Source organism: Triticum urartu, chromosome 7 (genome assembly GCF_003073215.2).
Source record: "Triticum urartu cultivar G1812 chromosome 7, Tu2.1, whole genome shotgun sequence".
In the NCBI taxonomy this organism is placed as follows: domain Eukaryota; kingdom Viridiplantae; phylum Streptophyta; class Magnoliopsida; order Poales; family Poaceae; genus Triticum; species Triticum urartu.
In genome coordinates this window covers 163189319-163261407 of record NC_053028.1, presented here as the reverse complement: position 1 = coordinate 163261407, position 72089 = coordinate 163189319, and the positions used below count along the sequence as shown (strand labels likewise).

The 72089-nt window shown below is 47.2% G+C and overlaps 1 long non-coding RNA gene across 1 annotated transcript; it reads left to right on the top strand.

The window, feature by feature from the left end:
- Positions 1-50881: 50881 nt before the first annotated feature.
- Positions 50882-53756, top strand: LOC125523106. The gene is made up of 2 exons (XR_007290108.1): positions 50882-51397; positions 52356-53756. It is a non-coding gene; the product is annotated as an uncharacterized LOC125523106 (long non-coding RNA).
- The last annotated feature ends 18333 nt before the right edge of the window (positions 53757-72089 follow it).

The window sequence follows — 72089 nt, the reverse complement described above, 5'->3', positions numbered from 1 at the left end:
TGGCTTGTCATCAGGGTTGTGCATGATTTAAATATTTTGTGTGGTGAAGATAGAGCATAGCCATACTATATGATTTTGTAGGGATAACTTTCTTTAGCCATGTTATTTTGAGAAGAAATAATTGCTTTGTTAGTATGCTTGAAGTATTATCATTTTTATGTCAATATGAACTTTTGTCTTGAATCTTTCGGATCTGAATATTCATACCACAATTAAGAAGAATTACATTAAAATTATGCCAAGTAGCACTCCGCATCAAAAATTCTGTTTTTATCATTTACCTACTCGAGGACGAGCAGGAATTAAGCTTGGGGGTGCTTTATATGTCTCCAATGTATCTACAATTTTTGATTGCTCCATGCTATATTATCTACTGTTTTGGACATTATTGGGCTTTATTATCCACTTTTATATTATTTTTGGGACTAACCTATTAACCGGAGGCCCAACCCAGAATTGTTGTTTTTTTGCCTGTTTTAGGGTTTCGAAGAAAAGGAATATCAAACGGAGTCCAAACGGAATGAAACCTTCGGGAACGTGATTTTCTGATCGAATACAACTCAGGAGACTTGGACCCTATGTCAAGGCACGTAACAGGAGGCCACGAGGTAGGGGGCGCGCCCTACCCTACCAGGCGCGCCCCTACCTCGTGGCCTCCTGTTACGTGCCTTGACGTAGGGTCCAATTCTCCTGAGTTGTATTCGATCAGAAAATCACGTACCCTACCAGGCGCGCCCCCACCCTCGTGGGCCCCCTGTTGCTCCACCGACATACTTCTTCCTCCTATATATACCCACGTACCCCCAAACGATCAGATACGGAGCCAAAAACCTAATTCCACCGCCGCAACTTTCTGTATCCACGAGATCCCATCTTGGGGCCTGTTCCGGAGCTCCGCCGGAGGGGGCATCGATCACGGAGGGCTTCTACATCAACACCATAGCCCCTCCGATGAAGTGTGAGTAGTTCACTTCAGACCTACGGGTCCATAGTTAGTAGCTAGATGGCTTATTCTCTCTTTTTGGATCTCAATACAATGTTCTCCCCCTCTCTTGTGGAGATCTATTCGATGTAATCTTCTTTTTGCGGTGTGTTTGTTGAGACCGATGAATTGTGGGTTTATGATCAAGTCTATCTATGAATAATATTTGAATCTTCTCTGAATTCTTTTATGTATGATTGGTTATCTTTGCAAGTCTCCTCGAATTATCAGTTTGGTTTCGCCTACTAGATTGATCTTTCTTGCAATGGGAGAAGTGCTTAGCTTTGGGTTCAATCTTGCGGTATCCTTTCCCGGTGACAGTAAGGGCAGCAAGGCACGTATTGTATTGTTGCCATCGAGGATAAAAAGATGGGGTTTTCTTCATATTGCATGAGTCTATCCCTCTACATCATGTCATCTTGCTTAAGGCGTTACTCTATTTTTAACTTAATACTCTAGATGCATGCTGGATAGCGGTCGATGAGTGGAGTAATAGTAGTAGATGCAGGCAGGAGTCGGTCTACTTGTCTCGGACGTGATGCCTATATACATGATCATACCTAGATATTCTCATAACTATGCTCAATTCTGTCAATTGCTCAACAGTAATTTGTTCACCCACCGTAGAATACTTATGCTCTCGAGAGAAGCCACTAGTGAAACCTATGGCCCCAGGTCTATCTTTATCATATCAATCTCGTACTACTTAGTTATTTACTTTGCCTTTATTTTACTTTGCATCTTTATCACAAAAATACCAAAAATATTATCTTTATCATATCTATCACATCTCACTCTCGTAAGTGGCCTTATAGGGGTTGACAAAACCTATTTGCGTTGGTTGAGAGCATTTATTTGTTTTGTGCAGGTGCGAGGGACTCGCGCGTAGCCTCCTACTGGATTGATACCTTGGTTCTCAAAAACTGAGGGAAATACTTACGCTACTTTGCTCCATCATCCCTTCCTCTTCGGGGAAAACCAAAGCAGTGCTAAAAGAGGTAGCAGAGCGCGTTCAACAGCTTATCGACGCAGCTGTTGCGCAACAAGAAGCCGGCTGTCGTGCCGAGGAGCTTAACCAGCGGGTTGAGAATCCGCCTCCTCGCCAAGAGCATGGCGCGACCTCCCGGACGCTGACAGGCGGCGCCCACGACAGACGAGACAAGGAGACGGCTGCCAGTCGCAGCCGGACTCGCATCACCATCGAGCGCGACCAAGACGACCGCCCTCGAGCAGTCGAACGGCGGGGCAATGATCCACCTCCGCCGCCTCCTCGAATAGAGAGGCGTGGTGCCCCGCCACCTGTTGATCATCCGACTCTCGGTGACCGGCTGGGCCGCCGAGAAGGAGTCAGAGAGAATGACATGCGCCACCGGATCGATCGCCTGGCTCGATCCTTGGATCTAGAAGAAGGAGATGCAATGGTTCCGCCTTGTTTTGGCCCCCGCATTCGTGACGATCCCTTCCCCAAGGGGTTCTCGCTCCTAAGAGACACGCCTAAGTACAACGGCTCCGTGAAGCCGGAGGATTGGTTGGTGGACTATTCCACAGCTGTTAGCATAGCAAACGGCAACTAGCGTGTTGCCGTGAAGCACGTCCCGCTCATGCTCCAGGGCACAGCCCGGATGTGGCTGAACAGCCTCAAACCCTACATCGTCAACAGCTGGGTAGATTTCACCGAAGTGTTCATCCGCAACTTCAGTAGCACCTACAAGCGCTCCCAAGCCTCGCCAGCTCTCGCTGTGCGTCCAAGGCCCCAACGAGTCCACCCGCGATTACCTGACGCGGTGGGCAGAATTACGCAACTCCTGCGAAGGAGTGCATGAGGTCCAAGCTATAGAGTACTTCACCGCCGGGTGCTGAGAGGGCACCTTACTCAAGCACCGTCTTCTTTGTGACGAGCCGGCCACGCTCGACGAACTGCTGATCATAGCAGACAAGTACACCACTGCTGACTCCTCCATGAAGTCGGAGCTCCGGGTGGACACTTCTGGGAAGGTGCTCCCCCCGGCCCCTCGAACACCGGCTGGAGACAACAGTCGGCGCTAGCAGCCAAACGACAACAACCGCAAAGCCCCCCAGCCGGCCTCCACCAGCCGGCAGGTGGTGATGGTTGAAGATCAACAACCTGAAGGGCAGGAACTCCCCAAGCGTCAGAAGGGCGGCAAGCCCACCTGGCTGCCCGCTTTCTCCTTTGAGAAGACACTCGATGCCCCCTGCAAGTTTCACAGCGGGGCGAAGCCGTCCAACCATACAACTTGGAATTGCCACTGGCTTGTCCGCATCTCCAAAGGAGAAGGCGTGCCTCCACCGCCTGCTGGCCCACCAGCCCCGCCTCCTTAGCAGCCGGCCGCTCGTCCAGCAGTTGGAGTGGTCCAAGATGATTATCCTGAAGAACATGGCGCTTACGTGGTCTTCACTAGCGTGGCGGACGATAGGCGCAGACGGCGTCAGTAGCACCGAGAGGTGAACGTCATCGCCTCAGGTGCTCCTGAATTCATGCATTGGTCTGAGAAGCCCATCTGCTGGAGCCGGGTTGACCACCCGGAGGTGATGCCCTCTCCGGGCTCCTATGCTTTGGTGTTGGATGCCACTCTCGCAACAGAAAGGCGAGTTGCTCGTTTCTCCCGAATTCTGATAGATGGCCGTAGCAACATCAACATTCTATATCGCGATACCATTTAAAAGTTAAGCATTAAGGAAAGGTAGCTCTAGCCCAGCCGGAATGTTTTCCATGGTATTGTGCCCGGCCTGTCCTACTCACCAATCGACAAGGTGAAGATAGACGTCATCTTCGGAGACAAGGATCACTTCAACCGCGAAGCAATTTGGTTTGAGGTGGTGGACCTCGAAAGCCCTTATCATGTACTCCTAGGTCGGCCGGCTCTGGCCAAGTTCATGGCGGTGCCACACTATGCTTACCTCAAGATGAAGATGCCAGGAACCAAGGGCATTATCATGATATCTGGAGACTACGAGAAGTCGGCCGATTGTGCCGCGGCCAGCAGCCGACTGGCCGAGTCCCTTGTGTTTGCTGCTGAGAAGAAGCTCCTGGACCGGGTGGTGGCCATGACCAACAAGCAGCCGGATATGTCCCGAGAGCCCAAAGAGTCAGAGACCCAGGGCTCCTTCCAGCCGGCCAAAGAAACTAAGAAGATCCCTTTGGACCCTGAGCACCCGGAGAAATTTGTTGTCATTGGTGCCAACCTTGATAGCAAATAGGAAAGCGAGCTCATCGATTTCCTCCGTGAGAATTGGGACATCTTCGCGTGGTCCCCCAAGGACATGCCGGGTGTTCCGACGGATTTCGCCGAGCACAAGTTACATGTCAGAGAGGATGCCAAACCAGTTAAACAACCCCTCTGCCGATTGTCGGAGGAAAAGAGAAGAATTGTTAGTGAAGAGATAGCCCAACTTCTGGCAGCCAGCTCCATCATGGAAGTGTTTTTTCCAGAATGGCTTGCCAACCCGGTCCTTGTACTGAAGAAGAACAACAAGTGGCGCACGTGCATTGATTACACCAGCATCAACAAAGCTTGCCCAAAAGATCCATTTTTCTTCGCCTCGGATTGACCAAGTGATAAACTCCACAGCTGGATGCGAGCTATTAAGTTTCTTGAATGCCTACTCAGGATATCATCAGATCAAGCTGAACCCGGCAGACCGCCTGAAGACCGCCTTCATCACACCATTTGGAGCCTTCTGCTACCTAACCATGACATTCGGCTTGAGAAATGCCAGTGCCACATTCCAGCGTTGCGTGCAGAAGTGCCTCCTCAAGCAGCTTGGCAGAAACGCCCATGTCTATGTGGACGATATTGTGGTGAAGACGGAGAAGCATGGTACTCTCTTGGAGGACCTCAAGGAAAGTTTTGAAAATCTGCGCCGGTTTCAGATCAAGCTCAATCCAGAGAAATGCGTCTTCGGAGTACCAGCCGGCCAACTCCTTGGCTTCCTAGTCTCAGAACGCGGCATCAAGTGCAACCCCGTGAAGATCAAGGCCATCGAGAGGATGGAGAGACCCACCCGACTGAGAGATGTCCAGAAATTCACCGATTGTTTTGGCATCCATCAGCCATTTCATCAGTCGCCTGGGTGAGAAGGCTCTTCCCATGTACCAGCTCATGAAGAAAACCACTCATTTCGAGTGGAATGACCAGATGGATGAAGCTTTTCTCCAGTTGAAAAAGATGTTAACCACGCCGCCTGTCCTGGCGGCTCCAGCTAATAAGGAACATATGTACCTCTACATTGCCGCCACCAGCCAGGTGGTCAGCACTGTCATGGTGGTAGAGCGTCCAGAGGCCGGCAGGGCATAGCCAGTCCAGAGGCCCGTATATTACTTGAGTGAAGTGCTGTCAACCTCAAAGCAGAACTACCCTCACTACCAGAAGATGTGCTACGGCATGCACTTTGCGGCCAAGAAACTGAAACCATACTTTCAAGAGCATCCAATCACGGTTGTCTGCACTACCCCACTTGCCGAAAACATTGGCAACAGAGATGCATCTGGTCGAGTGGCCAAATGGGCCATTGAGCTGGCCCCCTACACCATCTTCTACCAGCCATGCACCGCCATCAAGTCCCAAGCACTGGCTGACTTCCTTGTCGACTAGGCCGAGACCCAGCACTTGCCGCCAGCTCCGGACTCCACTCATTGGCGAATGCACTTTGATGGCTCGAAGATGCGCACCGGCTTGGGAGCCGGCATTGTCCTCACCTCTCCCAAAGGCGACAAGCTCAGATACACATTGCAAATCCATTTTGCCGCCTCCAACAACGTAGCAGAATATGAAGCACTAATACACGGCCTCCGGTTGGCCAAAGAGATCGGCATCCGCCGGATCCTGTGCTACGGCGACTCCGACTTGGTAGTCCAACAGTTGTCTGGCGACTGGGACACCAAGGATGCAAACATGGCGAGCTACTGTTTCCTCGTTCAGCAACTCAACATATATTTTGAAGGGTGCGAGTTCCTTCACGTGCCACGGAATGAAAACGAGCCAGCTGATGCCCTGGCACGGATCGGGTCCACCCGTCAAGCAATACCAGTCGGTGTCTCCCTTTAGTGCCTCTGCAAGCCGTCAATCAAGCCTTCTCTAGAATCTGAGTCCATCTTCGTGCCGGCTCCTCCCGAAGCAGTCGGATCCGACTCGGGGGTTGCAGCAGCCGGCTCGGGGACTTCAGCAGGCAGCGCGGGGACTGCTGCAGCCGCACCTAGCCCAGGAACTTCGCAACCTGGCCCGGGGGCTGCAGCAGTCGGCCCAGGGACTTCACCAAGCGGCTCGAGGACTGCATCAGTCACACCCGGCCCAAGGACTTCACAATCCTGCCCGGGTGCTGCGGCAGTCGGCCCGGGGACTTCAGCAGCGCAGCAAGCGGCAGTCGATTCCAACCCGCCGCCTCCCAGCCCAACCGCCCTTGTACAAGTGGCCCTAGTGGCAATAGAAGAAATTCAAGCACCTTCATGGGCATTGCCTATCCTCAAGTTTTTGGTAAATAGAGAGCTGTCGACCGATGAGATCTCGGCCTGACAAGTGCAGCGCCGAGCAGGAGCCTACACAATAGTTAACAGAGAGCTTGTCAAACGCAGCATTACTGGAGTCTTCCAGCGCTGCGTAGAATCAGAGAAAGGCCAAGAAATCCTCAAAGATATCCACCAAGGCGAGTGCGGCCAGCACGCGGCCTCCAGATCCCTTGTCGCCAAGGCCTTCCGCCATGGTTTGTTTTGGCTGGCTGCTTTGTAAGATGCCAAGGAGTTAGTCAAGCATTGCAAAGGGTGTTAGAAGTTAGTTCTCAGCAACATCTACCGGCTTCTGCACTTAAGACCATTCCCCTGACTTGGCCCTTTGCCGTCTAGGGGTTGGACATGGTGGGACCATTCAAAACAGCACGCGGTGGCATGACCCGTCTGCTTGTTGCCGTGGACAAGTTCACCAAGTGGATTGAAGCCAAGCCAATCCAGAAGTTGAATGGTCCGACTGCTGTGACCATCATTGCAGACATCACCACCTGGTACGGAGTACCACACAGCATCATCACCGACAACGGCATGAACTTTGCCAAGGGAGGCTTGGCCCGTTTCTGCGCAACGCAGGGCATCCGACTGGACTTAGTGTCTATTTCCCATCCGCAGTCAAACAGCTAAGTCGAGCGAGCAAACAGCCTCATCCTCTTCGGCATCAAGCCCCGACTGGTCGAGCCTCTGGAACGGTCGGCCGACTACTAGAACGAATAGCTGCCGGCCGTTCTCTGGAGCCTACGCACCACGCCGAACAAATCTACCGGCTTCACTCCTTTCTTCCTTGTGTACTGACATCAAGTTCGACACACCTCGCGTCACTATGTACACGGAGACGGAAGCAAAAGAGGCACGAGAATACGGCGTTGATCTGTAGGAAGAGGGCCGGCCGTTGCCACTCAGCCCGTCCGCCATCTATCAGCAGAGCCTACGTCGATACCACAGTCGAAAGGTCAAGACAAGATCCTTCCAAGAGGGAGACCTTGTGCTCCGGCCGATCCAGCGAAAAGCCGGCCAGCACAAGCTCTCGGCCCCATGGGAAGGCCCCTTCATCATAAGCAAAGCATTGGGCAACGACTCCTACTACCTCATTGACGCGCAGAAACCTCGAGCACGCAAGAGAGACGATTCGGGCAAGGAATCAGAGCGCCCACGGAACGCAAATCTCCTCGGAAGATTTTTCAGTTGATTTAGTATGTACCACGCTACCTTTTGTATTAAGTACAAAGACATGAGGTCCCTTGAGGAACACTTGGGGGCTCCCCTTTTTATCTACATGATAAGTTCTATGCCTATGAGTATGTCATTTCATCATTCTGCCTGGCACTGGGTTTGACCAGCCGGCCCGGGGGCTTCCGCCTGATACGTCTCCAACGTATGTATAATTTTTGATTGTTCCATGCTATTATATTATCTGTTTTGGATGTTTAATGGGCATTATTATACACTTTTATATTATTTTCGGACCTAACCTACTAACCCAAGGCCCAGTGCAAATTGCTGTTTTTTTTGCCTATTTCAGTGTTTTGTAGAAAAGGAATATCAAACAGAATCCAAACGGAATGAAACCTTCGGGAGAGTTATTTTTGGAACAAACGTGATCCAGGGGACTTGGAGTAGATGTCAAGAAAGAAACGAGGTGGCCACAAGGCAGGGAGGCGCGCATGCCCCCCTGGGCGCGCCCCCACCGTCGTGGGCCCCTCGCAGCTCCACCGACCTACTTCTTCCTCCTATATATATCCATATACCCCGAAAACATCCAGGAGCACCACGAAGCCCTATTTCCGCCGCCGCAACCTTCTGTACCCAAGAGATCCCATCTTGGGGCCTTTTTCGAAGCTCCACCAGAGGGGGAATCGATCACGGAGGGCTTCTACATCAACACCATAGCCTCTCCGATGATGTGTGAGCAGTTTACCACAAACCTTCGGGTCCATAGATATTAGCTAGATGGCTTCTTCTCTCTCTTTGGATCTCAATACAATGTTCTCCTCGATCTTCTTGGAGATCTATTTGATGTAACTCTTTTTGCGGTGTGTTTGTCGAGATCCGATGAATTGTGGGTTTATGATCAAGTTTATCTATGAACAATATTTGATTCTTCTCTAAAATCCTTTATGTATGATTGGTTACCTTTGCAAGTCTCTTCGAATTATCACTTTGGTTTGGCCTACTAGATTGATCTTTCTTGCAATGGGAGAAGTGCTTAGCTTTGGGTTCAATCTTGCGGTGTCCTTTCCCAGTGACAGCAGGGGCATCAAGGCACGTATTGTATTGTTGCCATCGAGGATAAAAAGATGGGTTTTATATCATATTTCTTGAGTTTATCCCTCTACATCATGTCATCTTGCCTAATGCGTTACTCTGTTCTTATGAACTTAATACTCTAGATGCATGCTGGATAGCGGTCGATGTGTGGAGTAATAGTAGTAGATGCAGAATCGTTTCGGTCTACTTGTCGCGGACGTGATGCCTATATACATGATCATGCCTAGATATTCTCATAATTATGCACTTTTCTATAAATTGCTCGACAGTAATTTGTTCACCCACTGTAATACTTATGCTATCTTGAGAGAAGCCACTAGTGAAACCTATGGCCCCCGGGTCTATCTTTTATCATATAAGTTTCCAATCTATTTTACTTTGCAATCTTTATTTTCCTATCTATATCATAAAAATACCAAAAATATTTATCTTATTATCTCTATCAGAACTCACTCTCTATGTGACCATGAAGGGCTTGACAACCCCTTTATCGCGTTGGTTGCGAGGTTCTTATTTGTTTGTGTAGGTACGAGGGACTTGTGTGTAGTCTCCTACTAGATTGATACCTTGGTTCTCAGAAACTGAGGGAAATACTTACGCTACTTTGCTGCATCACCCTTTCCTCTTCAAGGGAAAACCAATGCAGTGCTCAAGAAGTAGCAGGAAGGATTTCTGGCACCGTTGACGGGGAGGTTGCACCAAGTCAAGTCAAGATTTGATCTCCCGTCAACAAGCCATTTCTGGCGCTGTTGCCGGGGAGATCTACTCACAAGTCAAGACATACCAAGTACCCATCACAAACTCTTATCCCTCGCATTACATTATTTGCCATTTGCCTCTCGTTTTCCTCTCCCCCACTTCACCTTTGCCGTTTTCTTGGCCCTTTTCCGTTCGCCTTCTTCCCGTATGTATCTTTCTTTGTGTTTCCACGTGCCTTCTATTTGCTTGCATCTTTGCTTGCTAAAAATCTATTGATATGGATCCACTTAAAGTGTTCTACTTGGATCATCTTTGATCCTTAGGCGCTCGTGCTGAAACCCCAACTAGCCTAGTTGATGGGAAATCTTTAGATGAGCATGCTCATTTTGTGTGTCACCGTTTGTCTGAAAAAGGGAGACTCTTATGGGATCAAATAAACAGATTGTTGTGTTATGCTTGGAATCTTTGTGAAATTTATGATTTTACTTGTTGCTCTAAGAACCCTTAAAAACACCTCCCCTGCCTATGTGAGTCTAATGCTAATGAAATCTTATCTTCTTATGCAAAGGTTGTTTATAGTTACTACGATATCGAAAAAATTGAAGATTTTTTTGCTTTTAAGGGTGCATATGAAGTTGCTTCTTTGATTGAAAAGTATGATGTCACTCTCTACGAATCTGAAATTTTTGACATACTTAAATATTGCTATGAAAACTATGCTCATAATGTCTATGTCAAAGAATTTATTGAAAGAATGACCGCTGCTTCGGAAGGAAATAATGATATGCATGAATCTATAGATAGTTATGATTCCGATGATTTGATTGAAATATCCCTTGATGAACATGATGCTTGCTATTCTTGTGGCCATGATGCCAATATTTATGAAGATGAAATTGTTATAGTTCCTTATGTTAAACATGAGATCGTTGCTATTGCACCCATACTTGATAGTTCCTTCGATGAAAAGCATTATTGCAATGATGTTATTATAAATTCTCTTAATCTCAATTGTGTTAATGATATGCAAAACCTCAAGCTTGGGGATGCTAGTTTTTCTATGACTACTATTTGTTGCAATGATCATGATTGGGGTGATTCCTCTTTTGATCTTGAAAATTTATTTAAGCCCCATGATGAATATGAGATTGATAATAGTGTTTGCAATATTATTGAAAGTGGGTTTGGAAGAGTGTCAACTTTAGATCCCACATATCTGGAGAATGTTCAATCTTATGCAATTTTCGATAAAAGTGGGGTTGGAGAGGTCATGACTATAGTTAATGTTAATCCCACTATTTTGGAAGAGTGTCAACTTTGCATGCATGTGGATCGTGTTGAAAATATTTTATGTGATAGCTATTTTGTTGAGTTTGCTTATGATCCCACATGTAATTATTACGAGAGAGGAAAATATGATTGTAGAAATTTTCATGTTACTAAATTACCGCTCGTTATGTTGAGATTGCTATTGTTTCTTTCCGCTTCCTTGCATATGCTAGTTTTTGCTTGCTATGATAATTTGTTTGCCTATAAGATGCATATGCATAGGAAGTATGTTAGACTTATATTTGTTTGCCACGTGTTTCATGATGCTCTCTTTGTGCTTCAATTCTTGTCTTTCATGTGAGCATCATGCATTGAAATTATCAATGCCTAGCTAGGGGCGTTAAACGATAGCACTTGTTGGGAGGCAACCCAATTTTATTTTTGTTTCTTGCCTTTTGGTTCTGTTTAGTAATAAATAATTCATATAGCCTCTGTTTAGATGTGGTTTTATGCTTTTAATTAGTGTTTGTGCCAAGTAGAACCTTTGGGAAGACTTGGGGGAAGTTTTAGCGATCTTGCTGTAAAAAACAGAAACTTTAGCGCTCATGAGATTTGCTGCCATTTTCTTTACTGGAGAGTGCGATTATGTTGATTCTTTTTGCAGATGATTAATAGACAAATTCTTCACGTCCACAAATTTATTACAGAATTTTTGGGGTTACAGAAGTATTCGAAACCTACAGATTACTAAAGATTGTTCTGTTTTTGACAGATTCTGTTTTTCGTGTGTTGTTTGCTTATTTTGATGCATCTGTGGCTAGTATCGAGAGTATGAACCATAGATAAGTTGGAATACAGTAGGTTTAACACCAATATAAATAAAGAATGAGTTCATTACAATACCTTAAGTGGTGGTTTGTTTTCTTATACTAACGGAGCTCATGAGATTTTCTGTTGAGTTTTGTACTGTGAAGTTTTCAAGTTTTGGGTAAAGATTTGATGGATTATGGAACAAGGAGTGGCAAGAGCGTAAGTTTGGAGATGCCCAAGGCACCCCAAGGTAAAATTCAAGGACAACTAAAAGCCTAAGATTGGGGATGCCCCAGAAGGCATCTCCTCTTTCGTCTTCTTCCATCGGTAACTTTACTTGAGGCTATATTTTTATTCACCACATGATATGTGTTTTGCTTGGAGCGTCTTGTATGATTTGAGTCTTCTATTTTTAGTTTACCACAATAATCCTTGCTGTACACACCTTTTGGGAGAGACACACATGAATTGGAATTTATTAGAATACTCTATGTGCTTCACTTATATCTTTTGAGCTAGGCAATTTTGCTCTAGTGCTTCACTTATATCTTTTAGAGCAGGTGGTGGTTTTATTTTATAGAAATTATTGATCTCTCATGCTTCACTTATATCATTTTAATAGTCCTTTATAGCAGCATGGTAATTTTCTTTGTTTATAAAATTAGTCTTAATATGATAGGCATCCAAGATGGGTATAATAAAAACTATCATAAAAAGTGCATTGAATACTATGAGAAGTTTGATATTTGATAATTGTTTTGAGATATGAGGATGGTGATATTAAAGTTGTGCTAGTTGAGTAGTTGTGAATTTGAGAAATACTTGTGTTGAAGATTGCAAGTCCCGTAGCATGCACGTATGGTAACCGTTGTGTAACAAATTTGAAACATGAGGTGTTCTTTGATTGTCTTCCTTATGAGTGGCGGTCGGGGACGAGCGATGGTATTTTCCTACCAATCTATCCCCCTAGGAGCATGCCCGTAATGCTTGGTTTTTTGTGACTTGTATATTTTTGCAATAAGTATGTGAGTTCTTTACGACTAATGTTGAGTCCATGGATTATACGCAGTCTCATCCTTCCATCATTGCTAGCCTCTTCGGTACCGTGCATTGCCCTTTCTCACCTTGAGAGTTGGTGCAAACTTCGCCGGTGCGTCCAAACCCCGTGATATGATATGCTCTGTCACACATAAACCTCCTTATATCTTTCTCAAAACAGCCACCATATCTACCTATTATGGCATTTCCATAGCCATTCCGAGATATATTGCCATGCAACTTTCCACCATTTCATTTATGACACGCTTCATCATTGTCATATTGCTCTGCATGATCATGTAGTTCCCATCGTATTTGTGGCAACGCCACCATGCATAATTTATCATACATGTCACTCTTGATTCATTGCCCTTTACGGTACACCACCGGAGGCATTCATATAGAGTCATATCTTGTTCTAGTATCGAGTTGTAATCATTGAGTTGTAAATAAATAGAAGTGTGATGATCATCATTAATAGAGCATTGTTCCAAACAAAAAAAGAAAGGCCACATAAAAAAGAAAGGCCCAAAAGAGGAGAAAAAGAAAAGAAATAAAAAGAAATAAAAGGGACAATGCTACTATCCTTTTTTCACACTTGTGCTTCAAAGTAGCACCATGATCTTTATGATAGAGAGTCTCTTGTTTTATCACTTTCATATACTAGTGGGAATTTTTCATTATAGAACTTGGCTTGTATATTCCAACAATCGGCTTCCTCAAATGCCCTAGGTCTTCGTGAGCAAGCAAGTTGGATGCACACCCACTTAGTTTCTTTTGTTGAGCTTTCATACATTTATAGCTCTAGTGCATCCGTTGCATGGCAATCCCTACTCCTTGCATTGACATCAATTGATGAGCATGTCCCTAGCCCGTTGATTAGCCTCGTCGGTGTGAGACTTTCTCTTCTTTTTGTCTTCTCCACATAACCCCCACCATCATATTCTATTCCACCCATAGTGCTATATCCATGGCTCGCGCTCATGTATTGCGTGAAAGTTGAAAAAAGTTTGAGATTACTAAAGTATGAAACAATTGCTTGGCTTGTCATTGGGGTTGTGCATGATGAGAGCATTCTTGTGTGATGAAAATGGAGCATGACCAAACCATATGATTTTGTAGGGATGAACTTCCTTTTGCCATGTTATTTTGAGAAGACATGATTGCTTAGTTAGTATGCTTAAAGTATTATTATTTTTATGTCAATATTAAACTTTTCCTGGAATCTTTCAGATCTAAACATTCATGCCACAATAAAGAAAATTACATTGAGAATTATGCTAGGTAGCATTCCACATCAAAAATTCTGTTTTTATCATTTACCTACTCGAGGACGAGCATGAATTAAGCTTGGGGATGCTTGATACGTCTCCAACGTATCTATAATTTTTGATTGTTCCATGCTATTATATTATCTATTTTAGATGTTTAATGGGCTTTATTATACACTTTTATATTATTTTTGGGAGTAACCTACTAACCCAAGGCTCAGTGCAAATTGTTGTTTTTTTGCCTATTTCAGTGTTTCACAGAAAAGGAATATCAAACGGAATCCAAACAGAATGAAACCTTTGGGAGAGTTATTTTTGGAACAAATGTGATCCAGGGGACATGGAGTAGACGTCAAGAAAGAAACGAGGTGGCCACAAGGCAGGGAGGCGCGCCTGCCCCCTGGGCGTGCCCCCACCCTCGTGGGCCCCTCGCAGCTCCACCGACCTACTTCTTCCTCCTATATATATCCATATACCCCGAAAACATCCAGGGGCACCACGAAGCCCATTTCCACCGCCGCAGCCTTCTGTACCCAAGAGATCCCATCTTGGGGCCTTTTCCGGAGCTCCATCGGAGGGGGAATCGATCACGGAGGGCTTCTACATCAACACAATAGCCTCTCCGATGATGTGTGAGTAGTTTACCACAGACCTTCGGGTTCATAGTTATTAGCTAGATAGCTTCTTATCTCTCTTTGGATCTCAATACAATGTTCTCCTCGATCTTCTTGGGGATCTATTTGATGTAACTCTTTTTGCGGTGTGTTTGTCGAGGTCCGATGAATTCTGGGTTTATGATCAAGTTTATCTATGGACAATATTTGATTCTTCTCTGAAATCTTTTATGTATGATTGGTTACCTTTGCAAGTCTCTTCGAATTATCAGTTTGGTTTGGCCTACTAGATTGATCTTTCTTGCAATGGGAGAAGTGCTTAGCTTTGGGTTCAATCATGCGGTGTCCTTTCCCAGTGACAGCAGGGGCAGCAAGGCACGTATTGTATTGTTTCCATTGAGGATAAAAAGATGCGGTTTATATCATATTGTTTGAGTTTATCCCTCTACATCATGTCATGCCTAATGCATTACTCTGTTCTTATGAACTTAATACTCTAGATGCATGCTGGATAGCGGTCGATGTGTGGAGTAATAGTAGTAGATGCAGAATCGTTTTGGTCTACTTGTCGCGGACGTGATGCCTATATACATGATCATGCCTAGATATTCTCATAATTATGCACTTTTCTATCAGTTGCTCGACAGTAATTTGTTCACCCACCATAATACTTATGCTATCTTGAGAGAAGCCACTAGTGAAACATATGGCCCCCAGGTCTATCTTTTATCATATAAGTTTCCAATCTATTTTACTTTGCAATCTTTATTTTCCTATCTATATCATAAAAATACCAAAAATATGTATCTTATTATCTCTATCAGATCTCACTCTCGTAAGTGACCATGAAGGTCTTGACAACCCCTTTATCGCGTTGGTTGCGCGGTTCTTATTTGTTTTTGTAGGTACGAGGGACTTGCATGTAGTCTCCTACTGGATTGATACTTTGGTTCTCAAAGACTGAGGGAAATACTTACGCTACTTTGCTGCATCACCCTTTCCTCTTCAATGGAAAACCAACGCAGTGCTCAAGAGGTAGCACCGCCTTGTACTATGTGAATGCTACCTGCATTCGGACAAGTAGTGTGCTGGCACCTAAGCCCTCTCTTGCCACAAGCCGCAGTTCGCAGAGCGACTGTCCGGCTGGCAAGAGGTAAAGGCAGGAAACGGTGCCCACACGAAAATTGGCTAAGGACGAAACACGGTGCCACACTCTACCCATGGCTAAAGTACCTACCTTCCCCAAGCGGTCAAGTATTTGACCCAACCATAGTCCACAGAACGGTTGTCTGGCTGGCAAGACGACAGCCAAGGGAAGGCGGCAAAGGAAAAGCCAAAAGAGTAAAAAGCAAGACAAGTCAGAAATCGGCAAAGACAATTTATACAGCAAAAGGCCTCGGGCCGGTATTCAACGGAGTTTGAATACACCCACAGCGGATGGAACTGCACAAATCTAACAAATTTGTTCAAAGAGATTACAAAACAGGAAAAGAAAGGATACTTGGCCGCCTAGGCTAGAAGAGCAGCAGACGGATCGAAGGGGTCGGCAGAGGTAGAGGCTCCGGGTAGTGGAGCGTCCGCCTGGTGGGTCTCGGCTTGATCAGCATTGGCGGCAGTCAACTTGCCGGCGCTCCGTCCGTTGGTCGAGGCTTGATCAGGCTGAGGCTGGCCGACATCTCCATCATTTGGCGCGTCGTCTTCGCCATCCTCGTCCTCGTCCTCATCCCCCTCCTTGCCTTCATCACTAGAGACGATCTCCTCCACCGAGTCCTCGCCGCCTTCTGGGTTCAGCCCGAACCAGTTTGGAGGCACCTCGGCGCCCGCTTCATCAAGCTCAGGGAGGAAGACGCCGGTATACGTGTACTCGGCGATCGCCACAGCCCGGTGATAGAGCTGGGGCGCCACCGCCTCCAGCTCCTCGCTGGCTTCAGCACGGAGAGTGACCAGCTGGTCCAGGATGAGCGCAGTGTACCATCCCTTGATGAACTCCAAGGCCCGGCGTGCACCCGCCTGGGCGGAGGAGCCCTTCCATGCCTCGAGGCGGCCGATGACCACCTCGAACCAGTCGAAGGTCTCACTGGCGGTGCGCAGAAGGGGAGTACCCGGCCAGAGGGCGGCAACCACCTGGTTCCCAGCATGCTGAAGATGGCGGAGAGCCCGATGCGCCGGCTGGAGACGAGCCTGGATGGCAAGCAGCTGTTCGGCAAGGGTGCGCGGGCCGTTGGGCGCGATCGTAGCAGCAGCCTGCCTCCGCTCGTCACGACGAGCTTCGACGGCTTGGGTGGCGGCGACGGAATAACTGGGGAAGTATTCTGCATAATAAGAAAAAGAAATATGAAGCCACAAGCCGGCTCATATGACAAGTCGGCCGATGGAAGAAAGAGAGGGGCAACTCACCATCGAGCAAGTCCTCGATCTCGCCGTAGCCCTCCGACAAGGCCTTCTCCTTGTCCGCCCACTTCGAGCGCTCAGTCTCGAATTCGGCCTCAAGGGCCTCCTCCGCGTCCTTGAGCTTTTGCAGCTCCTCCTGGTGCTTGTCCACCTGGTCAGCCAGTTGCTTGGCCAGGCGGTCTCGCTCTTGTTCCACCTTGAGGCACTCCTCCTCCTTGGTGTGCAGCGCGGTTCGAGCTTCGCCCATTTGCTGCCACAAGGTGGCATTGGCTCCTGTTGAAGATAAGAAGGAGAAGAGGTCAATAAATCAACAAGAAAAGGTAGTTGCCAGAACGCCCGACCCGACTGCTCAGCAGTCGGCCCGAATCTCGGGGGCTACACCCCGCGGGTGCGCTGGCGCGCCCCCGCAAGAGTAAAAAAGTGGAGTGCTTACTCCGGCTGTCGGCCAGCTCGGCAGTCTGCCTGGCCAGCTCCAGGACTTGGGAGTTGTAGGCGGCCGCATGAATGTTGTGGTAATCCTGCAACAAAATAAACAGAAGAAAAGAAAGGGCCAGCACTCAGAACTTACTTTTAAGTTCCGGGCCGGCTGCTGAGCAGGCGGCCCGGAACTTGGGGGCTACACCCAGTGGGTGCACTGGCGCGCCCCCACGGAAGATTGCAAAAATGAATAGCAAAATACAAGGAACATACCCGGACGACGGCCCGTGACGCCAGGAATGTCTTCGTGTAGTTCTGGAGGGCGTCGCCTTGGGCCTGGAGCAAGGAATGGACTTCCCGAGAAGCTTTGTTCAGGACTCCCGTCCCACCTCCAGATCTCCCGAGGCCGCGGCGCCGAGGTTGCCTTCACCGCGTGACGATGCGTCGGAGTGCGGACGACGGGAGTCGCCCCCACCACCAACTCACCGCCGACTCGAGGCGCCGGCGGCGCGTCGGGCCGGCTGCCCAGAGCCTTGGTAGCCGACATCTGCTGGATCACCTCCGCCTCCCGGATGACAGCGTCGCCTCCCTCCCTCTCCATGACCGGCTGGTCATTGCCGGCAGCTCCAGACGGCGCCAAGTCCTCTGGCATCGGCAGCATGGAGCTCAGTGGGATGACCAGCTGTCGAGCCTGGTCACCCGTGGCTCCCCCTGCTTGCGCCTTGGCGGCCGCCTCCACCTGGGCCTTGGTCGCATCCTCCTCCCGGGCCTTAGCTGTGGCGTCGGCCTAGGCCTTGGCCACTACGTCCGCCTCCTCCTGCGCTGCCTTGGCGGCGTCCGCCTTCACCTGCTCTGCCCTCTCCTTCTCCTTGCGCGCCTCCCGCGCGTTCTTCTCCGTTGCCTCCCGGACGTCGGCGAGCGGGTTGATGTAGCAGGTGTTGGAAGAGCCCTCCATCCCCCCAACGATGGAGGCAGAAGCTGACCGCTCAAGAGAGAGCGGGGCTCTGTCCACACATGGCAAGGCAAACTCAGAAAAATTTGCAAGAAAGAACACAGAAAAAACAAAGGAAGGCACAAGGGAAGATGTGCTCTTACGCGGATACTGTCGGCGGCTTCTTCGGGGCCCTCTAGTACCGAGCTGCCCTTGCGGCGGCCTCCTCTCGCCTTGTCGTTGTGGCCAAGCCCTTGGGCTTCTTCGACCGGCCGTCTTGCAGCTGCGCACCGGCTCGACGCTTCGGTGCGCCGCCTGGTGCGGGCGGCGCCGCTGAGGAGCTCGCCCCCGCCTTGTGAGCAACCGGTGGTTGGCACGACACATGCTCCTCCTCGTCGTCGTCCGGCCAATCCTCAAGACTGTCGCCTCCTCCTCCGGAGCCGCCTGCTCCGTCGCCACCACCCGTGGCGTCATCCTCCTCCATGGCGGCCGCCCCCAGATTGGGGTCGTCCGCATCACTCACCGCCTGGTCCGGCAGGTACTCCCGGCCCTGCGCCAGGGCGTCAGCTGCCGGCTGGGTCGTAAGAAGCTACATCATGGCTGACTGGTCAGTCGGTGAAGAAGAACCCGACAGACAAAGGAAAGAGCAAGAGTCGGAGAACTTACCACAAGCAGCGGGTGTGCGCAGGTATACGACCGCTTGCCGAACCTCCACTCCGACTCCAAGAGTTTGAGGTTCGTGATCTCGTTCACCAGACGGACCACCTCCATGGCCGGCATCTCCTTGGTGCTCAGCCGGCACTGGTCTCGACGCCCGCTCATCTGGCTGATCAGATGAGGCCGGCCTTGAAGAGGTAGAACTCGGTGCTCCACAAAGGCGGTCAGCAGATCGGAGGCCTTGAGGCCCTCCGATTCCGTCATCTCCTAGAGCCAGGTGACGGCGGCGATGGAGGAGGCCGACAGGTGCTTCGGCTTGAAGGTCCAGTTGGTGCGCGGCTCGGCTGGCGGGCCGGCCACATAGGCCGGCAGGTTGACGAAGTCCAGCGCCGGGTTGACGTTCTTCATGTAGAAGTATGACTTCTGCCAGAGCTTGACGGACTGGGTCAAGGCGATGGGCGGGAAGAGGTTGCTGGCTCCTGGGCGCCGAACCGCGACAAAGGCACCGCACTGAGCCAGGTCATCCTTGGCGGAGAAGCCAAGCTTGGTGTAGAAGAATTCTCCCCATAACTCGAGAGTGGGGAGAACACCGCGGGAGCCCTCGCATAGCGTGACGAAGGCCGACAACAGCACCACCGTGTTCGGGGTGAGGCGGTGCGGCTAGAGGTTGTACAACTGAAGGAAGGAATGAAGAAAGCCGCTCGCCGGCAGGCCGAAGCCCCAGAGGAAATGCAAGCGGAAGATGACACGCTCACCTTCCTCCGGCGCCGGTGAGATCTCCTTCGCCGGTGGGGCGCGCGTCCGAATGTAGCCCTCGCCGGGCAACCGCCGCGTGTTGCGGAGGAAGGAGATGTGGTCCTTGACGATGTTAGAGCTGTCCCAGTCGCCAGCTCGCTCTCGCGCCATGGAAGCTTGAGGCTAGCGGAGCAACGGTGCGACAGAGAGGCTGGAGTTGATGATGGCGAGGCGCGGCAGCACTTCAGCGTAGCACAGGATTGCGGCGGCGGCAGAGAGGGAGAAGAGGAAAAGTGAGCAAAGGGAGAGGAGGGCGCGCGAGCCAGAGCCGCCCCCTCCTCCCCCTACTTATAGCCCTGGGCTGCGAAGCCGAGGGTACGGGGCGTGGGGATCGTGGGATTAACTGTGCCCACGACCCCGCATTAATCATGCCGTAACGGCGTGGAGTAATCGTGCTCCAGAATCCCAACCATTGGCCTCGGCCACAGTGGATCTGCGCGTGTGCCGAGGCCCGGTAGTGGTGGCCCCCGGCCTGCTGTGATGTTCCATCGCGCACGTGGGCTGGCAGGCGGCCCGGCCGGTGATACATCTCCAACGTATATATAATTTTTGATTGCTCCATGCTATATTATCTACTGTTTTAGACATTATTGGGCTTTATTATCCACTTTTATATTATTTTTGGGACTAACCTATTAACCGGAGGCCCGGCCCAGAATTGATGTTTTTTGCCTGTTTTAGGGTTTCGAAGAAAAGGAATATCAAACGGAGTCCAAACGGAATGAAACCTTCGGAAACATGATTTTCTCATCAGATAAGATCCAGGAGACTTGGACCCTCCGTCAAGAAAGCCACTAGGCTGTCACGAGGGTGGAGGGCGCCCCCCTAGGGCGCGCCCCCTGCCTCGTGGGCCCCTCGAAGCTCCACCGACGTACTTATTCCTCCTATATATATCCACGTACCCCCAAATGATCAGGGACGGAGCCAAAAACCTAACTCCACCGCCACAACTTTCTGTATCCACGAGATCCCATCTTGGGGCCTGTTCCGGAGCTCCGCTGGAGGGGCATCGATCACGGAGGGCTTCTACATCATCATCCAAGCCCCTCCGATGAAGTGTGAGTAGTTTACTTCAGACCTACGGGTCCATAGTTAGTAGCTAGATGGCTTCTTCTCTCTTTTTGGATCTCAATACAATGTTCTCCCCCTCTCTTGTGGAGATCTATTCGATGTAATCTTATTTTTGCGGTGTGTTTGTTGAGACCGATGAAATGTGGGTTTATGATCCAGTCTATCTATGAATAATACTTGAATCTTCTCTGAATTCTTTTATGTATGATTAGTTATCTTTGCAAGTCTCTTCGAATTATCAGTTTGGTTTGGCCTACTAGATTGGTTTTTCTTGCCATGGGAGAAGTGCTTAGCTTTGGGTTTGATCTTGCGGTGTCCTTTCCTAGTGACAGAAGGGGCAGCAAGGCACGTATTGTATCATTGCCATCGAGGATAACAAGATGGTTTTTTTTATCATATTGCATGAAACTATCCCTCTACATCATGTCATCTTGCTTAAGGCATTACTCTGTTTTTAACTTAATACTCTAGATGCATGCTGGATAGCGGTTGATGAGTGGAGTAATAGTAGTTGATGCAGAATCGTTTCGGTCTACTTGTCACGGACGTGATGCCTATATACATGATCATACCTAGATATTCTCATAACTATGCTCAATTCTGTCAATTGCTCAACAGTAATTTGTTCACCCACCGTACAATACTTATGCTCTTGAGAGAAGCCACTAGTGAAACCTATGGCCCCCGGGTCTCTTTCTCATCATATCAATCTCCATCACTTTATTATTGCTTTGCTTTTACTCTGCCTTGTACTTTTTACTTTGCATCTCTATACCAAAAATACCAAAAATATTATTTATCATCTCTATCAGATCTCACTTTCGTAAGTGACCATGAAGGGATTGACAACACCTAAGCACGTTGGTTGCATTGAGCTATTGTTTTTGTGTAGGTACGAGGGACTCGTGCGTAGCCTCCTACTGGATTGATACCTTGGTTCTCAAAAACTGCGGAAAATACTTACGCTACTTTGCTGCATCATCCTCTCCTCTTTGGGGAAATCCAACTTAATGCTCAAGAGGTAGCAAGAAGAATTTCTGGCGCCGTTGCCGGGGAGTCTGCGCAAAAGTCAACATACCAAGTACCCATCACAATCCCTATCTCCCGCATTACATTATTTGCCATTTGCCTCTCGTTTTCCTCTCTCCCACTTCACCCTTGCCATTTTATTCGCCCTCTCTCTCTATCCTCCCTCTCTATTTGCCTATTTTTTCCCGTTTTCTTTTTGTTTGTTTGTGTGTTAGTTTGTTTGCTTGTCGTTATGGCTAGTCCCTTATTTTCTCCATTGACCCCTGAGTTCGAAATCTTTCACTTTAAACAAAGGTTAGGAGAAAACCTAAAAGATGCCTGGTGGAGAATAATGGAATCTCATCGTAATTGTACCTCTGAAATAAATCTGAGAATTTTGCTTCGCAATTTTTATGTTGGATTAAATATGTCTCATAGACAACTCTTGGATTGTGTTGCCAAAGGCAATCTTATTGAAATCGATCCCCATATTGCACTTGAAATTGTAGAAGGTATAGTGGGAACACTACCACAACAAAAGGGGCCTCATCCTACTCAGGAAGAGACACAAGTTTTTGAAAAAAATTCTGAAGTTACTAAAATCTTGCAGAAATCTCTTGAACCTCTTAAGAACATTAGTGGAAATATTCACCGCAGGAATCTGTTGATTACCCTTTGCAATAAGCGGTTGGATTCTTTAGATCTAAAAATTTCAGAATATGAAGGGAAACGTAAAGAACCTCCCAGATTCGAGCTAGATTCTGCTAAAAAATTGAAAACCAAAGATGGCAATACCTAGATCTATTCTTGCTTGTTATGCCTAGCTAGGGGCGTTAAACGATAGCGCTTGTTGGGAGGCAACCCAATTTTATTTTTATTCCTTGCTTTTTCTCCTGTTTAGTAATAAATAAATTATCTAGCCTCTGTTTTGGTTGTGTTTTTTGTGTTTAATTAGTGTTTGTGCCAAGTAGAACCGTTGGGAAGACTTGGGGAAAGTCTTGTTGAACTTGCTGTAAAAAACAGAAACTTTAGCGCTCACGAGAACTGCTGTCATTTTTATTTGGAGACTACTATTTGGTTAATTCTTTTTGCAGATGATTAATAGATAAATTCCTCACGTCCAGAAATTTATTTTAGAATTTTTGGGGTTCCAGATCTTGCGCTAAACACAGATTACTACAGACTGTTCCTGTTTTAGACAGATTCTGTTTTTCGTGTGTTGTTTGCTTATTTTGATGAATCTATGGCTAGTAAAATAGTTTATAATCCATAGGGAAGTTGGAATACAGTAGGTTTAACACCAATATAAATAAATAATGAGTTCATTACAGTACCTTGAAGTGGTCTTTTGTTTTCTTTCGCTAACGGAGCTCACGAGATTTTCTACTTTAAGTTTTGTGTTGTGAAGTTTTCAAGTTTTGGGTAAAGATTTGATGGATTATGGAACAAGTAGTGGAAAGAGCCTAAGCTTTGGTATTAACATGGCACCCCCAAGATAATCTAAGGACACCTAAAAGCCAAAGCTTGGGGATGCCCCGGAAGGCATCCCCTCTTTCGTCTACTTCTATCGGTAAGTTTACTTGGAGCTATATTTTTATTCACCACATGATATGTGTTTTGTTTGGAGCACCTTTTATGATTTGAGTATTTGCTTGTTATTCTACCACAATCATCCTTGCTTTACACACCTTTTGAGAGAGCCATACATGATTTAGAATTTGATAGAATACTCTATGTGCTTCACTTATATCTTTTGAGCTTTATAGTTTTGCTCTAGTGCTTCACTTATATCTTTTAGAGCACGGTGGTGGATTTGTTTTATAGAAACTATTGATCTCTCATGAGATTATTTTGAGAGTCTTAATAGCATGGTAATTTGCTTAAAATCCTAATATGCTTGATATGCAAGATTAATAATAAAACTTTCGTATGAGTGTGTTGAATACTAAGAAAAGTTTGATGCTTGATGATTGTTTTGAGATATGGAGGTAATAATATCAAAGTCATGCTAGTTGAGTAGTTGTGAAATTGAGAAATACTTGTGTTGAGGTTTGCAAGTCCCGTAGCATGCACGTATGGTAAACGTTATGCAACAAATTTGAAACATGAGGTGTTATTTGATTGTCTTCCTTATGAGTGGCGGTCGGGGACGAGCGATGGTCTTTTCCTACCAATCTATCCCCCTAGGAGCATGTGCGTAGTGCCGAGGTTTTTGATGACTTCTAGATTTTTGCAATAAGCTTGTGAGTTCTTTATGACTAACGTTGAGTCCATGGATTATACGCACTCTCACCCTTCCATCCTTGCTAGCCTCTTCTGTACCGTGCATTGCCCTTTCTCACATTGAGAGTTGGCGCAAACTTCGCCGGTGCATCCAAACCCCGTGATATGATACGCTCTTTCACACATAAACCTCCTTATATCTTCCTCAAAACAGCCACCATACCTACCTATCATGGCATTTCCATAGCCATTCCGAGATATATTGCCATGCAACTTTCCATCATTCCGTTCTTCATGACACATTCATCATTGTCATATTGCTTAGCATGATCATGTAGTTGACATAGTATTTGTGGCAAAACCACCGTTCATAATTCTTTCATACATGTCACTCTTGGTTCATTGCATATCCCGGTACACCGCCGGAGACATTCATATAGAGTCATCTTTGTTCTAGTATCGAGTTGTAATCATTGAGTTGTAAATAAATAGAAGTGTGATGATCATCATTATTAGAGCATTGTCCCAAATAAAAAAAGAAAGGCCACATAAAAAAAGAAAGGCCATAAAAAAGAGAAGGCCCAAAAAAAGAAAGGCCATAAAAAAAGAGAAGGCCCAAAAAAAAGAGAGAAAAAGAGAGAAGGGACAATGTTACTATCCTTTTACCACACTTGTGCTTCAAAGTAGCACCATGATCTTCATAGTAGAGAGTCTCTCATGTTATCACTTTCATATACTAGTGGGAATTTTTCATTATAGAACTTGGCTTGTATATTCCAACAATGGGCCTCCTCAAGTGCCCTAGGTCTTCATGAGCAAGCAAGTTGGATGCACACCCACTAGTTTCTTTTGTTGAGCTGTCATACATTTATAGCTCTAGTGCATTTGTTGCATGGCAATCCCTACTCCTTGCATTAACATCAATCGGTGGGCATCTCCATAGCCCATTGATTAGCGTCGTTGATGTGAGACTTTCTCCCTTTTGTCTTCTCCACATAACCCCTTCATTATATTCTATTCCACCCATAGTGCTATGTCCATGGCTCGCGCTCATATATTGCGTGAAAGTTTATAGGTTTGAGATTACTAAAGTATGAAACAATTGCTTGGCTTGTCATCGGGGTTGTGCATCATGAGAGCATTCTTGTGTGACGAAAATGAAACATGGCTAAACTATATGATTTTGTAGGGATGAACTCTCTTTGGCCATGTTATTTTGACAAGACATAATTGCTTAGTTAGTATGCTTGAAGTATTATCATTTTTAGGTCAATATGAACTTTTGTCTTGAATCTTTCGGATCTGAATAAGAATTACATTAAAATTATGCCAAGTAGCACTCCGCACCAAAAATTCTGTTTTTTCATTTACCTACTCAAGGACGAGCAGGAATTAAGCTTGGGGATGCTTGATACGTCTCCAATGTATCTATAATTTTTGATTGCTCCATGCTATATTATCTACTGTTTTAGACATTATTGGGCTTTATTATCCACTTCTATATTATTTTTGGGACTAACCTATTAACCGGAGGCCCAGCCCAGAATTGCTGTTTTTAGCCTGTTTTAGGGTTTCGAAGAAAAGGAATATCAAACGGAGTCCAAACGGAATGAAACCTTCGAAAACGTTATTTTCGCATTAGATAAGATCCAGGAGATTTGGACCCTCCGTCAAGAAAGCCACGAGGCGGTCATGAGGGTGGAGGGCACGCGCCCTGCCTCGTGGGCCCCACGAAGCTCCACCGACGTACTTCTTCCTCCTATATATATCCACGTACCCCCAAACGATCGGGGACGGAGCCAAAAACCTAATTCCACCGCCGCAACTTTCTGTATCCACGAGATCCCATCTTGGGGCCTGTTCCGGAGCTCCGCCGGAGGGGGCATCGATCACGGAGGGCTTCTACATCATCATCCAAGCCCCTCTGATGAAGTGTGAGTAGTTTACTTCAGACCTACGGGTCCATAGTTAGTAGCTAGATGGCTTCTTCTCTCTTTTTGGATCTCAATACAATGTTCTCCCCCTCTCTTGTGGAGATCTATTCGATGTAATCTTCTTTTTGCGGTGTGTTTGTTGAGACCGATGAATTGTGGGTTTATGATCCAGTCTATCTATGAATAATATTTGAATCTTCTCTGAATTCTTTTATGTATGATTAGTTACCTTTGCAAGTCTCTTCGAATTATCAGTTTGGTTTGGCCTACTAGATTGGTTTTTCTTGTCATGGGAGAAGTGCTTAGCTTTGGGTTAGATCTTGCGGTGTCCTTTCCTAGTGACATAAGGGGCAGCAAGGCACGTATTATATCGTTGCCATCGAGGATAACAAGATGGGGTTTTAATCATATTGCATGAAACTATCCCTCTACATCATGTCATCTTTCTTAAGGCGTTACTCTATTTTTAACTTAATACTCTAGATGCATGATGAATAGCGGTCGATGAGTGGAGTAAGAGTAGTAGATGCAGAATTGTTTCGGTCTACTTGTCACGGACGTGATGCCTATATACATGATCATACCTAGATATTCTCATAACTATGCTCAATTCTGTCAATTGCTCAACAGTAATTTGTTCACCCACCGTAGAATACTTATGCTCTTGAGAGAAGCCACTAGTGAAACCTATGGCCCCCGGGTCTCTTTCTCATCATATCAATCTCCATCACTTTATTATTGCTTTGCTTTTACTTTGACTTTTACTTTTTACTTTGCATCTCTATACCAAAAATACCAAAAATATTATTTATCATCTCTATCAGATCTCACTTTCGCAAGTGACTGTGAAGGGATTGACAACCCCTAAGCGTGTTGGTTGTGTTGAGCTATTGTTTTTGTGTAGGTACGAGGGACTCGTGCGTAGCCTCCTACTGGATTGATACATTGGTTCTCAAAAACTGAGGGAAATACTTACGCTACTTTGCTGCATCATCCTCTCCTCTTCGGAGAAATCCAACGCAGTGCTCAAGAGGTAGCAGCCGGCTGGAGACACATGGCATACAGCAGGCTGGCGACAAGATTGGTTCCAGGCCAGCGCACCACCTTGCTCCCGCCAAGACATTTTGAAAACCCCCAGGCGTCCCTCCTGGTCTCGTCCGACTCCTAACAGTCGGCATTCCGGAAGACGGATGAAGCAAGATCAACGAAGCACTCAGAGTAGGAAGCTGCTGAGGCTCCTCACCTCTTTCAGTCGCAACGTCCCACCAGCTTCGGAGACTACTGTTGGAGTAATTAGCCACGGGTATCCTCATCTGCCCCCATGGCATTTCAAGACATCGGGACTGGCTTCGCCCCTCAAGACCCAAAGATCAACTAGCCGCCTTCTTACGGCCGGCAGGTCCCAGTGGCCGGCTGGCGAAAGACGGCAAGGCCCAGAGGGCGGCCTCGAAGTGGGCCGACTCCTGGCGGGCGGCCTCTGGAGAGGCCGGCCCTTAGCAGGCGGCCCCAGGTGCCCTCAAAGTTTGCACCACATTATGACGACAAGACAGGGCATGGCTACAATGCCGTCAGCCACCCCCGAATCCAGGGCCAAGCATGGCCACAGTGCATCGTACGGGGCGGACAGCCCCGGTCGGCGCGACACTGTTGATGTGCGGCCCATGACATCACCCATGGCAGAGAAGGCCATGCCCCCACTATGGACTGTCGGTACGGCCCACAGGCGATGGGCCCGACCTGTCCGCGAGGAGCCAGACGGCGGCAAACCCAGACCAGTCGGCTTGAGGAGAGGCCGGTCCCTGACCAGGCGGAGTCCATGCGCCATTAATCAGAAGAGATGGGGGATGGCTACAGTGATCACCCGCCAGGCGGTGTTACTATAGCCACGCCTCTGCCAACAAAACATGCATCATTACCAGCATCGCTAGAGTGCTGAGCAGCCATCCAGACCCGCAAGCGGCGGGGACGGTCTGTCGGCCAAGTACGAGACAGTCAACAGGGCTTACCAGGTGGCGGGACCCAGCGGCCGGCAGAGAAGCCGACGACCATAAACACTGATAGACAGGGCCAATGCCTGAACAGATTACCTTTGTACCCCTGGGGGTAGGCCTATATAAACCCCCCAGGGCACCCATGCAAAGGGTTCAGACCTTAGTTCATATCACCCACACATATAGAGAGAGGAAGCTAGGGCTAGCCTTGTTCTTCTTCCTCCTCTAGAGAAACATCTCTAGGAGCAATCTTGTAGCCACTATTGTTGCTATAGTGATCATGCGGAGACCCCGCAGAGCAGGACTAGGGGTGTTATCTCCTAGGAGAGCCCCGAACCTGGGTAAGATTCGCCGGCGTGCATGTCTTCGCCTCATCCTTTTTCCTGGCACCGGTGACGTTTTATTAGCCCCCTCCATGATAAGCCATCCTTTGGCATATGTCACACGACACCCCCAACAAATATGCAAGGGATGGATAAGACGATTCCTGAGCTCTTCGCAATGCTGAAGGCTGCTGAGGTAGAAATCAAGAAGGAGCATCAAGTGTTGATGGTCAACAAGACCACCAGTTTCAAGAAAAAGGGTAAAGGGAAGAAGGGGAACTTCAAGAAGAACAGCAAGCCAGTTGCTGCTCAAGTGAAGAAACCCAAGTCTGGACCTAAGCATGAGACTGAGTGCTTCTACTGCAAAGGAACCGGTCACTGGAAGCGGAACTGCCCCAAGTATTTGGCGGAGAAGAAGGATGGCAAAGTGAAAGGTATATTTGATATACATGTTATTGATGTGTACCTTACTAATGCTCACAGTAGTGCCTGGGTATTTGATAATGGTTTAGTTGCTAACATTTGCAACTCGAAATAGGGGCTATGGATTAACCGAAGATTGGTTAAGGACAAGGTGACGATGCGCGTGGGAAATGGTTCCAAAGTCGATGTGATCACCGTCGGTACGCTACCTCTACATCTACCTTCGGGATTAGTTTTAGACCTAAATAATTGTTATTTGGTGCCAACGTTGAGCTTGAACATTATATCTGGATCTTGTTTGATGCAAGACGGATATTCATTTAAATCAGAGAATAATGGTTGTTCTATTTATATGAGTAATATCGTTTATGGTCATGCACCCCTGATGAGTGGTCTATTTTAACTAAATCTTGATAGTAGTGATACACTTGTTCATAGTATTGAAGCCAAAAGATGAAGAGTTGATAATGATAGTGCAACTTATTTGTGGCACTGCCGTTTAGGTCATATTGGTGTAAAGCGCATGAAGAAAGTCCATTCTGATGGACTTCTGGAATCACTTGGTACTTGCGAACCACGCCTCATGGGAAAGATGACTAAAACTCTGTTCTCCGGAACAATTGAGCGAGCAACAGAGCTATTGGAAATCATACATACTGATGTATGTGGTCCAATGAACATTGAAGCTCGCGGCAGATATCGTTATTTTCTCACCTTCACAGATGATTTGAGCAGATATGGGTATATCTACTTAATGTAACATAAGTCTGAAACATTTGAAAAGTTCAAAGAATTTCGGAGTGAAGTGGAAAATCATCATAACAAGAAAATCAAATTTCTGCGATCTAATCATGGAGGTGAATATTTGAGTTATGAGTTTGGACTTCATTTGAAACAATGCGGAATAGTTTGGGAACTCACACCACCTGGAACACCACAACATAATGGTGTGTCCGAATGTCGTAACCGCACTTTATTAGATATGGTGCAATCTATGATGTCTCTCATTGATTTACCGCTATCGTTTTGGGGTTATGCTTTAGAGACGGCTACATTCACATTAAATAGGGCACCATCTAAATCCGTTGAGATGACACCTTATGAACTGTGATTTGGCAAGAAACCCAAGTTGTCATTTCTTAAAGTTTGGGGATGTGATGCTTATGTGAAAAAGCTTCAACCTGATAAGCTCGAACCCAAATCAGAGAAATGTGTCTTCATAGGATATCCAAAGGAGACTATTGGATACACCTTCTATCACAGATCCGAAGGCAAGACTTCTGTTGCTAAGTTCGGAAACTTTCTAGAGAAGGAGTTTCTCTCGAAAGAAGTGAGTGGGAGGAAAGTAGAACTTGATGAGGTAATTGTACCTTCTCCCGTATTGGAAAGTAGTTCATCACTGAAAACAGTTCCAGTGATTCTTACACCAGTAAGTGAGGAAGCTAATGGTGATGATCATGAAACTTCTGATCAAGTTACTACCGAACCTGATAGGTCAACCAGAGTAAGATCCACACCAGAGTGGTACAGTAATCCTGTTCTGGAAGTCATGTTACTTGACCATGACAAACCTACGAACTATCAGGAAGCGATGATGAGCCCAGATTTTGCAAAATGGCTTGAGGCCATGAAATCTGAGATGGGATCCATGTATGAGAACAAAGTATGGACTTTGGTTGACTTGCCCGATGATCGGCAGGCCATAGAGAATAAATGGATCTTCAAGAAGAAGACTGACGCTGACGGTAATATTACTGTCTACAAAGCTCGACTTGTTGCAAAAGGTTTTCGACAAGTTCAAGGAGTTGACTACGATGAGACCTTCTCACCCACAGCGATGCTTAAGTCCGTCCGAATCATGTTAGCAATTGCCGCATTTTATGATTATGAAATTTGGCAAATGGATGTCAAAACTGCATTCCTTAATGGATATCTTAAAGAAGAGTTGTATATGATGCAACCAGAAGGTTTTGTCGATCCAAAAGGTGCTAAAAAAGTGTGCAAGCTCCAGCGATCCATTTATGGACTGGTGCAAGCCTCTCGGAGTTGGAATATACACTTTGATAGTGTGATCAAAGCAAATGGTTTTATACATACTTTTGGAGAAGCCTGTATTTACAAGAAAGTGAGTGGGAGCTCCGTAGCATTTATGATATTATATGTAGATGACATATTGTTGATCGGAAATGATACTGAATTTCTGAATAGCATAAAAGGATACTTGAATAAGAATTTTTCAATGAAAGACCTCGGTGAACCTCCTTATATATTGGGCATCAAGATCTATAGAGATAGATCAAGACGCTTAATTGGACTTTCACAAAGCACATACCTTGATAAAGTTTTGAAGAAGTTCAAAATGGATCAGGCAAAGAAAGGGTTCTTGCATGTATTACAAGGTGTGAAGTTCAGTCAGACTCAATGCACGACCATTGCAGAAGGTAGAGAGAAAATGAAAGATGTTCCCTATGCTTCAGCCATAGGCTCTATCATGTATGCAATGTTGTGTACCAGACCTGATGTGTGCCTTGATATCAGTTTAGCAGGGAGGTACCAAAGTAATCCAGGAATGGATCACTGGACAGCGGTCAAGAATATCCTAAAATACCTGAAAAGGACTAAGGATATGTTTCTCGTATATTGAGGTGATAAAGAGCTCGTCGTAAACGGTTACATCGATGCAAGCTTTGACACTGATCCGAATGACTCTAAGTCACAAACCGGATACATGTTTTTATTAAATGGTGGAGCTGTGAGTTGGTGCAGTTCCAAGCAGAGCGTCGTGGCGGGATCTGCATGTGAAGCGGAATACATAGCTGCTTTGGAAGCAGCAAATGAAGGAGTCTGGATGAAGGAGTTCATATCCGATCTAGGTGTCATACCTAGTGCATCGGGTCCAATGAAAATCTTTTGTGACAATACTGGTGCAATTGCCTTGGCAATGGAATCCAGATTTCACAAAAGAACCAAGCACATCAAGAGACGCTTCAATTCCATCCGCGATCAAGTCAAGGAGGGAGACATAGAGATTTGCAAGATACATACAAATCTGAATGTTGCAGACCCGTTGACTAAGCCTCTCTCACGAGCAAAACATGATCAGTACCAAGACTCCATGGTTGTTAGAATCATTACAATGTAATCTAGATTATTGACTCTAGTGCAAGTGGGAGACTGAAGGAAATATGCCCTAGAGGCAATAATAAAGTTGTTATTTATTTTTCCTTATATCATGATAAATGTTTATTATTCATGCTAGAATTGTATTAACCGGAAACTTAGTACATGTATGAATATATAGACAAATAGAGTGTCACTAGTTTGCCTCTACTTGCCTAGCTCGTTGAATCAATGATGGTTATGTTTCCTAACCATAGACATGAGTTGTCATTTAATTAATGGGATCACATCATTAGAGAATGATGTGATTGACTTGACCCATCCTTTAGCTTAGCACGATGATCATTTAGTTTGTTGCTATTCCTTTCTCCATAACTTATACATGTTCCTATGACTGTGAGATTATGCAACTCCCGAATACCGGAGGAACACTTTGTGTGCTACCAAACATCACAACGTAACTGGGTGATTATAAAGGTGCTCTACAGGTGTCTCCGATGGTGTTTGTTGAGTTGGCATAGATCGAGATTAGGATTTGTCACTCCGATTGTCGGAGAGGTATCTCTGGGCCCTCTGGGTAATGTACATCACTATAAGCCTTGTAAGCAATGTAGCTAATAAGTTAGTTGCAAGCAATGCTGCTTCCTCCTCACATAATAAGCAGTGACAAGCTCAAGCTCCCACAATTTCCTCCCGGTCAGATGTGCTAGAGTCTGTCAAGCATTACACCCAACAACAGATGATTGTTCCTGAGGCTGGCTCAAGCATTGCAAGGAGCACATCTGAAGAGGTTGTCTTTCATCCATTGGAGGATGATGGTTTTGATATTGAAGAACTAATGAGAATGATGGAAGACAACTCAATTGAAGTTGAGCCGGTCATTGGAGCCAACACTGGCGTGGAGATGGGCCGACAGGAACCTCTGTACCTGGATACGTTGGACCAAGGCATGCTGGAGGACATGCTGTAGTCTGATTGCCCTTACCCAATGTGGGGATCATAGGATCAGGCAATGCACAACCCTACCTTCCATGATGCTGAGAAGGAGAAGAGGTACAATGCCGCGTCGGATCTTGACGCTCCATCGCTTCAGGGACACGACCACTTGTTCAAACCACAGCCGTGCTCCTTCGATCCATTTGAAGCAGCGTGGAAGGCCGAAGAGGTGATCGAGAAGGAGAAGAGGGACAATCTTAACGCTGGACCGCTTGGAGAACACAAGTTCTTCTCACCTGCAAGTGTCTATTAAATCCGATGTTGAAATTCTTTTCAAAGTGTATACGAGGATACTCATTGGCCGATATATTAGTTCGTCCTTGTACGATCGCCACACATGTACGTCTGAGCAATTTGCTCCACTTGTTCATGCAAGCTAAAACTGCTGTTCTTCTTCTTCTTGCCCCTGTGATGGATCTTCTGAACCTTGCGTTCGTTCCTGCGCTAATACTTCTTCTACTCTGTTTCTTGTGATGGACCATGTTAAAACTGCTCTTGTCTTTATGTATTAGGCTCAGGTAAGCAAGCATTATGCAGTTATAATCTGGGCAACCAAAGATAGTAACTATGTTTGTAAATCAAAACTATTTCATTGCTCGTGATAATCTGGAGAACAAGTTCAAGTTCATAAGTTGCAGCGCAAATTCAAGTTGTGGTAAAAAAGAATTTGTTTTGTCTATTTTGCATCGCTAAATTCATGTCTTTTATCAACAACTAAAGGCTGATACTTCTGGGAGATGCCAAAGTATTTAAAAATTTCAGTGAATCATTGTAATGTTTGGGGTCAAACAATCATTATTTTGTAACTTGCCAGTTGAAACATATACAGACCTCAACGCAGAGACTGGTCCATGCCCATGTCTGAACCGTGACTGCTTTCAGGAATGTTGCAGTGAATGGAGTTTGAGTTCAAGCTCTTTGTCACATTAGTTTAGAGCTCTAGGCCCATTAGCTTATTTAGACTCCTGAAATGCAGAATTCAGGTCAGGTAAGCGCACATAATTGCTACAAGTTTAGACCATCTTGTGTATGGTCAGTTCCATTGTGGTCATTTGTGGCTGTTGTTCAGTTTTGGCTGGGTGGCTCCTTGTTCTTACTTCGACTATTGGAAATCTCTAGCATGCATCTTGTTGTTTGAATGTTGCATATTCATGGTAACCTGTACTTATGCATTTAGAAACTACAAGTATGTGTTATCTGAATTATTATTATTTGGCATTAAGACATTGCAATCTGTATCTGTTTCTAAAAAAACATTGCGATCTGTGGATTAACCTTTTTTGGATAGCATAAAAGGATACTTGAATAAGAATTTTTCAATGAAAGACCTCGGTGAAGCTGCCTATATATTGGGCATCAAGATCCATAGGGATGATCAAGACGCTTAATAGGACGTTCACAAAGCACATACCTTGACAAAGTTTTGAAGAAGTTCAAAATGGATCAGTCAAAGAAAGGGTTCTTGCCTGTTTTACAAGGTGTGAAATTGAGTCAGACTCAAAGCCCGACCATTGCAAAAGATAGAGAGAAAATGAAAGTCGATCATTCCCTATGTCTCAGTCATAGGTTCTATCATGTATGCTATGCTGTGTACCAGACCTGATGTGTGCCTTGCCATAAGTTTGGCAGGGAGGTACCAAAGTAATCCATGAGTGGATCACTGGACAGCGATCAAGAACATCCCAAAGTACCTGAAAAGGACCAAGGATATGTTTCTCGTTTATGGAGTTGACGAAGATCATGTCGTAAATGGTTACGTCGATGCTAGCTCCGCCACTGATCCGGATGACTCTAAGTCACAAACCAGATAGATATTTGTATTGAATGGTGGAGATGTCAGTTGGTGTAGTTCCAAGCAGAGCGTCATGGCAGGATCTACGTGTGAAGCAGAGTACATAGCTGCTTCGGAAGCAGCACGAGAAGGAATCTGAACGGGTCAAATGAAAATCTTTTGTGACAACACTGGATCAATTGCCTTATCGAAGGCATCCAGGTTTCACAAGAGAACCAAACACATCAAGAGACGCTTCAACTGCATTCGTGAAAAGGTCAAGGATGGAGAGACATGGAAATTTGCAAAATACATACGGATCTGAATGTAGCAGACCCATTGACTAAGTGTCTTCCGCGAGCAAAACAAGATCAGCACCAAGACTCCATGGGTGTTAGATTCATTACAATGTAATCTAGATTATTGACTCTAGTGCAAGTGGGAGACTAATGGAAATATGCCCTAGATGCAATAATAAAGTTATTATTCTATTTCCTTATTCATGATAAAGGTTTATTATTCATGCTAGAATTGTATTGATCGGAAAATTAAATACATGTGTGGATACATAAACAAAATACCGTGTCCCTAGTAAGCCTCTACTAGACTAGCTCGTTGATCAGAGATGGTTAAGGTTTCCTAACCATAGACATGTGTTGTCACTTGATAACGGGATCACATCATTAGGAGAATGATGTGATGGACAAGACCCATCCGTTAGCTTAGCATATGATTGTTCAGTTTATTGCTATTGCTTTCTTAATGTCAAATACATATTCCTTCGACTATGAGATCATGCAACTCCCGGATACCGGAGGAATACCTTGTGTGCTATAAAACATCAACAACGTAACTGGGTAACTAAAAAGATGCTCTACAAGTATCTCCGAAGGTGTTTGTTGAGTTGGCATGGATCGAGATTAGGATTTGTCACTCCGTGTATGGAAGAGGTATCTCTAGGCCCACTCGATAATGCACATCACAAGAAGCTTGCAAGCAAACTAACTAAGGAGTTAGTTATGAGATGATGTATTACGAAACGAGTAAAGAGACTTGCCGGTAACGATATTCAACTAGGTATGAAGATATCAGTGATTGAATCTCAAGCAAGTAACAAATCGATAGACAAAGAGAATTACATATGTTGTCATAAGGTTCGACCGATAAAGATCTTCGTAGAATATGTAGGAGCCAATATGGGCATCCAGGTTCCGCTATTGGTTATTGACCGGAGAGGTGTCTCGGTCATGTCTACATAGTTCTCGAACCCATAGGGTCCGCATGCTTAACGTTCGTTGACGATATAGTGTTATATGAGTTATGTGATTTGGTGACCGAATGTTATTCGGAGTCCCGGATGAGATCATGGACATGACGAGGAGCTCCGGAATGGTCCAGAGGTAAAGATTGATATATAGGACGTTGTTATTTGGACACCGGAAAGGTTTCGGGTTGTACCGGGTAACCATCGGATCACTGGAAGGGGTTCCGGGAGCCCCCGGGAGGTCTATGGGCCTAATGTGCCAAGGGGAGGCACACACCAGCCCACAAGGGGGCTGGCGCGCCCTCTCCCTGGCCGTCGGCCCTAGGGAAACGATGGGGGCGCCACTTCCCCCTGCCTTCCTCCTGTGCGCCAACAAGGAAGGGGGGGCGGCCAGGTCAGGAGCCCAAGGGGGATTCGGCCTCCCTTGGGGCGCCTCCCCTCCCCCCAACCTATATATATGAGAGAGGAGGTGCCACACAAAGGCCACAACAATCCATTAGCCGTGTGCGGCGTCCCTCTCCACAATTTTGTCCCTCGGTCATATTTTCGGAGTGCTTAGGCGAAGCCCTGTAGAGATAGCATCACCACCACCGTCATCATGTCGTCGTGCTGCCGGAACTCATCTACTACTTCGCCCGTCTTGCTGGATCAAGAAGGCGAGGACGTCAGCGAGCTGAACATGTGCTGAACGCGGAGGTGCCGTATGTTCAGTACTTGATCGGTTGGATCGTGAAGAAGTTCGACTACATCAACCACGTTAATAAACGCTTCCGCTTACGGTCTACGAGGGTATGTAGACACACTCTTCCCTCTCGTTGCTATGCATCTCCATGGATATATCTTGCGTGTGCGTTGAATTTTTTGTTTTCCATGCAACATTCCCCAACAAGGAGGTGGACGGGCTAGTGTTGGGGGACGCTGGCCGGCTTAAATAGCCAGATTTGGCCTTGAACGGCGAGCCGGAGCGGTGCCACGTGGCGTTCACACTGCGGCGACGGAGGAGGCATCCCTCAGACCGCCGAGTTTCCAGACGAGTCCACATGGACCCATTGTCAATCTTACGTGGCGGACATGCCCGGACGCCTCATATCCGCACCATATTTAGGCTGAATATAAGGGGTGCCAATCTCCAGACGTTTGAAGCCCGTTTGAGGGGGGCCATCTGAGTCAAAAATCATGACCGGTCAGTGATCGGGCGGCCCGCCCAGACATATGAGCCAGGTTTGGGGTGCCCGGCTGTAGATGCTGCTGTAAAACATTTACTCCTACATTATAAGACGAAGGCAGTAGTAAATATTGCATGTAAAAATCAGCCCAGCTTGTCATAATTGACCGTGACGTGAAACGGGGAGGCGGCTACGATGAGGCTGCTTCCAATGCATGGATGCTTAGTTGAGGTGCTAAGCACATTAAATATCTTAGCAACTATACTCCCCAATGCATAGGTGAAAGATCGTGGATGTCGCCTAGAGGGGGAGGGGTGAATAGGCGTTTTAAAATAATTACGGTTTAGGCCTGAACAAATGCGGAATAAACCTAGCGGTTAATTTGTCAAGCACAAAACCTAAAACAACTAGGCTCACCTATGTGCACCAACAACTTATGCTAAGCAAGATAAACAACTATGTGATAGCAAGATATATGACAAGGAACAATATGGCTATCACAAAGTAAAGTGCATAAGTAAAGAGCTCGAGTAAGAGATAACCGAGGCACGCGGAGACGACGATGTATCCCGAAGTTCACACCCTTGCGGATGCTAATCTCCGTTTGGAGCGATGTGGAGGCACAATGCTCCCCAAGAAGCCACTAGGGCCACCGTAATCTCCTCACGCCCTCGCACAATGCAAGATGTCGTGATTCCACTAAGGGACCCTTGAGGGCGGCCACCGAACCCATACAAATGGCAACCCTTGGGGGCGGTCACCGAACCCGTACACTTTGGCAACCCGTGGGGGCGATCACCGGAACCCGTCAAATTGCTCGGGGCGATCTTCACAACCTAATTGGAGACCCCGATGCTTGCCCGGAGCTTTACACCACAATGATTGAGCTCCGAACACCACCAACCATCTAGGGCGCCCAAGCACCCAAGAGGAACAAGCTCAAGGGTCCCAAGCACCCAAGAGTAATAAGCTTCTCAACTTGCAATTTCCACGTATCATGTGGAGAACTCAAACTGATGCACCAAATGCATTGGCAAGGGCACACAGAGTGCCCAAGTACTTCTCTCTCAAATCCCACCGAAGCAACTAATGCTAGGGAGGAAAATGAGGGGAAGAAAATGAAGGAGAACACCAAGAACTCCAAGATCTAGATCCAAGGGGTTCCCCTCACATAGAGGAGAAAGTGATTGGTGGAAATATGGATCTAGATGTCCTCTCTCTTTCCCCTCAAAAAATAGCAAGAATCCATGGAGGGATTGAGAGTTAGCAAGCTCGAAGAAGGTCAACAATGGGGGAAGAACACGAGCTTGAAAGATTGGGTTCATTGGGGAAGAATACCCCCTTTTATAGGAGGGGGGAAATCCAACCGTTATGCTCATAGCCCGCACAGAGCGGTACTACCGCTAGGGCGGCAGAAGTCGAATGAAACAACACTGCAAAGGGGCAACAGGGAGGTACTACTGCAGGAGCGGTACTACCGCCTACCCTTGCGGTACTACCGCGCGGCCATGGATGAAAAGAAAATTTGCCGCGCCTACAACCGCTGGAGCTAGCTACGAGAAAAAGTCGGCACGGTACTACCGCTCACAGGGAGCGGTACTACAGCGTAAGGGCGGATGTAAAAAATTGCATCCGCGCCTACTACCGCACACAACAGTGCCAGGACACGAGGCAGCGGTACTACCGCGTAGGGCGTGGAGGTAAAAAATCACTTCCGCGCCTACTTCCGTGCATGCCAGCGTTCTGGGCTAGAGGTAGCGGTACTACCGCTCACCAGGAGTGGTACTACCGCTGGCCCCTACGGTACTACCGCTCCCTTGAGCAGTTCTACCGCACGCCACAGAGGATTTAGCACTTGGATGCCTTCAAAACGCCGCTAAAGACAACATACGGATCCAATAAAATCAGAACGGCCATAACTTCTACAAATGAGCTCTGAATTGAGAAAACTCAAGCTTGTTGGATACAAGATGACGAGTAGCATCAAAACCTCCAACAGAGAAGAACGTGCATAACCTCCAACATCGAAAACATCATAGAAGATGCAAGTGAACTCCGTTTTCGATGAACTCGAGCTTGTCCTCAAGATGACCATAAGCTCCAAAACTCACAAAGAGAACCAAACAAGAACCAAGAAAGATGATGCAAGGATGCAGTGGTTTGAGATCTCTACGAACGATATGATCAAGCTACTCATCGAGAGCCCCTCTTGATAGTACGACAATCGATCCTATAACCCGGTCTCCCAACTACCACCATGAGACCAGTAAAATAGAAAATCTATCAAGGGCAAACCTTTGCCTTGCACATGGTCCACTTGAGGTAGATGATGACGATCTTGACTCCCTCAAGTTGGACCACCTTTCTTGATTGTGTTGGCTCGATGAAGACTAGTTGATTGCTCCCCCACACTCCACTATGGGTAAGCCACTCTTTCGCACATCTTCACAAGTCCATTGCAACCAAATGGACGGCAAGCTTCAAGCACTTGATCTCTTCGTGATGCATCACTTGAACTTGCACACGGCAACCTAACCCCACAAAGAACTCTCATGAAGACCATGGGTTAGTACACAGAGCGTAATTGACAATGCTTACCATACCATGGGATCACTTGATCCCTCTCGGTACATCTTCTATACTTTGTGAGTTGGTCAACTTGATTCTCTCTTGACTTAGTCTTGATCAACCTTGAACCTTTCCAACTCTCTTCATTTGGATGATGCATGACCAAACTTTGGATAATTCCTTAATATCACCTTGGTCATCTCATAAACTCATTGAAACCAACACATGGACTTCAAGAAATGCCTATGGACAAATCCTTCAAATGTAACTCAATGCAACCATTAGTCCATAGAGATTGTCATCAATTACCAAAACCAAACATGGGGGCACTGCATGTTCTTTCAATAGGTGCTTAGCTTATGGTAGCTAACCTTACTTCATTTAATGATTTAGCAACTAAAACTCTTCATGTATTGGTGGGCTTCCTTCATTTAAATGTTTTGCCTAGGTTCACGCGCTTAGCATTGTTTCTTCTTGGGGTTACCACACCCATCTCTCTCCTCTTAAATAACTTGCCACGTCAGATTGTTTGCCTGCGTGAAAGGCTTAGCACCTATACAAGGTGGAGCAATGGGAGGGGCCTGAATGCACGTTGCACGACCCACCGCGCGCCGGAGTTCTTGCACTCAGGGCAAAAAAGACTGATGGCCCGATGCACCGTATATCTCTCGTGGGGTTCTCTCCTTCACTCGAGGAACGGGCGGGCCGGTCCGTGCATTGCATGCACCCGTATATACGATGATGTTCGAGTAACGGGGCCATGTGGGTCGGCACGTCATCGACTAGTGTCGTGGAGCTTGACAGTTCTTGATAGGGCCTTGTGTTGGACTTCACCCAGCGCGCAGATGCACTACTGAAACGCAGTACAATATTTGCTAGTCCTCTCAAGGACAGGGCGGCGATTGCCGACTGGGGCACGGATTTGCCTCTTCCTGTGAGCCACCAGTACTGGGCCTGCACATAGACGATTGGGGCACAAGCTCTTGTGCCCAAAAAAAGCTCTTAGCTAGTTGTCCCAGCTGGCTTTTCGGAAAAAGTCCAAAACAAACCTTGAACTTGTAGACAAAAGCTAAGTCGAACCCTGAACTTTGAATCTTGGAAATTAGCACATCGAACTCTTTGATCCCGGTTTATTTTTAAACCTTGAGGGTGTTTAGGTTTTTTTTTAGGGGTTAAAACTGATTTATTCATCAAAGGCCACAGTTTGTGGGATACAAGCAGGGTTATGGGGTTGGCCCAACCATACATGGCGCCCCGGCCCTCTACTCCGAGAAAACTTGGCTAATCTATGTGCTTCCATATTGGATGCACGACCTTTAAAAGTAAAAATACAATTAAAAAGAGCCGATCTATGGTTTATTTCATTTACAACTGCTCCATTCTTTCCCATACTTCTTCTGGCAATATCAGAGATAGTTTGTTTTGAGTCCGAAGCAACCATCACATTCTGAAGATTGAGATCTTCCGCCAGAGCAAGAACTTCTCTACATGCTATTGTTTCTAGGATCAGAAGATCCTCCAAGCCTGCAATAACCAGCGATGAGCTTCCCAAGTAGTTGCCCAACTGATTGCGGCAGACTGTGGAGGTTGAACCTCCTCTTCTAGCTCGTACCCCAGCATCAACGTGGATTTCGGGAGATCTGACTTACACCTCCTGGAGTGCTAGTGGCTCGGTGATCTGACAGTATGCTGAGCTCTGAGATAAAATTCTTGACGAAGGAATTGGTGGCTTGAGGGGTTTGGAAAAACTGCTCATCGATTGCTTTCTGCCATGCTATCCATGTGGCCCAAAGCATGCTTGCAATTAGGACGAACTGATTATGTGATAACGTTTCCATCAGGGTAAATAGCCACTGCTTGGCTTTAGGTTCGATTGTTGCCACCAGCTTTTGAGCCAGATCATCATCCACCAATGCCCAAGTGCATCGTGAAGTAGTGCAGTTAATCAGAGAGTGTCTCCACGAGTCCGGGACTCCACACATCCCGCACAGGGGGTTGTCCGCCATGTGACAATGAGCTCGCACATCTTCAGTTGGGAGAGATTGCTTTGATAATCTCCATAGGTACATTTTTACCGTACCCGAGACCTTTATATTCCACAGGTCTTTCCATTGCGCTTCTTCCACAACTGCTCATGACGAGCCGGCGGTCCCCTCGAGCCATGCTTCACGTCGCTGTCTCATGGCCACCAACATATGATATGCCGACTTTACTGAGAAAACTCCGCTTCGCCAAAGTTCCAGCACCAGAAATCACTTGTGTTTCGGGTACAGAGGGGGATCCCCATGATCGCTCGTGCATCCATAGCCAGAAAAACCTGCTTGACCATCTGTTCATTCCATTTGGCATTCATGTGATCAATTAACTCAGACACTAGAGTTGGTGCATTAGGCACTCGGCACCCGTAGGGCCTGAGCATCTCATCTATGGGTAACCATGTGTCCTCCCTAATGTGTGTAGTATCTCCATTACCTATCCAACGGACCAGACCTTGCTTGAGTGTGCCTCTGCCTTCAATAATCACTCTCCACACTTGGCTTGGGTGTCCTCCGATGGTGGCATGCAGAATAGTAGTTGTTGGGTAATAGACACTTTTGAGGATTCGTGCACTCAAAGTATTTGGGTTCTGGAGTAAACGCCACGCTTGTCGTGAAGGAAATATGCCCTAGAGGCAATAATAAAATTGTTGTTTATATTTCCATATATCATGATAAATGTTTATTATTCATGCTATAATTGTATTAACCGGAAACTTAGTACATGTGTGAATATATAGACAAACAGAGTGTCACTAGTTTGCCTCTACTTGACTAGCTCGTTGAATCAATGATGATTATGTTTACTAACCATAGACATGAGTTGTCATTTGATTAACGGGATCACATCATTAGAGAATTATGTGATCGACTTGACCCATCCGTTAGCTTAGCACGATGATCGTTTAGTTTGTTGCTATTGCTTTCTCCATAACTTATACATGTTCCTATGACTATGAGATCATGCAACTCCCGAATACCAGAGGAACACTTTGTGTGCTACCAAACGTCACAACGTAACTGGGTGATTATAAAGGTGCTCTACAGGTGTCTCCGATGGTGTTTGTTGAGTTGGCATAGGTCGAGATTAGGATTTGCCACTCCGATTGTTGGAGAGGTATCTCTGGGCCCTCTCGGTAATGTACATCACTATAAGCCTTGCAAGCAATGTAGCTAATAAGTTAGTTACGGGATGTAGCATTACAGAACGAGTAAAGAGACTTGCCGGTAAAGGGATCGAACTAGGTATTGAGATACCGACGATCGAATCTCGGGCAAGTAACATACCGATGACAAAGGGAACAACGTATATCGTTATGCGGTTTGACCGATAATGATCTTCGTAGAATATGTAGGAACCAATATGAGCATCCAGGTTCTGCTATTGGTTATTGATCGAAGACGAGTCTCGGTCATGTCTACATAGTTCTCGAACACGTAGGGTCCGCACGCTTAACGTTCGGTGACGATCGATATTATGAGTTTATGTGTTTTGATGAACCGAAGGTAGTTCAGAGTCCTGAATTTGATCACGGACATGACGAGGAGTCTCGAAATGGTCGAGACATAAAGATCAATATATTGGAAGCCTATGTTTGGACATCGGAATGGTTCCGGGTGAGTTCAGGCATTTTCCGGAGTACCGGGAGGTTACCGAAACCCCCCGGGGAGTACATGGACCTTATTGGGCTTTAGGGGAAAGAGAGAGGGGCTGCCTAGGGCAGGCCGCGCGCCCCCCAAGTCCTAGTCCAAATTAGACTAGGGGAGGGGCGGCACCCCCTCCTTCCTTCTCTTCTCTCCTTCCCTTCCTTCTCTCCTACTCCTACTTAGAAAGGGGGAATCCTACTCCCGGTGGGAGTAGGACTCCCTAGGGCGCGCCATAGTAGAGGGCCGACCCTCCCCCTCCTCCACTCCTTTATATACGGGGGAGGGGGCACCCCATAGACATAGAAGTTGATCATTGATCTCTTAGCCATGTGTGGTGCCCCCCCTCCACCATAATCCACCTCGGTCATATCATAGCGGTGCTTAGGCGAAGCCCTGTTCCGGTAGCATCATCATCACCATCATCACGCCATCGTGCTGACGAAGCTCTCCCTCGACACACTGCTGGATCGTGAGTTCGTGAGACGTCATCGAGCCGAACGTGTGCAGATTGCAGAGGTGTCGTACCTTCGGTGCTAGGATCGATCGATCATGAAGACGTACGACTACACCAACCGCGTTGCCATAACGCTTCCGCTTACGGTCTATGAGGGTACGTGGACAACACTCTTCCCTCTCGTTGCTATGCATCACCATGATCTTGCATGTGCGTAGGACATTTTTTGAAATTACTGCGTTCCCCAACTTGTTGAGCTAGCATCGCGAGGCTGAAAAGGTCAAAATTCTTAAAACCCAATCCTCCTATTGTCAGTGTACAAAAGTAGGGGATCTCCTTTGTACCCCTTTTACTTGTGCACGGGCAGTCAGAGCCCCGCCCGCGGCCGCACTGAGAAGGGCAGAGGAGGGAAGCTGGAGCACAAGACAACCGAAGCAACGCCAAGACCAAAGACACAAAGAGCAAGGGAGCGAAGTGGGCTCCCCCGGCAAGACCCTTGTCGGGGCAGCCTCCGCAGCCCCGGCAAGAGCCTTGCCGAGGCAACTTGCCCAATGCCAGCAGAGCCCGCCGCCCTTGAGCCAAGGGGTTCCAACGCCATCAACCACATTGGAACCAAGGCTTGGGAGGCACCTCCATGGTGGCATGCAGATCTTTGTGGAGATCATAAATACACAAGATCAGATGAGGACCAGAAGACGACGATCCTTGGCAAGATCATTGCCAAGGAAATCCACGAGACCCCCGGCAAGGTCCTTACCGGGGACGACCACGGTGCCACGGCAAGACCCTTGCCGGGCCCCCGGTAAGACCCTTGCCAAGGACATCCGCGGGGTCGCAGCCAGGCCCACGTCTGCCAAGACTCCACCGCCGCTCCCATGCAGCTGCTAGCTCAACCAGTTGGGCAAGCGTCTGCGTGGCAGTGTGTGGCCTCCACATCGACTCAGCAAGCACCTGCGTGGTGGCATGCAGATCTTCTGATGACTCCGCCACCACGCCAGCCCAGCAGCTAGCCAACGTAGCGCTACAATGCCTCGTCAGCTAGGATGCGTATCGGAGCCAGGCGAGGCGGCGACAGCTGGGATGAGCTTCCTTGCGGTCCCCAATAAAGCAAGAGGGGCATGTCGGCAGCGCATTAAATGCGTTTGTCCGACGGTGCCAGAGGATAGACTCAACCACTATACACCTTTCCACCTCCTATGTGCCACTGTGGAACCCCTTTTGTCTATAAAAGGAGGCCCGAGGCATACAGAGCAGGGATTCGGATCTTTGGAACTAGACAGACACCGTAGCTAGTTCAAGAACTCAAGAACACTCAAATATACATCAAAGCAGGACTAGGGTATTACGGGTCTCTGCGGCCCGAACCTGGGTAAACGATCCTTGTGCTGACCGCCAGACCCACTCTTTGTACAACCCTACGCCCGCCAACCGTAGAAGGGATCCCAGTGATCCCATAGGTGTCGTTTCCACCGACATCTCTGGCGCACCAGGTAGGGGGCGCAGTTGTGAAAATCTGGTCTAGCCGTTAGTTTAGCAGTTCTTCATTGCCATGGCTCCCAAGAAGAAGACGATCACTGTGATCGGTTCGTCGGGGGCCGAACGGCCCTTACCAGTGCGGGCGAGTGGTGGGGCGGTCGCGGACAGAAGCTGAGGCGCGGCCTGCGAACGCGCGCATCGCTCTGGCAGCCAAAGCCTGGCATGCGGCGTTGTTCGTGCGCGAGACAACGGGCCGCACGCCACCAAATCCAAAGACGGAGCCGAGCCCCCCGCAGGTGGCGCGCGGCACTCCAGGGGCGGCGTCATGCCACCCACGGACGACGCGGCAACTTCCAAGGCGCCTACACCGGCGCCCACGACGCGCTCTTCCTAGGTTGTGCGCGACGAGCAGCGTCACCACGCTGGTGACCCTGGGCGCCACCGTGGGAAGAGTCTTGTGCATCATTTGTGGGACGTAGAAGGCCAGCATGCATGCAGAGACACTGGTGAAAACAATGCACGTCTGCCAGGCCGAGATAGAGCTCCTTATAATGTGGTTAGAAGCCGGAGCGCGTCACGGTCCATGCAGCTTTCGCCGCCACCCACACCAGCAGAAGCTTTGGCGCGCGCAGTTGCTCCTCAACTTTCCTCCTGCTGCGAAAAAGCTCGATGAGTGGAGAGCCACCATCCAGAGCCTCGTTGGCGTAGCCAACAAAGATGAACCGCAACCAGCGGGGCCCTCGGGCCAGCACTCCGTCGAGCCACCGCGTGCTAGTTGTGGAAGGATCGGAGGTGCTGCGGCCACGGTGCACTCCCCCCCCCCAAGTCCATCGCCGCGGGTGTCGGTCCGTCCTGATGACGCTTGTGATAACATCTTCATAGCGTCGTCGGACCCATGGACCCACTGCGATCAGCGCCAAGTTCTTCGGGAGCGAGCCCGTGAAGACGCTCGAACCACCATCGAGCGCCGGCGCGACGCACGCCACCAGTCAGATAGGTGGGCGGGGCCCACTATGGATCACCCATCACCGGGAGGCTCTAGCGGCCTACCCTACGAAGTGGGTTGCCCACCCACCGCAGTTCCAGTGGCCCTCCCACCGCACGTTCAAGCTCGACGTTGGCGAGAAGTACAACGGCAATACCCACCCGTGAGAGTTCCTCGGCATCTACACCATCGCGATGCAAGCTGCTGGAGCCCGCGACGACAAGGTGCTTGCCAATTACTTCCCGTTGGCACTTAAACCCAATGTTATGTCATGGTTGATGCACTTGCCGGCGGATTCCATTTCTTCTTGGTCGGACTTGTGCCATGAGTTCGTTAGCGCCTTCACCGGAGGCCACCAAGATCATGGCTAGGCAAGCAATTTGCATATCATCCCCCAGAAGGAAGGTGAAACCCTGCGCAAGTACATACAGAGGTTCAGCCGGCTGCAGTACAACATCCCAGATGTTCATCCCGTCACCATGATCAGCGCATTTCATCAGAATGTGCGCAACCGCAAGATGCGTGAAGAGTTGGCGATGAACAAGGTCAAAGATGTGGCTGAACTTTATGTTCTGGCCGATAGGTGCGCTCGAGCTGAAGAGGGGAGGAAGTACCCCGGCGAAGACGCCGGTGCGGAAACCGACTGTCGGTTCTATATCCAGCATATCTCGTAGTAGGGGTTCTAAGCTAGGCGTCTTGGAACGATGGTAACACGGACACATGTTTTACCCAGGTTCAGGCCCTCTTGATGGAGGTAAAACCCTACGTCCTGCTTTTGATTGCATTCATATGGGGTGTAGTACACAGTACATGTGTCTACCACGAGATTGTAGTAATGAATATGAGATGTCTATTGACTAACCTAGCCTCGGTTTATATATGCACCGTAGGCCTAGGGTTTAGAGGAGTCCTTGTCTTGTGTGCCAAGTCTTGTGAATACACCTTGTATTCGGCACGGGCTGCCCGAAGTGGCCCATTAGTGAATCATCATGGGGGTCCTCGGCTCGACCCACTGGTCAGGAGACAACATGGTGAGTACCCCCTAGTCCAGGACATCGTCAGTAGCCCCCTGAACCGGTCTTCATGTTGGGGACGCTCCTCGATTCTTCCAAACTATTCTTCATCTTTGGTCGTCGGTCTTGGAAACTGGTTCAACAAATCTTCTCATCTTCGATCTTTAGCATCGCCGAAGTGCATCCGAAGAGTTTACACATCGGGTATCCGAAGAGCCCCTTTAAGTTTCCGGCCTTTATCAATGCTTTGTTATTTTTATGCCACACCTCGGGTTTGAAGTTGTTCCCAGGCGGCAGCGTCCTCTTGCGTCCGAGCTCCAACGCCGAACTGCATTCAAGGTATCTTTTGTAGCCGAGCACCAACGCCAGACCGCTTCCGAGCTCCAACGCCGGAATGTATCCGAGCTCCAACGCCGGACTATGCCCAAGCTCCAACGCCGGACTATGCCCAAGCTCCAACGCCGGACTGTGTCCAAGCTCCAACGCTGGACTGTATCCAAGCTCCAACGCCAGACTGTGTCCAAGCTCCAACGCTGGACTGTATCCGAGGTGTCACAAATCACCTTGGTTCAAAAAAGTTGAAGGAGTTTAGCCGAGCTTAATGCCGGAAATGCCCTCTATGGAGCCAGCCACTAGCGCCCGAGCTTTATGCCGGACGGCTTCCGAGGTGGTGCACCACCCCAACTGTGGGCCGATTTTTTGTCAATATTTTTTATTGGTGCAATTTATTCTCTGCGAGATATATAGCCAGTAGCCCTCAAGGTGTGTATCGGTCTAAAATCCGAGATGCACGTGAGGGATGACATAAAACCGCTGGTCCCCGTAGCCCCTGATACTCAGGTTGATTCGCAAAATCGGCCTGAGGATTAACTCCTAGCTCGGCAGAATACTTTGGGACACAAAAAGCAGTGTGCAAAGTCCACGAGACTCAGGTTGGGTGCGGCGGACCAACCCGAGGATCATAATCTCCTCGAAAGCTATATTGCACTTAAATTTTCTGCATTGGATTGTCAATGCAGTAGCCCTCGAGAATTGGGATGGGCAAAATGGATGACCCTAGGATCGTACCTACTCGGGAACAAGTTCAACTGTCATGTATGTTTTGACAATACCGAGATGGAGTTCAGCAGGAAAGATGCCGAACTGTAGTTTTAGAAAAGAGTTTCACGCCGAACACCTCAACCAAGAGAATGTCTCGCTTCCTGAAACATAAAATAGGTGAAAGATGTTATAAGCTCAAAAAAAGCCAAGAAACATGCGTAAAAAACTTTACGTCTAGATTGAATCAAGCTGTTTTGGTGCCAATATGAAATTGGTCTTTAAAATTGTACTTTCGTCATGCTTTGACATGACACATCTGATCTCTAGACTTTAAGTGGGTCAGCCCTCGGCTTCAACCTCCCTATCCCGAAGGCGGAGTGTTTCTCAGTCCAGTTTAGCGAACTAAAGCGGGCGGCTTTAGAGAGAAACCAGGCTACCTAGCTATTGATCATACACCTGAGTCGAGAAAGGAGTGGTAAAAAAAGACTGTGCAGCGACTAACAAAAATGGCTCATACTAATTTAAGAGCCCCCAAGTGACTTGGGTAAAAGAATTTTATGTATAACGATTATATGTACCGAAGTACTTATATCATATCTGTGTTCACCCGAACTTTAAACGCGTCTTAACCGACCGTCGGCTTCTCCCTCTTTGGTCAAGGGCCGAAAAGTGTTATGTACTCCACCTGTCGAGAATATCGATGGTGTTTTCGATAACCAGGCAATCAGGCCATAAGGCTGTAACAGACAAAGCGCGCTCAGGGACTTATGCTATATTACTAACGAAGTGTAAGAAGCATCTTCGAAGAAAATAGTACCTCCACCGATATCTTTCTTCGGTTGCTCATTGTTACTATGAGACTTGTGCAATAGATTTTTTGTATTCATGAGTTCCTTTGTGTGCCGACCATGATTGAAAACAGTAAGAGCGCTAGCTTTCGGCTTCACCTAGTCTGAGGTCCGAGCTCGGATGACCTGATCGTGACAATCGCAGAGGTGGCCCTTTACTCCCTAGCCGAACAATCGGGAACGTAGGGGTAAACACAGGAGCAAGGCGACCCAGCTTGCGGAACACTTAAGTCAACATGGTGCATATTGTGGCGTAATACACAAACATGGAACGAAGCCATACAAGTATAATCATATGCAAGAGGAAAGGCTTCATAAAGGAAGCCCCAAGTAAACTGGGTATTTGAATTTGTGTGTTAGAAATAAAGTTTTTACGAAGAAAACAACTTTTTGCCAAAAAGGTATAACGCTTGGTCGAACCGAACAAAATTTAAAACTGAAATTCTTTGAGCATGAAAGCGACTTAGCTGGTTAATGTTCTCGGTGTTGATGACGCAATTCAGGCTTGTGGAGGGATGAAGACGCCCATTGATCTGCGACAGATCCAACAAGGCTCGCAGTCCTCGGCATGGTCGAGGTCCCAGTCCCCAAGCTGGTTCCGAAGTATCCGAGAAAAGAGCTCGGCTTGACGAAGTGGCGACATAGCGCGGTTGACATGTTGAGGAGCAGCCCCCGGTCCAGCCGAGCTGACGAAGTTGGTCGGTCGATGATGCCGGAGTCCCCGGAGTAGGTTTGATGAAGAGACGGCAAAGCCCTCGGTCCAGCCAAAGTGACGAGGTAGGTCGGTAAGGCGACGATGGGAACCCCACGGCAGCACGTCGGTACGCCGAAGTAACAGCGCTGCCCGACTCGAATTATTTACCTGTGCACAGAAAATAGTGCAAGCCGGAGATAATAATAATAATAAATTGAAAAATTCATTGCATAATCAATAATTTATGCAAAGTGAGTAATAAAAGAGATATGGCCCGTGTGACGAACACTCAATGAGGTAGAGCTCTCTCAGCGATGCCGAAGTCTCCGAGGCAACCGAACATATCGGTATGACAATTTGATCAACAATGCGATCACATGAGCCGATATACGCCAATTGGGACGACGACGTTGTCTTGCCGAGGTGGCAGCATAGCAAGACCATAGTTAATTTTCGTGCATAGATAAAGCAGCACAAGATGGAAAATAAAAAAAATCCTTTTGTATAATTTATCTATGCAAAATAAATAATTTAAGAAATATAACCTAAACGCGGAGGTCTGTTTGCAGATCTAATGTCCGTCAGACTGCAGACGAAAGCGCACAGATAAAACGGTTGTTCCTCAATTAGACTTAACAAGTCGTGCTGCAAAAACTAGCACTGGATTGAGTTAGTCATGCGGCGAAGAAAAATACTACTTTGCCAGGGTGCTAGTGCATGATAGCGGCATCTATGTAGTGATAAAAAAACAACATAAAGAGAAGGAGAGAAATCCCTTGATGGCCGTTGCCTGTGCGGGACTATCCTCGGCTCTGCATGTGCTGGCCCGACCTAGGCATATTTAGATATATTAAAACCGTGCACTTTTCCAGTCCTCACAGACCATTAGTACTTCCAGCCGTCCAATTATCACTTCTAGGCAATTTTGGCCGTTAGATTAGTTCTTAATCCCACCTCCGGTCGCTCAGATCGATACAAACGAGCGCTAACATCATGGGCCGCTGCTCTGGTGACAATTTTGGGCGTTGCGTATTAAATTGGGCTGCCCCACTGCTCTGGTGAGATTTATCTAGCCCAGTCTCCACTAAAGGCAGCCCATGTAGCTAACTGGATTGACATACTCCCCTAAGAAAAAAAAAGACTGGATTGACATAGTAGGAGTACAAGGGTGCGCGCTACCTTAACCACACCTGACACCTCACCCCTTCCGACCTTCCCCCTTCTCTCGCGCCTCTTCCTCTGCTACGCGGATCGCACCTTTGACGGCGGCGCATCAAGTCCCCACGACTGCCTCTTCCTCTCCAACGTGGATAGCAACCACGACGGCGATACATGAGCTTCCCCACGCTCGTCGCGGCCCTCTCGCGCGCAGGCTCCAGAGGCACGCACAGCGCCTGCGCCAGTGGCTGGAACGCTGGATCCCTGTGGAACCACAACGGCCAGCGTAGTCCCGCCGCCACCGTCTAAGGAGCGCAACGGCCACGAATCCAATCCAGATCCACAGGAAGATTGTTCTGTCCTTTGAAGTTGTGCAATAAATTTCGAGATCCAGGTTCTTCGTTAGATTGACATGTTGATTTGGAGTTTAACATGCATCTAGGTCGGGCTCTTGGCAGGTGACTATGAACTTGGAGAATGAAGCTTCATACAAGAGCGTGGTGATGACCTCTAGCTTGGTAGTTCTGGTAAGTGTGTTAACTCCATCTCCATACAAAGAGGAAAGGTTCTTTTCAAAAAATACAAAGAGGAAAACTTGCATTCAGCTGATAGATCTTGCGTGAATTATAATCATTTCCTATACGTATATATTTTTGGCATGATGATTTGAGTGTTGATCTGTACCTTGTAATAGGCTAATAGGTTTACTAATTACGTCAGGTAGTAGCATTAGTCGTTCTGCTGATATAGTCTATATGTGGGCAGAAACATATTTGTGTTGGCCAGCATTTTGGTATTGCCCCTAAAGGCCTGAAAGCAGTGTACAGAGTATAGTTAGAAACTTGGTATGTTGTATCTCAGTAATGAGATCCGGGTTGATTCCAATTGAAAGCAATGTATAGAGTATAGTTAGAAACTTGGTATGATGTATGCATATTTTAGAAACTGCTATTTCATGGTTGGTGGTAGATACTGATATGCCGCAGAAAACATTTTTTTGCACTTTGTATAATTAGAAATAAGGTTCAATCAATACATAGGATGGCCCATTTTGAAATATGTCTTTTTAAGTCAAACTAGAAATATAAACAATTTGTGCCTCTTGCTGCTAATTGAGGACTTCAGGTTGGATATTCTCTCTGTAAGAACTGATCATCTACATGCTCTAGGTATATGAATTTGTTTAGTACTGCCTTTTTCCGTTTTGACATGGGAATGTTTCCTTCTGTTACAAATTCAGTAATAAGAAGTTGCCCTTGGTAGAATTTTCAACCATTGTATCATTGCATCATGATGCTTTGAAAGATGATGCAACCTACGATCAATATTCAGATGATCTCTTTCAGCTTAACATGTTCGATGTTGAACAGTGCTATTTTAATATGAGCTGACCCTGATCCTCTTGAACTATCTTATCATACACTGATGTGCTTTTTAGTTTTGTAATTTGCTGCTACTATTTCTACTTCTGTGGCTGTTTTTTAGGTTTGAAGTTTATTGGTCGAGGCCGACGTTTATTGTTCCTGAATGAAGGTCTACTTGGATCCTAAGCATCGTATTGGCTATATTCACAACTGTGGTAGGTTGTCTATCTCTTCTCCAATTTTGAAAGCATATAAGTATTACTTCTTAATCAAAGAAAATGAGCATACATGTGTTGTTTCTTGGACTTGATTTTCTATCTTGAGTTGGACAATAAGATGTTTTATTTAAACTGTAATTGTACAATAAGATGTTGATTGTAAGTCCCGCCTATTAATTCATAATGAGGTCTCGAATTTCTGTTTTGTCACTTGATGGGTGATGTACAACGCTTCTTGTATGGGATTGCATGCATGTCGGCAAGTGAGCAGGAAGTATGCAACAATTTCTTTGCGTCAGTCTCATCTCAATGATGTTCGTATTTTTATTATCATATGCAAGGTTGTCAGAATCACGATTTTGAATCGGATCGGAGCTCCGATGGTAGGATCGCAAATCGTAGAATCTTCACTATCAGGATCGTATAAATGTAGATTCTATGAACTAGAATCGTAGAATCAAAGGGGTTAGTTTGGACCGTAAAGTCGTAGAATTGTATAAAAGAATCGCGATTCTGGCAACCTTGATTATATGCACATTTTGTCTTTATTTTCTCCATTCTTTCTTTGCTGAACCAAATAGTCTAAACATATTGTTGAACATGCTTTGGTTGAAACATCAAACAAGACTATTCATTACAAAGTTACGGATGGACTCGATTGATATGGAGGCTCAGATGAGAACATTATTTCTAAGAAGGATCAAATTATGAGTCATAGTTTTTGTATTAGCTTTTCCGTGCTTTCCTTTTGCTAATACCCCGCTACTCAGGATTTGAAGAGCATGATGATTTGCATGCATCTTCCCATTAGGTGTCGCAAGGTATTAGTGAGGTTCCACATCAAAGGTGCAGAGGATATTGTTATATCGTTTCACACTGATATCTCATAAGATTTCCACATTACTTATTTTGTATTTGCCTTGCAATTTTGCAAATCTACCACAAGTAAGAAGAAAAATCAGGTTACGGCAGCAATGATTCTCACAACCGTTATTCAATTGTGCATTTCCTTATTTTGCTCACACTTTTGCTACTCACGGTTTGATGAGCATGATGGCTTGCAGGATTCCTTTTAGGTGTTGCAAGATATTGATGATGTTTCACTTCCATCGTTGCAGAACATATGGCTCCTTTGAGATTGATCTTCCATTGTAATTTAAAAACTATGTGTTGGTTGGCACAACTTATCTTTATGGGCTATGCCTTTAGAAACACTTGATTCACTTTATGAACCGGTGATCAGTTATCACTTTCTTTCTAATACTTTGTTTCTTTCATCATATATATGATGTTACTATTAGTTATGTTGTCCTGACTCTGTGATTTTCTTTTTAGACCTTATTTATTTTGCAACTAATTATAGTCCTTGTCAGCATTCGTCCCATGAATGTCACGTACTCCACAAGAATTAAGCAGATGCACTGGGAGAGACTAGTGTACAAAAAACACTTTGTGTGCAAAAATAGAAAAATCAACAACATCCATCGGATTTTGAATGGATGTCTCAGATCCACCTTGAGGAACATGGTGGAGGGATTCTTTTTGTACATAACTGTTAGTGAAGGGGGTCTTCACAAAATGCACAGAAGCTCCACCAATTCGCGTGCATTAAATCTGAGACATCCATTTAATATCCGACGGATGTCACTGTTGTTTTCTATTTTTGCACATTAGGTGCTGCTTTTACACTAGTCTCTCCTAGATGCACTAGCTTTGTCCAATTCTTCTTTGTTTTCTGAATATGGTGGCCCTTTCTTAGATGCTTGCAAAGATCTCATTATTTCACCATGTATTCAATGGAACTATCAAAACGTCTTATATTTAGGAACAGATGGAGTAACGCTTATCATATGTCTTGCAGTACTAATTAGTTGTATTTACTATGTATGTTGTTGTACCAAGCTAATTTGTATAGATTTATGGTTTTCCTGACTATATATGAGATTTCTTTTGATTACCCACTAATGTATTGTTATGTTTATGGTAATTTAAAATGTATCATGTGATCATATATTTATGAAAATTCTGATTATTTCATTGTACAAACTGACGGGCGCAGCAACACGCGTCATCAATGATCTAGTACTCTTTGGGACCTAACACAATTCGGTCGGCGGAGGCGGGATGATGACATTGGCACGCCGAGGTGACCATGTGACATAGCCAAAGTCGATCGTGGAGGTAGCGGCGTGGTGTAGTCGAGGTCGACTTTGGGGCGTCGCCGTGATGAGGTGACAAAATCCGGATCCGCGTGGTCGCCCGAGTTACGGATGCGATGCACGCGGCTTAGCAACGACATATCGAATCCCCTGAAACAGTGACCGCAACATAGACCGGATTGCAAAATCTGTTGCACCAAAAATCGCTGACGAGCAAAAAATACTCTTCAAAATATTATTAATATGCACAATGCGGAAAACTAGAACAATTGCACCTGACGATTTATCCGACCATGCCCCGACTGATGACACACGAGGTGATCATAAACGCCAGTATTCCACGAGGGACGCCCTGACCGGAGTGCCTCAAAACTACGTCGCGGCCGGCCAATATACAGAAGTGTTGCCACCGATCTGAACTCCCGCCGGCTAGCCGCACGCACTGTTCTATATAATCTTGATTTGACCCGCACAAGCAATCCGCTAGCTCCACGCTGCCGTTTGTAGGCGCACTTATCCGGTATTTTTACGGCGAGCAGGATTGCTTGGGTCTGATCTACTGTCAGACGGAGGATACAATAGTCGCCGCAGGACCTGGCTCTCTGCTGGCTACGATCTGATCTACATACAAAACAAAAGAGATGACAGCAAAAATCCTTTGCAAACAAACCAGTTTATACAATACTGATCTAACTGAAAAAACACCACCTGATCATTGATTTTGATTCCCATCAAACCACGATGAACACCTAGCAGGCTCTCAATGAAAGCATCAATGTCGGTTCTATATCCGGCATATCTCGTAGTAGGGGTCCTAAGCTAGGCGTCTTGCAACGATGGTAACACGGACACAGGTTTTACTCAGGTTCGGGCCCTCTTGATAGATGTAAAACCCTACGCCCTACTTTTGATTGTATTCATATGGGGTGTAGTACAGAGTACATGTGTCTACCACGAGATTGTAGTAATGAATATGAGATGTCTATTGACTAGCCTGGCCTCGGTTTATATATGCATCGTAGGCCTAGGGTTTAGAGGAGTCCTTGTCTTGTGCGCCAAGTCTTGTAGAATCCACCTTGTATTTGGCACGGGCTGCCCGAAGTGGCCCATTAGTGAATCATCATGGGGGTTCTCGGCTCGACCCACTGGTCAGGAGACGACATGGTGAGTACCCCCTAGTCCAGGACACCGTCACCGACTCCACAGACGAAGGCACAGCCACCCCGACGAAAAAGGGCCGACGCCGCAACAGGAAGCGCAAGGGCAAGACCGTGCTTGCCATCGAGGGATCCGAGGACACCGGCGCTAACAAGAAGGCCAAGACAGACGACCTCGGCAAGGAAATTGCCGGGTGCGCCGCTTGCCGGGCCTTGGCGGCTGCCGACAAGCCAGGAGGCTCCGACAAGCAATACTGCAAGATCCACCGCACCAAGGGCCATGACCTCCAGACCTGCCGGCAAGTTGAGCTGCTTGCTGAGAAGCAAAAAAGCTGATTATGAGAGGCGGGACAAGGAGAAGGGTCAGGGTGGCACCGAGGGATCTGGCAAGCAGCGTGGCGGCCAAGGAGGTCACCGCGGAAAGGATAACCAGCTAGAGAGGCCCGCTCGGGGCCGCGACAAGAAGCAAGGAGATGATGATCATGACGAAGATGATGAGTCTGACGAGCATGAGTTCCAAAAGGCTACGGAGGCCATGTGCGTCGGTGGTGGCGCCTCGCTGCACACCTATCACCGCCAGCTCAAGCAGTGGGTGTGTGAGATCACAGCAGCGGAACCATCACTCGATGCTCAGAAGCCACTGAAGTGGTCCAGCACGCCTATCATTTTTGACACAGAGGACCACCTTGATCCCAACGCTCTGGTCGGGTGTTTGCCGTTGTTGGTCTCGCCAACAATACGCAATCTCATGGTGACGAAGATGCTAGTTAACGGCGGGGCCGGTCTGAACTTGATCTCGCCCGTTGTGATCAAAAGGCAGCAGATTCCTGATGGAGACCTCGAAGAGACGGGCACGTTTCAAGGGGTAAACCCAAGAAGGAGTCAGCCGAAGGGTAAGGACACGCTGCCCGTGACGTTTGGAGGCGAGTTAAACTACATGAGGGAGAGGATTGTTTTTGATGTAGTCGAGATCCCCTTGCCCTACAACGGGATCCTCGGCCGCCCGGCACTAGCCAATTTCATGGCAGCGTCACATTACGCCTACAACACGCTGAAGATGCCTGGGCCGATGACCATCATCACCGTCCCCTCCGACAAGAAGGACGCACTGATCTGTGTCGGCCAACTCTACCGAGAAGCAGTTGCAGCGACTGCCGCCAAGGCACTCGCTCCTGCCGCTGGAGCCCCGGCAGGAAAGAAGACTGGCGAGACCTCTCGCACCCACACCGGCAAGCGCACCTCTTCGGAGTGTTGTGCTCCCGTCGAGGATGTGCCAGAAAGCTCCATCGACCAGAGCAAGAAATCCAGAGCTGCACCACCAGAGACCAAGAAGGTGTCTGTCAAGGAGGATGGCACAGGAGGGGCTTTCACCATAAGCTCCACCCTAGATAGCAAATAGGAAGGCGCGCCCGTCACCTTCCTGCGAGAAAATGTCGACGTGTTTGCATGGCAAGCATCCGACATCCTCGGCATTCCCATGGAGGTGATTGAGCACCATCTTGTTGTCTGTCCCCATGCGCGACCAGTCAAGCAGAAGGTCAGGAAGCAACCTTTGGAACGACAGGAGTTCATTACAGAGGAGATCAGGAAATTGGAAGCGGCAGGCTTGGTGAGAGGAGTACTCCATCCGACGTGGTTGGCCAATCCGGTGGTGGTGCGCAAAGAAAATGGGAAGTGGAGACTGTGTATTGACTACACAGATATCAATAAGGCTTGTCCCAAGGACCCTTTCCTGTTGCCGCGCATTGACCAGATTGTTGACTCCATGACCGGGTGTGATCTGTTATCATTCCTCGACGCCTACTCAGGATACCACCAGATCTTCATGATAAGAGAACACGAAGAGAAGACAACATTCATCACCCCATGTGGTACGTATTGCTTTTTACGGATGCCTTTCGGGTTGAAGAGTGTTGGCTCAATGTTTGCAAGGGCAGTCCAAATTGGTTTTTGAGCCCCAGCTACATAGAAATATGGAAGCTTATATGGATGACATAGTGGTCAAAACCAAGGACAGGGCAACGCTTGTACAAGATTTGGAAGAGACATTTGCAAATCTGCGCAAGATCAACCTCAAGTTGGACCCTAAGAACAGCGCTGCTTCGGCCTCTGGGATCAACTTCTCGGGTTCTTTGTGTCACAGTGTGGGATCGAGGCGAATCCAGACAAGATCAAGGCTATTGAGCAGATTGAGGTACCCAAGCGGATCAAGGATGTGCGTTGGCTCACTGGCTGCGTTGCCGCCATGAGCAGATTCATCTCCAAGTCTGCTGAGCGTGCCCTTCCCTTTTTCAAAATCTTGAAAAAGGTGGGCCTAATGGAATGGACCCCAGAGGCCGAAGTAGCGCTGTGGGATTTGAAGAAATACCTCTCCTCTACACCGGTACTGGTTGCGCCCAAACCACAAGAGCCGTTGCTGCTATATCTGGCGGCAACAAATCAAGTGGTCAGTGTCGCGCTAGTGGCACAGAGGGAGGTCGACGAAGAGGCAGTGGCAACGGCAAGACTGGCGGATGGCAAGCCAGAGCTCCCCTCGGCAGGGCCTGGTGCCGGCAAGGCAAGGCCCCCGGCAGAGTCTGACGCTGGCGGGACAGGGCCTGCGCAACCAAATGAAGTGGTGCAGAAGAAGAAAATGATGCAGCACCTGGTTTACTTTGTCAGCTCCCTCTTGCAGGGGGCAAGGTCAAGGTACTCCGGTGTGCAGAAATTGCTCTTCGGCCTCCTTATGGCCTCAAGGAAGCTGCGTCATTACTTCCAAGCACACGAAATCACTGTCGTCACCCGCCTCCGGTTGCAACGGATATTGCATAACCCAGACGCAACCGGGAGGATTGTGGAGTGAGCCGTGGAACTGTCGAGCTTTGGTTTGAAGTTGGAAAGTACTTCGGCAATCCAGAGCAGAGTCTTGGCAGAGTTCATTGCCGAGTGGACCTCAATGCTCGACGAAGAGATCCAGGAGACCACCCTCCCCGACAAGGAGACAAGTCGCAACTGGATTATGTACTTTGACGGGGCTTTCTCGCTGCAAGGCGCCGGTGCTGGTGTGCTGCTCGTTGTACCCACCGAAGAGCACCTCAAGTATATAATCCAAATGCCCTTTCCCAGGGAGATGTCCATGAACAACACTGCCGAATACAAGGGGTTGCTTGCCGGTCTCAAGATCGCGACAGGCCTCGGGATTAAGAAGCTCATCGTCAGGGGTGATTCACAGCTTGTCGTCAGGCAAGTCAACAAAGATTATCAAAGCCCGTTGATGCAGGCCTGCGTAAATGAGGTGAGGAAGCTGGAGGAGCGTTTTGACGGTATATAGGCGGAGCATGTTCCCCGAGTGGAGAATGACATCGCCAACTACCTGTCGAAACACGCCGCCTTCAAACTACCTGTGGAACCAGGTACTTTTGTGCTTCGGTTGACTCAACCATCCGTTGAACCATCAACAGAGCAGAACAAGCGAAGGAAATCAGACCCCGGCAAGTACTTTCTCGCCAAGCTCCCAGGAGCCTCCGGCAAAGATGTTGCCGTGGACACTGAGCCTGCCGTGGGGCAACCGACTCCGGTGGGGCGTCAAGCCCTGGCTGTAGAGACAGCCGCTCCCATGGCAGAGGAAATGCCTTTAGTCCTTGCCGTCGAGCCCCAGGCTCCGGCATGGGCACAGCATACCGTCCGATTCCTCCAAATAGGGGAACTCCCTGAGGAGTAGGAAGAAGCAGAGAAAGTAGCCCGTCGGTCTGCCATGTATCAGTTCGTCAACGACGTCCTATACAGGAAGAGACCAAACGGTGTGAAATTGAAGTGCATTCCCTGGGAGGAAGGACTGGAGCTGTTGGTAGAGATACACAAAGGCATATGTGGCTCACACATAGGGTCGAGGGCCCTTGCCGGCAAGGCATTCCGTCAAGGTTTCTTCTGGCCCACTGCCCTCTAGGATGCAACGACACTAGTAACCAAGTGTGAAGTGTGTCAGTTCCATTCGAAGAAGCTTCATCAACCAACTCAAGCCCTTCAAACAATTCCTCTCTCCTGGCCATTTTTGGTCTAGGGGCTCGACATACTGGGCCCCTTCCCCTGCGCTGTCGGGGGCTTTGAGTACTTGTACGTTGCAATTGACAAGTTCACAAAGTGGTCGGAGGTGGAAGCGGTAAGGAAGGTGATAGCGCAATCAACCGTCAAGTTCTTCAAGGGGCTAGTCCGCCGCTTTGGTGTGCCAAACAGAGTCATCACCGACAACAGCACGCGGTTTACAAGCCACACCTTCATGCAATATATCCAAGACCTTGGCAGCAAGGTCTGTTTTGCTTCCATGGCACACCCATGGAGCAACGGCCAGGCGGAGAGGGCAAATGCTGAAGTACAGCGAGGCCTGAGGACAAAGACTTTTGACAGGCTGCACAAGAGCGGAAGGCGCTGGATTGATGAGTTGCAGGCGGTTCTTTGGTCAATCAGAACGACGCCAAATCGAGCCACCGGCCGGACACCCTTTTCCCTGGTATATGGGGTAGAAGCAGTTCTCCCCACAGAACTCACATATGGGTCACCTCGAGTGCTCGCTTATGACGAGCTTGAGCAAGAGCAGTTGCGGCAATATGACGCAACGCTCCTTGAGGAAGATCGTCTTCGGGCGGCTGTGAGAGCAGCGCGCTACCAGTAAGCCTTGCACCGCTACCATAGCCGCAAGGTTCATGCCCGAAGCTTTGAGGAAGGCAACCTTGTTCTTCGGCGCGTTCAATCGGCCAAGAATCCCAACAGGTTGATGTCGAAGTGGGAAGGCTCTTACCGGGTAATATGAGTCACCAGGCCCGATGCAGTCCGCCTGGAGACCGAAGTGAAGGAAATATGCCCTAGAGGCAATAATAAAGTTATTATTTATTTCCTTATATCATGATAAATGTTTATTATTCATGCTAGAATTGTATTAACCGAAAACATAATATATGTGTGAATACATAGACAAACAGAGTGTCACTATGAAGGAAATATGCCCTAGAGGCAATAATAAAGTTATTATTTATTTCCTTATATCATGATAAATGTTTATTATTCATGCTAGAATTGTATTAACCGAAAACATAATATATGTGTGAATACATAGACAAACAGAGTGTCACTAGTATGCCTCTACTTGACTAGCTCGTTAATCAAAGATGGTTATGTTTCCTAAACATGAACAAAGAGTTGTTATTTGATTAACGGATCACATCATTAGGTGAATGATTTGATTGACATGACCCATTCCATTAGCTTAGCACCCGATCGTTTAGTATGTTGCTATTGCTTTCTTCATGACTTATACATGTTCCTATGACTATGAGATTATGCAACTCCCGTTTACCAGAGGAACACTTTGTGTGCTACCAAACGTCACAACGTAACTGGGTGATTATAAAGGTGATCTACAGGTGTCTCCAAGGTACATGTTGGGTTGGCGTATTTTGAGATTAGGATTTGTCACTCCGATTGTCGGAGAGGTATCTCTGGGCCCTCTCGGTAATACACATCACTTAAGCCTTGCAGCATTGTAACTAATGAGTTAGTTGGGATGATGTATTACGGAACGAGTAAAGAGAATTGCCTGTAACGAGATTGAACTAGGTATGAGGATACCGACGATCGAAATCTCGGGCAAGTAACATACCGATGACAAAGGGAACAACGTATGTTGTTATGCGGTCTGACCGATAAAAGATCTTCGTAGAATATGTAGGAAGCCAATATGGGCATCCAGGTCCGCTATTGGTTATTGATCGGAGACGTGTCTCGGTCATGTCTACATTGTTCTCGAACCCGTAGGGTCCGCACGCTTAAGGTTTCGATGACAGTTATATTATGAGTTTATGAGTTTTGATGTACCGAAGGAGTTCGAGTCCTGGATGGATCACGGACATGACGAGGAGTCTCGAAATGGTCGAGACATAAAGATTGATATATTGGAAGCCTATATTTGGATATCGAAGTGTTCCGGGTGAAATCGGGATTTTACGGAGTACCGGGAGGTTACCGGAACCCCCCGGGAGGTATATGGGCCTTAGTGGGCCTTAGTGGAAGAGAGGAGAGGTGGCCAGAGGTGGGCCGCGCGCCCCTCCCCCCCTTGGTCCGAAAAAGACAAGGAGAGGCGGCCGCCCCCCTTCCTCCTCTCTCTCCTCTTTTCCCCCCTCCAGAATCCTATTCGAACTAGGAAAGGGGGGATCCAACTCCCGAGGGAGTAGGACTCCTCCTGGCGCGCCACCTCTCCTGGCCGGCCGCCCCCCCCTTTGAACCTTTATATACGGAGGCAGGGGCACCCCTAAGGACACAAGTTGATCCACGTGATCATATTCTTAGCCGTGTACGATGCACCCTTCCACCATAGTCCTCGATAATATTGTAGCGGTGCTTAGGCGAAGCCCTGCGACAGTAGTACATCAAGATCGTCACCATGCCGTCGTGCTGAGGGAACTCTTCCCCAACACTTTGCTGGATCGGAGTCCGGGGATCGTCATCGCGATGAACGTGTGCTAGAACTCGGAGGTGCCGTAGTTTCGGTGCTTGATCGGTCGGGCCGTGAAGACGTACGACTACATCAACCAAGTTAACGCTTCGGTTGTCGATCTACAAGGGTACGTAGATCACACTCTCCCCCTCTCGTTGCTATGCATCACCATGATCTTGCGTGTGCGTAGGAATTTTTTTGAAATTACTATGAAACCCAATAGTGTCATCCGAGCCTAGGTTTTATATGTTGATGTTATATGCACGAGTAGAACATAAGTGAGTTGTGGGCGATATAAGTCATACTGCTTACCAGCATGTCATACTTTGGTTCGGCGGTATTGTTGGACGAAGCAGCCCCGACTGACATTACGCGTATGCTTACGCGAGACCGGTTCTCCCGACGTGCGTTGCACATAGGTGGCTTGCAAGTGACAGTTTCTCCAACTTTAGTTGAACCGAGTGTGGCTACGCCCGGTCCTTGTGAAGGTTAAAACAGCACCAACTTGACAAACTATCGTTGTGGTTTTGATGCGTAGGTAAGATTGGTTCTTGCTTAAGCCCGTAGCAGCCACGTAAAACATGCAACAACAAAGTAGAGGATGTCTAACTTGTTTTTGCAGGGCATGTTGTGATGTGATATGGTCAAGACATGATGCTAAATTTTATTATATGAGAAGATCATGTTTTGTAACCGAGTTATCGGCAACTGGCAGGAGCCATATGGTTGTTGCTTTATTGTATGCAATGCAATCGCGCTGTAATGCTTTACTTTATCACTAAGCGGTAGCGATAGTCGTGGAAGCATAAGATTGGCGAGACGACAACGATGCTACGATGGAGATCAAGGTGTCACGCTGGTGACGATGGTGATCATGACGGTGCTTCGAAGATGGAGATACTAAGCACAAGATGATGATGGCCATATCATATCACTTATATTGATTGCATGTGATGTTTATCTTTTATGCATCTTATCTTGCTTTGATTGACAGTAGCATTTTAAGATGATCTCTCAATAATTATCAAGAAGTGTTCTCCCTGAGTATGCACCGTTGCGAAAGTTCTTCGTGCTGAGACACCACGTGATGATCGGGTGTGATAGGCTCTACGTTCAAATACAACGGGTGCAAAACAGTTGCACACGCGGAATACTCAGGTTATACTTGACGAGCCAAGCATATACAGATATGGCCTCGGAAACACGGAGACCGAAAGGTCGAGCGTGAATCATATAGTAGATATGATCACATGCGATGTTCACCAATGAAACTACTCCCATCTCACGTGGATGAATCGGACATGGTTTAGTTGATTTGGATCACGTAATCACTTAGAGGATTAGAGGGATGTCTATCTAAGTGGGAGTTCTTAAGTAATATGATTAATTGAACTTAAATTTATCATGAACTTAGTCCTGGTAGTATTTTGCAAATTATGTTGTAGATCAATAGCTCGCGTTGTTGCTTCCCTGTGTTTATTTTGATATGTTCCTAGAGAAAATTGTGTTGAAAGATGTTAGTAGCAATGATGCGGATTGGATCCGTGATCTGAGGTTTATCCTCATTCCTGCACAGAAGAATTATGTCCATGATGCACCGCTAGGTGACAGACCTATTGCAGGAGCAGATGCAGACGTTATGAACGTTTGGCTAGCTCAATATGATGACTAATTGATAGTTTAGTGCACCATGCTTAATGGCTTAGAATCGGGACTTCAAAGACGTTTTGAACGTCATGGACCATATGAGATGTTCCAGGAGTTGAAAGTTAATATTTCAAGCAAATACCCGAGTTGAGAGATATGAAGTCTCCAACAAGTTCTATAGCTAAAAGATGGAGGAGAATCGCTCAACTAGTGAGCATGTGCTCAGATTGTCTGGGTACTACAATCGCTTGAATCAAGTGGGAGTTAATCTTCCAGATAAGAATAGTGATTGGCAGAATTCTCTAGTCACCATCACCAAGTTAGTAGAACTTCGGTGATGAACTATAGATATGCAAGGGATGACGAAACGATTCCCAAGCTCTTCATGATGAAATTGACGAAGGTAGAAATCAGAAAGACATCAAGTGTTGATGGTTAGACAAGATCCACTAGTTTCAAGAAAAGGCAAAGGAAGAAAGGGGAACTTCAAGAAGAATAGCAAGCAAGTTGCTGCTCAAGTGAAGAAGCCCAAGTCTGGTCCTAAGCCTGAGACTAAGTGCTTCTACTGCAAAGGGACTGGTCACTGGAAGCGGAACTACCCCAAGTTGATTGGCGGATAAGAGGATGGCAAAGTTGAACATAGGTATATTTGATATACATTGTTATTGATGTGTACTTACTAGTGTTTATAGAAACCCCTCAGTATTTGATACTAGTTCAGTTGCTAAGATTAGTAACTCGAAACGGGAGTTGCAGAATAAACAGAGACTAGTTAAGGGTGAAGTGACGATGTGTGTTGGAAGTGGTTCCAAGATTGATATGATCATCATCGCACACTCCCTATAATTTCGGGATTAGTGTTGAACCTAAATAAGTGTTATTTGGTGTTTGCGTTGAGCATGAATATGATTTGAATCATGTTTATTGCAATACGGTTATTCATTTAAGTAAGAGATAAATTGTTGTTCTGTTTACATGAATAAAACCTATATGGGTTACAATGAATAGTTCATTGTGGATCTCGATCGTAGTGATACACATATTCATAATATTGAAGCCAAAAGATGCAAAGTTAAATGGATAGTGCAACTTATTTGTGGCACTGCCCGTTTTAGGTCATATTGGTGTAAAGCGCATGAAGAAACTCCATACTGATGGGCTTTTGGAATCACTTGATTATGAATCACTTGATGCTTGCGAACCATGCCTCATGGGCAAGATGACCAAGACTCCGTTCTTCGGAACAATGGAGCGAGCAACTGATTTTGGAAATCATACATACTGATGTATGTGGTCTGATGAATATTGAGGCTCGCAACAGGTATCATTATTTTCTGATCTTCACAGATGATTTGAGCGGATATGAGTATATCTACTTGATGAAACATAAGTCTGGAACATTTGAAAAGTTCAAATAATTTCAGGGTGAAGTGGAAAATCATCGTGACAAGAAAAAAAAGTTTCTACGATCTGATTCGGAGACAAATATTTGAGTTACGAGTTTGGTCTTCAATTAAAACATTGTGGAATAGTTTCACAAACTCATGCCACCTGGAACACCACAGCATAATGGTGTGTCCGATCGTCATAACCGTACTTTATTGGATATAGTGCAATCTATGATGTCTCTTACCGATCTACCACTATCGTTTTGGGGTTATGCATTAGAGACAACTGCATTCACGTTAAAATGGCACCATCTAAATCCGTTGAGACGAAACAATCTGAATTATGGTTTGGCAAGAAACCAAAGTTGTCGTTTCTTAAAGTTTTGGGTTGTGATGCTTATGTGAAAAAGTTTCAGCCTGATAAGCTCAAACCCAAATCGGAGAAATATGTCTTCATAGGATACCCAAAGGAGACTGTTGGGTACACCTTCTATCACATATCTGAAGGCATGACATTCGGTGCTAAGAATGGATCCTTTCTAGAGAAGGAGTTTCTCTCGAAAGAAGTGAGTGGGAGGGAAGTAGAAAACTTGATAAGGTAATTGTACCTTCTCCCTTATTGGAAAGTAGTTCATCACAGAAATCTGTTCTTGTGACTACTACACCAATTAGTGAGGAAGCTAATGATGATGATCATGTAACTTCAGATCAAGTTACTACCGAATCTCGTAGGTAAGCCAGAGTGAGATCTGCACCAGAGTGGTACGGTAATCCTGTTCTGGAAGTCATGTTACTAGACCATGACGAACTTGCGAACTATGAGGAAGCGATGATGAGCCCAGATTCCGCGAAATGGTTTGAGGCCATGAAATCTGAGATATGATCCATGTATGAGAACAAAGTATGGACTTTGATGGATTTGCCCGATGATCGGCAAGCCATAGAAAATAAATGGATCTTCAAGAGGAAGACAGACGCTGATAGTAGTGTTACTATCTACAAAGCTAGACTTAGTCAACAAAAAGGTTTTTTACAAAGTTCAAGGTGTTGACTACGATGAAATTTTCTCACTCGTTAGCGATGCTTAAGTCTGTCCAAATCATGTTAGCAATTGCCGCATTTTTATGAAATCTGGCAAATGGATAAACAAAACTGCATTCCTTAATGGATTTATTAAAGAAGAGTTGTATATGATACAACCAGAAGGTTTTGTCAATCCTAAAGGTGCTAACAAAATGTGCAAGCTCCAGTGATCCATCTATGGACTGGTGCTAGCATCTCGGAGTTGGAATATACGCTTTGATGCGATGATCAAAGCATATAGTTTTATACAGACTTGCGGTGAAGCCTGTTTTTACAAGAAAGTGAGTGGGAGCACTACAACATTTCTGATAAGTATATGTGAATGACATATTGTTGATCGGAAATAATGTAGAATTATTCTATAAAGCATAAAGCAGTGTTTTGAAAGAAGTTTTTCAAAGAAAGACCTCGGTGAAGCTGCTTACATATTAAGCATCAAGATCTATAGAGATAGATCAAGATGCTTGATAAGTTTTTTTTTCAATGAGTACATACCTTGACAATATTTTGAAGTAGTTCAAAAATTGGAACAGTCAAAGAAAGAGTTCTTGGCTGTGTTACAAGGTGTGAAATTGAGTAAGACTCAAAGCCCGACCACGGCAGAAGATAGAAAGAGAATGAAAGTCATTCCCTATGCCTCAGCCATAGGTTCTATAAAGTATGCCATGCTGTGTACCAGATCTATTGTATACCCTACACTGTGTTAAGAAAGGGAGTACAATAGTGATCTAAGAGTAGATCACTAGACAACGTTCAAAATTATCCTTAGTGGGAATAAGGATATGTTTCTCGATTATGGAGGTGACAAAAGGTTAGTCGTAAAAGGGTTACGTCGATACAAGTTTTGGCACTAATCCGGATGACTCTTAGTCTTCATCTGGATACATATTGAAAGTGGGAGCAATTAGCTAAAGTAGCTCCGTGCAGAGCATTGTAGACATAGAAAATTGCAAAATACTTATGGATCTGAATATGGCAGACCCGTTGACTAAACTTCTCTCACAAGCAAAACATGATCGCACCTTAGTACTCTTTGGGTGTTAATCACATAGCAATGTGAACTAGATTACTGACTCTAGTAAACCCTTTGGGTGTTGGTCACATATCAATGTGAACTATGGGTGTTAACCACATAAAGATGTGAACTATTGATGTTTGATCACATGGCGATGTGAACTAGATTATTGACTCTAGTGCAAGTGGGAGACTAAAGGAAATATGCCCTAGAGGCAATAATAAAGTTATTATTTATTTCCTTATATCATGATAAAAGTTTATTATTCATGCTAGAATTGTATTAACCGGAAACATAATACATGTGTGAATACATAGACAAACAGAGTGTCACTAGTATGCCTCTACTTGACTAGCTTGTTAATCAAAGATGGTTATGTTTCCTAACCATGGACAAAGAGTTGTTATTTGATTAACGGGATCACATCATTAGTTGAATGATCTAATTGACATGACCCATTCCATTAGCTTAGCACTCGATCGTTTAGTATGTTGCTATTGCTTTCTTCATAACTTATACATGTTCCTATGTCTATGAGATTATGCAACTCCCGTTTGCCAGAGGAACACTTTGTGTGCTACCAAACGTCACAACATAACTGGGTGATTATAAAGGAGCTCTACAGGTGTCTCCAAAGGTACATGTTGGGTTGGCGTATTTCGAGATTAGGATTTGTCACTCCGATTGTTGGAGAGGTATCTCTGGGCCCTCTCGGTAATGCACATCACTTAAGCCTTGCAAGCGTTGCAACTAATGAGTTAGTTGCGGGATGATGTATTACGGTACGAGTAAAGAGGCTTGCCGACAACGAGAATGAACTAGGTATGGGATACTGACGATCGAATCTCGGGCAAGTAACATACCGATGACAAAGGGAACAACGTATGTTGTTATGCGGTCTGACCGATAAAAGATCTTGGTAGAATATGTAGGAACCAATATGGGCATCCAGGTCCCGCTATTGGTTATTGACCGGAGACGTGTCTCGGTCATGTCTACATTGTTCTCGAACCCGTAGGGTCCGCACGCTTAAGGTTACGATGACAGTTATATTATGAGTTTATGCATTTTGATGTACCGATACCGAAGGAGTTCGGAGTCCCGGATGGGATCGGGGACATGATGAGGAGTCTCAAAATGGTCGAGACATAAAGATTGATATATTGGAAGCCTATATTTGGATATCGGAAGTGTTCCGGGTGAAATCGGGATTTTACCGGAGTACCGGGAGGTTACCGGAACCCCCCGGGAGGTATATGGGCCTTAGTGGGCCTTAGTGGAAGAGAGGAGAGGTGGCCAGGGCTGGGCCGTGCCCCCCCCCTAGTCTGAATAGGACAAGGAGAGGGGGGCGGCGCCCCCCCTTCCTTCTCTCTCTCCTCTTTCCCCCTTCCCGAATCCTATTCCAACTAGGAAAGGGGGGAATCCTACTCCCGGAGGGAGTAGGACTCCTCCTGGCGCGCCCTGTCCTGGCCGGCCGCACCCCCCCCCTTTGATCCTTCATATACGGAGGCAAGGGGCACCCCTAGAGACATAAGTTGATCCACGTGATCATATTCTTAGTCGTGTACGGTGCCCCCTTCCACCATAGTCCTCGATAATATTGCAGCGGTGCTTAGGCGAAGCCCTGCGACGGTAGTACATCAAGATCGTCACCACGCCGTCGTGCTGACGGAACTCTTCCCCAACACTTTGCTGGATCGGAGTCCGGGGATCGTCATCGAGCTGAACGTGTGCTAGAACTCGGAGGTGCCGTAGTTTCGGTGCTTGATCGGTCGGGCCGTGAAGACGTACAACTACATCAACCACGTTGTGCTAACACTTCCGTTGTCGATCTACAAGGGTACGTAGATTACACTCTCCGCTCTCATTGCTATGCATCACCATGATCTTGCGTGTGCGTAGGAAATTTTTTGAAATTACTACGTTACCCAACACGAAGATGCTATTCAAGTGAGCAACTCTTGGAACATCGAACATCTTCGCAAGTTTTACCAATAAGGCGTGGTTGCCGCCCCCCCCCCCCCCCCCCCCCCCCCCCCCCCCCCCCCCCCCCCCCCCCCCCCCCCCCCGGCAAGCCACCTTTTGTACAAGCCTTGCCTACAAGGCATGTAACCCTCTGTACAAAGCCAAACACAGACCCTGAGCCTAAATAAATGAAGCGCTGGCGCCCTAAGTTTTAGCATGCATGCTAGGTTGAGTCTCTCCCTCGGTTAGGGTTAATAGTGCTTAGCGGCGGCTAACCCCTAGCATAGAGGTCGAGTGTGCGTCTCTCTGTTCCTTTCCGTCCTCTTTGGTTCGCAGGGTACATGGACATTTCTCCTGAGCTATTTGGAAGAAAGAGAACATGCCAACGCCCCGACCCCGACAAGCCAAGATTGCCGGGGGTTGTAGGTCTAAGGATCCAATCACGGCAAGCCAAAGTTGTCGGGGGCTGCGACATCAGATAAGTATTTCTCCTCCACTCTGTGCACCCGTATGAACCTTGAACGTATAAGGCTTCGCTCGCTCTCGTATCATCTTGCTCCCTCTGCCCTGTGCCCGAAAACCTTACTTTGGGACGGAACTTGGTTGTAGTGCGATGGGAAGAGGGCGAGCGAAGGGCCTAATCCTACTCGGCCCCTACCTCCGCCAAGGGCGTGAGTGTAGCCAAGCCATAGAGCAGGAGGAAGGCAAGGCCTGTTGCCGGGATACAGTGTTTATCTTAAGATAACAAGGACGCGTTCCTTGGTGTGGCCATCGCCCACGCGCAAACAGAACCCAACAAACACCCTTCTTTTCATTCATACGTTGTAAACAAGTACAATTGATACGGAATTAGTACACGAGCGAGGGGATTACAAGGTCTAAATTCTACCAAGGCCCGTAGGCTCACAAACTAAAAAAAGATAAGTGCCCCGTGATCCCCGTTCTTGCCCTTTTCCTCCCAGGTGCAGCAGATGAAGGCAAAAGAGAGGCGATGTGGAACGCGTCGATGGAGAGCTTGACGAGGAAGGCCCTCGGCAGGGCATGTGGCCAAGGGAGGGGCGGCGCGGTCAGTCGGAATCGGAGTCAGCGTTCCCCCGCTCAACACCCTCGTCGTCGTTGTCGCTGTCCTCCTCGTCACTCCCGCTTGAGGAAGAGTCTTCGTCATCGGAGGAGATATCCAGGCAGCACTTTAGGAGAGTTCCAGAGTCTCCAAAGACCTTGACGGAGAGCAGGCCATTCTCCATTAATTTGAAATAGAGAACAAGCCCCGCCGTCAGGCTGTGGATACGAGCAAAAGTCTTCCATCCGCGACGAAGGTACATGATGTGAGGGGCAGGAAAGTCGACGTCGACCCGCGTGTCGTCATTCAACCTCAGGGTCTGGGGCGGATCGAGCTCCATTTCCCGAGCGAATGGAGCAGGGAGACGAAGGCGATGACGCGGTGGACGGTGCAGCCTGATGAAGAACTCACGAGGCTGGTCCCCGACGTGGCCCTCCATTGGGGGAGGCACCATTGGCGGATGCGAGGCCGGTGCGCCACCCCGTCCCCCTCTTCCCCGAGCGCCACGCCGACCTTGGCCTCGCCCCCTTCCCCTTCCTCTCATTTCCGGCTCCGCTGCTGCGAGCTCTTGGGAAGGAGGGACGCGCTGTCGAGCAGAGACCCTCGCCGCCACCGTCGAAGGGCCGGCGCCCCCTCTCGCCATGGCAGATGAAAGAACGGGGCCGAGGTGGAGGGAGAGGGATGATGAAAGATTGTGGGATGCCATCCCCCTCCTCTTCTTATAAAGGGGCGGGGTCGGGGCTCAGCCGCCCCACTCAGCCAATCCGGCCATCAGGGGCGCAGGGAATCGAGACTGACCCGCTGCTCCAATCAGTGACGATCCGGTTTCCCACCTCGTTATTCAGGGCGTGTGCCCCCCCCCCCACGTCCACCGCCTGCCACCTGGGGGCATGGGGGACACATGGCGAGCAAGCAGAAATCAAGGGGACGGGTGAGGCGACCGTTCTCCACCCTGTGATCGTGGGGCGCGGGCGCCTTGAAGACCACGACCCAAGTCCACTCAATAAATGAGCCACGCCTCTGTGTTTTCCTATTTTTATGGTGAAGGCGCGAGCCGCCTCTTTACCACGATGTGACGCATGCGTGCGGGAATCCGCCCCACGCATGACCCCCACGTCGCACGTTCAACGCGGGTCGTGGGGAAGCGCAGCGGACGGAAAAGTTACTGCAGTAAAAATCCGCCTCACCTGCCCGTGCACCGTTCTGGGCCTAGCCCAACAACGCATCGCGCTTATGTGTGGCCCAGGCCCGGGGGCTCCTGTCGGTGTACAAAAGTAGGAGCTCTCCTTTGTACCCCTTTTACTTGTGCACGGGCAGTTAGAGTCGCACCTGCGGCCGCACTGAGCAGGGCTGAGGAGGGAAGCCGGAGCACAAGACAACCGAAGCAACGCCAAGACCAGAGACACAAAGAGCAAGGGAGTGAAGTGGGCTCCCCCGGCAAGACCCTTGCCGGGGCGGCCTCCGCAGCCCCGGCAAGAGCCTTGCCGGGGCAACTTGCCCAATGCCAGCAGAGTGCGCCGCCCTTGAGCCAAGGGGTTCCAACGCCATCAACCATATTGGAACCAAGGCTCAGGAGGCACCTCCATGGTGGCATGTAGATCTTTGTGGAGATCATAAATACACAAGATCAAATGAGGACCAGAAAACGATGATCCTTAGCAAGATCCTTGCCAAGGAAATCCACGAGACCACCGACA